The sequence below is a fragment of the Maniola hyperantus genome, chromosome 6 (assembly GCF_902806685.2).
Source record: "Maniola hyperantus chromosome 6, iAphHyp1.2, whole genome shotgun sequence".
In the NCBI taxonomy this organism is placed as follows: domain Eukaryota; kingdom Metazoa; phylum Arthropoda; class Insecta; order Lepidoptera; family Nymphalidae; genus Maniola; species Maniola hyperantus.
In genome coordinates this window covers 7,408,867-7,480,955 of record NC_048541.1, presented here as the reverse complement: position 1 = coordinate 7,480,955, position 72,089 = coordinate 7,408,867, and the positions used below count along the sequence as shown (strand labels likewise).

At 36.6% G+C, this 72,089-nt stretch overlaps 3 protein-coding genes and 1 long non-coding RNA gene across 6 annotated transcripts; 1 reads left to right on the top strand and 3 right to left on the bottom strand.

Moving 5' to 3' along the window:
- Positions 1-41,252: 41,252 nt before the first annotated feature.
- On the bottom strand, positions 41,253-48,110 carry CCT2 (chaperonin containing TCP1 subunit 2). The gene is made up of 10 exons (XM_034969366.2): positions 47,985-48,110; positions 47,676-47,849; positions 47,238-47,373; positions 46,395-46,614; positions 45,806-45,944; positions 45,126-45,334; positions 44,424-44,598; positions 43,996-44,173; positions 43,237-43,440; positions 41,253-42,769 (listed from the first exon to the last, which is right to left on the bottom strand). The coding sequence occupies exons 1-10, from the start codon at positions 47,985-47,987 to the stop codon at positions 42,597-42,599; spliced, it is 1,611 nt and encodes a 536-aa protein (XP_034825257.1). The 5' UTR covers positions 47,988-48,110; the 3' UTR covers positions 41,253-42,596.
- An 810-nt stretch (positions 48,111-48,920) lies between these two features.
- On the top strand, positions 48,921-61,168 carry CSN3 (COP9 signalosome subunit 3). 3 transcript variants are annotated; one of them, XM_069499409.1, is made up of 11 exons: positions 48,921-48,960; positions 54,591-54,620; positions 54,731-54,848; positions 55,251-55,405; positions 55,930-56,026; positions 57,085-57,302; positions 57,637-57,834; positions 58,842-58,994; positions 59,372-59,503; positions 59,864-60,046; positions 61,022-61,168. In XM_069499409.1, the coding sequence occupies exons 3-11, from the start codon at positions 54,794-54,796 to the stop codon at positions 61,100-61,102; spliced, it is 1,272 nt and encodes a 423-aa protein (XP_069355510.1). In that variant the 5' UTR covers positions 48,921-48,960; positions 54,591-54,620; positions 54,731-54,793; the 3' UTR covers positions 61,103-61,168. The 3 variants fall into 3 exon arrangements, with proteins under 3 accessions (XP_069355510.1, XP_069355511.1, XP_034825221.1); XM_069499410.1 differs by having other exon boundaries at positions 48,921-48,972; positions 54,602-54,620; XM_034969330.2 differs by lacking the exon at positions 48,921-48,960 and having other exon boundaries at positions 54,594-54,848.
- LOC138402515 (uncharacterized) lies at positions 50,260-52,756 on the bottom strand. Its single transcript, XR_011236893.1, has 2 exons — positions 51,443-52,756; positions 50,260-51,347 (listed from the first exon to the last, which is right to left on the bottom strand). It is a non-coding gene; the product is annotated as an uncharacterized lncRNA (long non-coding RNA).
- Positions 61,087-66,411, bottom strand: Urod (uroporphyrinogen decarboxylase). Its single transcript, XM_034969332.2, has 7 exons — positions 65,862-66,411; positions 65,472-65,759; positions 64,643-64,801; positions 63,921-64,064; positions 63,127-63,282; positions 61,934-62,101; positions 61,087-61,358 (listed from the first exon to the last, which is right to left on the bottom strand). The coding sequence occupies exons 1-7, from the start codon at positions 65,877-65,879 to the stop codon at positions 61,215-61,217; spliced, it is 1,077 nt and encodes a 358-aa protein (XP_034825223.1). The 5' UTR covers positions 65,880-66,411; the 3' UTR covers positions 61,087-61,214.
- Between the last annotated feature and the right edge of the window lie 5,678 nt (positions 66,412-72,089).

Below are 72,089 nucleotides of genomic sequence, written 5' to 3'. Positions count from 1 at the left end.
TGTTCCCTACTTTTTTTATGCATTTACTATGAGGAACTTACGTAGGAACCGCGCTGCTGCTGTTACGTGCCGTTGCCGTCACTCTCCACAGTGAAACTTATTAATTTATAGACAATCCCTTGTTTTACATTATTGTACACTACTTGTACACGGGTTCAGTTCGACGTTCTGACATGCTGTAAACGTTATAGGAATGTCGCTATACAAGTTGCGCTGTGTGCTTTGACTCCTTACTCCTTTTTCTGACAAACTCCCTGGCGCTGGGGTGAGCGCTGTGATCTTGTAATCTAATAATAATAATCTTTATTATCAGGCATACATTCATATATACAATAATAATTTTAGATTCGTATATAAATATTCAATATAAAATCTTATACCTAAGGGAAAGTTCCCTGGTTTAATTTTCAACAGGAGCAATTTTGGAATTTATACTTTCTAAATTGCCTTTGGTGTGGTCTTGTGGGAGACTTTGGCCATGGCATAAGGGGTATGGGATTAATGAAACTTCCAGACTCCTTCCAAGCTAGCCCGCTTCCATATTAGACTGTTTCATAACTACCACCAGGTGAGATCGCAGTCAAGGGCTAACTAAAACCTACAGAATTTTAAAAAATCTCGATAAATAAGAGGTTAGGCTACCTGTTAGAAAACGATAAAATGAAGCCAAAATGCCGTAAGCTGATAATAAGGTAGTTATCGAGGTTGACATTTTACGAAGTGCCGTTGTCATCAATTTTCGATTAGCGATAATAATAATTGGGGTCGACTATGATATGAAAAATGCCTTCACGGTAATTTTCACATGGTTCTTTACCTAGGTAATATTTTTACTGCTATTAGTGTAAGAACATTTTCCTACATAGAACAGAAAATAGAATAGAAAGACTTAACTATTTAAATAAACTTTTTACAAAGTGATTTTGAATCGTCAAGTGAATCTACCATAGTACCTACTTTATACTTAATGCCCTTCCTTCCGAAGAACCCCGGAAAAACTCTTTAAAAAAAATTACATAAAAATTGATACTGTAACTGCAGTAAAACTTCATAACTCAAGTTAGTACTATTTATTAATTATCTTTAGATTTTTGCTCCGTGATACGTTTTCGCTGTATTTATCTGTAAGATGGAGCAAGCTAAACTGGAAGATAAGATTATGGAATCTATCCCGTAAAGGCCTGGATGTTTATAAAGCGCAAAGTTCTTCATACAAGGAATTAACTTCATGGACTAGGCAGCATTGTAATTCTACGGTACGCGCAAGTGATCCGCAGAGTAGACCTTAATAATATTATATCCCTTGAATAAACTACAACTTACATAATATTATTAGAAGCATCGCTGTCGTTAAAAAAAATTGCAAAAAAGACATCCTTGCTTTTGAGTCCGGTGCTTACAAAAACCCTTTAATATTGTTTACAAAATTATGATTTAATATAAGTATCCCATATTGAATTTGTTATCCAAGAAACCATAAGCTTGTCTGTTTTAACGGATTATAGTAAATTAAGCATCCACAAAGTAACGTCTGCTTCTATTCAAAATTTGTTATCATCTACCTACATAAAGCGGTCAGCTTTAATTATTATCAGGGATATTAATAAGGGAATGATAAGGGTCGATTACGTTTCTTGTTCAAATAAATAAGGTGAGGTGGCTCGTTTATTCGATAACTTAATTCAATGTTTTCTCCCCTCTTCAGTTTCATCCCGGCATACAGTTTGCTTTCGGATGAAGTTAGATAAAGGTAATCGTTTCTTGCGAGTAATTTTCTACTGTAGGTATAATTTTATGACGCCATTGCCCATTAATTCACGAAGTGTGTTTGCTTATTGGTTAAATCTTTTTAAAAAAACCAGCCACTCACTCACTCTACACTACTCACCTAATATAAATATTTGTCTAGGTCCTGTCTTGGTCGTGTCTCAATCTTGTCTTGACCGTGTCTTGTCTTTTCTTGGACTAGTCTTGGTTGTCCTTCTTGGATACTTTCATAATACATATAAGATACATATAATTTTATTATATTTATTGTTGTCGGGTATGAATAAATCGGCGATTGACGTAGTTTTAGATCTAGAATAGCAAATAATAAATGATAGAATAATACGCAATCGGCGTACGGCATTTGTATGGAGAGGCGCGTATGAAGGCGAGACCTCATCGCCTATACGGGGTGTAACCAGAACGCTGGCAAAAACGAAGACAGGTGATAGTACTGATATGATACCACAAAAAGAAAAACGCGAAAAAAATAGATCCTATCCTATAATTTTGTAAAAGTTCCTATAATTTTGTAAAAGTTTACGATATGTTATTGAAAATAAAACATCTGACTGATGCTAGAGGTCAACGAACGTTGCGTATGTAGGTCCCTCGGAGTCAATGCCGCGTCGTAGGGGGGCCATTGACCCGAGTTTTGCACTCTATATATTGCGGGTTTAAAAAATACTAAATCACTAAAACCACAAAATGGGGCAAGTGGTTATTAATATTGGATTGTGTTTAGGTAGTATAACAATAAAGCTAAGTTTTTGCTAGCGTTCTGATTACATCCTGTATTATGTTCATGACACTCCACTGAATGTGGCAACATTTGACCACCGTTTGCTCTCCACTTTTTCCGGGGAGCATGATTGCCCTTCAATCACGTACGGAAAAAAGACCTACAGAATAAAGCACTCACTCCCGGCGCAGGTAACAAATTGGAATTGTTCGTATTGTCATTAAGTATTGTTATTTAGCTTTTAATAAGATATGTGTGACGTGTAGATACCTAATGTTAACGGCTTCGGTATACGGAAAAACTCAAGCTTCGAGTTTATGATTATACCTGAATTTGTGTAACCTGTAAATATTTTTTCTTAAATAAATATATTTTTTATTATTATTATTATTATTATATTATTCATATTTGACGAGGAACCACAAGATAGTCAATTTGCCCATCTCTCTATTTTACTATCTAAATATATAAAATGAAAAGCTGACTGACTGACTGACTGATCTATCAACGCAAAGCTCAAACCACAGCACGGATCGGGCTGAAGTTTCGTGTGCAGATAACTATTATGACGTGCGCATCCATCCAGGCTATGAAAGGATTTTTGAAAAATCAATCCCTAAAGGGGTAAAACGGGGTTTTGAAATGATGGGGATAAAAACAGCGCAAAATATTTCGTGCAAATATACACACTTATATATACAACTTACGCTTACCTACTTGTAAAATTAATGTGCCTACACAAAAATACATAGATACCTGCATAAGTATTACATATATTTAAACTTCGGCGTTTCATTCTTGAGATATAATAAGATATAATAACAATAACCAATTTATAGTAAATCAGCTCGTATTCGTTTTATATTTATATTTTGTTTTTTATAACCGGTTATGAAAGAACCATAATCGTCACTTTAATAATATCAGGTAGCTACGTTATAACTTTATAATGTACCTACTTAGCACATCTCTATATTTTTTGATATAGGTATACTTACTTCTACTCAGCAAAATTTGATTATTAAGACTTGTACTTACTTCATAGAAATTATTTACAATACTTAAATGAATTTTATCCAAAGGCAATAGGTAATCCGCAGACATTGGTAATCACTCCAATACAAATTAAATTTTCTTTCCCTCATATACAGGGGACGATTCTTTCAATAGGACTATATCCACCGGCTTCAGTCATGACTCACGCTTCTGTGTTAGAGCCTATGTACATATAATAATATGTAAGTACTTAGTAAATTTCACTAAAATCCTAAATAAAAGAATTGTACAAAATATATTTCTGATTATTTAATGTAAATAAATATTTGGATAAACCTACCTTTTCTGAGTAACACAATCCACAATTTTCATGGTAATATTTTTACCCACGGAAATTTTCTAAATATTTTTTTAATATAAGTAGAAATTTCAAATATTTATTGACCTAGTGTTAGCTAGAGTGTAAGAAATATTTAGAACTCTATCTATTGGTGAAAACTTGAATGTAGATAGATAGAGACGTAACAGACTAATTCATTATGAATAGATACTAACTGCTACTACCTACTACATATTTTTAGTAGGTAGGTAATACTGAAAATACATTGCTACATGATCGAGTTTATTTAAATGTAGTTCAGATTTTTGTATGACGATATTATCTAAAGCCGTATAGATCTGTGTATATAGAGGTATATATCATGTCGATTTCCATTCAGTGGCTCTCTAAAAACAAAGGCAGAACAGAACGGAAATTAAGCTTACATATACGACAAAATCACGGAGATTTATGAACGGGTGCCTGCCTATTTGTTTTCCAGTCCCAGTGTAAAATTAATAACACAAACATGCATATATCCACCATTTCGATGGTATTTTTTGAACTCTTCATCGAAAAAATGTATGTACTACCGAGTACCTATACGGAGAATACTAACGAGATAGGTACAGTATACGTGGCAGAAAATAATGTACTGTACATAAACCTTTACAAGAAGATAGCGAATTTGTAGAGCATTGTCCAATAACCCATATGACGTTTTGTCGGTCTCAACGACAGATCGTTGAGACCGACAAAACGTCATATGGGTTATTATAGGTATGAGTGACAGAGACAATGCTGTACAATGCCGAAATGTCATTCTAAAGGTCGATGTAGGTACATTATTTTCTGCCACGTACCTACTGTAGATTTTTTATTTCAAAGTAACGACTTTTCTTTATAAGCATGTGTATGGACATTTAAAAACTAAGTACTAGTTTACCTACTACAAAAATTATTTAAACTGTTTTAACTAAACTAAAATGACAGGTCTAAATTTGTTGCTATATACTAATCGTTATTGACTGAAAAAGAAAGCACTAGATTTAGACCTATGAATATAATTTAATTTAGAAATTGTATACATTAGAAATTAGCCACAATAAATCGTTTAATATTAGCTTTAAATGTACTAAAAGTTAAAACATCGTAAGAGTATCCTCAAAGTAAATGTAACTTTGTTACCCAGAAGCTAATCTCCAGGCGTGATTATTGCCAAAGTTTGATTGAACTCTGAAACCCTATTGCGAATCTTCTTGATTATAACACAATTAATTGGTCTGAACTCTGAACGTATCGGTTACATAATTGGTACACATTTCAACATAGGCCAAAGTTGGTCTTTGACCTGCTTGTACTTCATATCATTATATACATCAGAACAGACATTATACAACAGAACAGAAATTCTTTGTATTTAGGTAGTGCGAATTAAAGAAAAGGTAAGTATATTAATATTTTTGTTCCGAAGTGTTTCTAATTACATCATTTTAATCGCCACCTGCTCAGTTGATGCAATAACATCAGATGCACTTATGAATAATCTCATTACCATAGATGAATGTTTTTGCTCGAAACGCTGACAGAAAACATGTTATGAAATAAACATCCTTGTTTCCTCACAAATCAAAATGTATGTTTGCTCTTGCAGGGCGCGCCAGCGAGGCCAAATCGGAATTACTTTGTTTTGCCCCTGCTGACTACGGATATGAGAGGTTAACGTCTCACTAAAATTTGCTTCGATAAGAAATAGTACAATATCGCAATATGCGAAAAATTTATCCTCCAGCTTTATCGCTCAAATCCCTTCTTATGTTTGTAAATGTGTTACGTTTGTCGCATAATATCATCTCGAAATTACAAATATTTGGGGAGATTTATATCTACAGATATAACTTATTTTTAAATTACGATATAACTTGTCTTTAAATTTTTAAATACCTACTTAAGGTAGGTAAAAAAAATTATAAATAATTCATAAAAATTCCAAAATTAGGTGAAGCAATTTTCTATACAACTAAAACCAAAACGTAGCGATTGAGTACTTAGGTAGTCTTTAACCAAAATAAAACACTGTTTTAAATTCCCGAGAAAAAAGGTTGACATAAAATGTACATCGAAATAAAGTTTATATTTGAAATCCGCTAACATGATTATTCAGCAATTTTATAGTTGTTATATTAAATTTTTATTGTATGCAATCCAATATCCTCAAATTTACATAACTGTCGATGCAAAAGCGCGGTCACTCAATATCTCCTATGAATATTTGCGACTACGGAATGGCCTTAGTTCAGTTTCCTGTAACAGCGATAGCATCATCATTCACCTCATTTGTTCAAGACTTAATCTTTCAGAGTTTTACTACTTATCTGTAATAGGGAATGGTCACACCCAGTGTCCAATCACGATCATATAGTGCGTCAGATTCGCTTCTAAGTACATTACATAATTTGTGCAAGAGAGGGACCCCTATGGTAGCTCGACTCTCTGAACAAGGTATAGAAGCGGTGATAATAAACTTCTTTTTTATTTGTCAATAATATCTTAATCCATACTAATATTATAAATGCGAAAGTGTGTCTGTCTGTCTGCTAGCTTTTCACGGCTCAACCGTTCAACCGATTTTGACGAAATTTGGTATAGAGATAGCTTGTATCCCGGGGAAGGACACAGGCTACTTTTTATCCCAAGAAAATTAAAGAGTTCCCATGGGATTTTCAAAAACCTAAATCCACGCGTACGAAGTCGCAGGCATCATCTAGTATGTCATAATTTTAAAAAATCTTTATATGTTAACTAGATACCTGTGGCTATGATCACCTAAGTGACTGCTTTTTACTGCTGAGCATCTTAATTTTATAGCAGACTCCAAATGGGTTTTGACTTTTGAGCTAAAGAATTTCATAGCACTAGATTAGGTTTTAGATATATTTAGTAAAGTAATACAACTGTGCACTTGCTACAGGTCTGTCTATTTTACTTGGGCCTATATCTAAATAATATAAAAGGAAAAGGCTTAGTGGTTAAGACATCGGCCTCGTAATCAGAGGTTCAGGATTCGATCCCGGGCACGCACTTTTAAGTTTTTCGAAGTTATGCAATTAAATATCGCTTGAGATCATTTGCTTTAACGGTGAAGGAAAACATCGTGAGGAAACCTGCATGCTTGAGATTTGTCCATAATATTCAATTCAAAAGTGTATGAAAATACCACACATGAAATCCGCACTTGGCCAGCATGGTGGACTATGACCAAACCCATTCTGAGAGAAGACTAGTGCTCAGCATTAAGTTGGCGAGGGGTTGATGCTGATGATCTGTGATAGCAGTAAACAGAACCTATGATAGCAGCATAGATTTGCACATGGTCTAGCTCCTCAGGACTCCAACATTTGATGACAACAATAGATATATTATACATACCTATACCATAATACATAGATAAGTAGTTCCGAAGTCTAAAATAGCAATTGAGTTTATTTCACGTAGATCTCACACAAGTAATACATTTGTATACAACTTTCTTACGTTCCAAGTATTGTAAACAATGTGAAAGACTAATATATTTTGTTCAGATAAAGGAAGTGTTCTAATCTTGGCGGCGTCGAGACAAAACCAGGGGGCGTGACGGCACTCGCGATCCCCGAGCCAAATGCAAGGCTTTATTTAGTTTAAGGCGCCATTACACGGGTCATATAAACTGTCAAAGTTCGAGTGCGCGACGCGGGACGCTGCGGCGCTCTTCCTGTCGATTCTACGCAACAAAAATTCTTTTTGCTCAATTCTATGACGTGAATTCAATACAAGTACTTTTCAGATTTTTTTAAACTAGGTACCTACTTGTCGCTGTAAAAAATGTAAAAAATTTACATTATTAGTGATTTCGAGACATCTACTTCTGGACTTAGGTAGTTATGGACTTAGGTATCTTGTAGAGATTTTCACAGCTCACGGTGGTGTTTTGCTTGTGTTCAACGTCTCCATGGGACTCATTATAGAGTTGGATGTCGCTGTCGAGAATTCGTTATAAAACAAATTGAAAAAAAAATATTATTTACCACTTCATTAAGTGACCGCCCTCTCATTTATTTGTTTAGGTACATTTTGATATCTGGCCGTTTTGGACCAAGTACCTATGTATTTAAAACTTATGATTAATTTCCCAGCTTACTAATAAGTAAGTATCATTATACGTTTAAACATCCAAATACACCGACGAATGCAGCGAGTGTAAGGAAAATAATTGTCTTCCTCTCGGCTTATTATGATCCCTATTTCATTTTAACGATTTTGATCAGCCACGCGACAAATTTAATAATAGGTAGGTACGGCGAAAATGTAGAGCGGAAATAGCAGCAACAGAAACAATTTCATAGCTATAAGTTATATTATATTATTACTTATAACTTCTTTGGTAATTTATGATATGAATTTAATCTTGAAAGTCCAAGCAGCTACGGTATTATATTATGTTCTAGCCAAAGACTTGATTAGGAAACGTTACTTTCATATTATGTACCTAAGGACCTAATATACCTACCTACCTATATTATTGATTTCGGCTGAATGTAACTAATCGACAGTTTACAGAGATAATTGATTATTAAATTTGGCCATAAATAGGTAGACCTAAACTAGAATAACATACCATCTCTATTTAGAGCGAGGGTTTGGCCGGTCGCTTGTCACTCCGGGGTGAATAACAATAAGGCCCTTTAGTGCCGCCTCGCTTCGAACGTATTCAATCTTCGCGAGATTCAGACATTGTATCAACTTGTGATGACACAACTTTTGCTCCAAATCTTTCCCTTTTCCGCTTTAGAAGCACAGAACTGAAAGTTTCAGCGTATTGTCTCCGCACGCACTGTGAATCTCAATGCTGTAACGTCTTTCACAAAATCTTAATTACTAAACTTTATCTCGCTATTCTAACAAAAGACATACTTACCTACAGCACTATTAAATCCTTTCGTCTTTATTATTAGTAAGCTTTTGAGTCAAATTATGAAAATATACCTAATTACCTACCTATGAACGTTTGAAGTAAGTTAGTACCTAACGGGCTATTTTACAAGGGTTGTAAAAGTTATGAACAGTAGCAGAAAAGACCAAGAGCAAAGCCAAAAAGCGTTGGATAAATCCATTATTATTACGTTGACCAACTCATAAAAAGAAGCATCCAAAATTACAACCTTGTTGAAACGCAATTTATTAAAATATAAATTTATAAAGAGTATCTCGTTAATAAGCTCTTTTACATTATTTTACGAGGTAATATAGTTCGCGATGATTGAGAATCAATCTCCATGAAGCGATCAAGTAATTAACAGTCATCGGACGAACACCGCAAGCCTTCATTATGAAATGATCGATATTGGCCGAGAGTGATCCAAATAGGCGGGTTACATTCTCATTTGTTTGATTTACATTTTACACACTGGAACGAGGTCCACAAAGCTTTTTGCCGCCCAAAATACCAGCGTCGTCGGTCTACAAGTAAATAAATCTTTAAAAATCTTTCTTTTTTGTACCGATCCAATAAGTGCCCCATCGAGAACATTATTATTCTTAGAATAATAATTAATCTAAGATTATTATTATTCTGAGCAAGTACCTATACGCTCACATGACGCTCACTGCTGCTATTAGCGCCAAAATGGTGTAATTCAAGAAGCTTCAAAAACAGATCAGTGGTCAAGAAACTTCATCCGGAATTTCTGAAAAGTCTAAGAATGACTGTTCAGAAATTCTACCCGACTGAGACTGGTGCGGTGAGTCCATAGCTAGAGCTATTGTAGTTAGCCTCCTACCTACAAGATAGAATTTTGAAAATTAACATATTTGATAGGTAGGTATGTAGGTCATAATATTAACTACGTCTTTATGACCTTAATACATAAAATATTTTATATTGAAATAGAAACCAACTCTGATATTATGAACTGAGAACTGAGAACTTGCGAAATTGCTTACAATGTTAAATGCAACTTTGCCGGTAACATACCTAATGAATTCATCAGCTCAGTAGGTTCAATACCACATACATACCTAATATGTAAATGATAAATCCGATTCACATAATATAAACGTGATTTTTAACGAATCCGTAAAAATAGGTAACTAGGTATGTCAGAGAATAAATCTGTAAAATGCCCGATATGACTTCGAGGTTCTCCCCCCTATCTAAAGAACTGGCTATCTGGCTTAGCAATAGCAATGCAACAATAATAAGTAGTATGTAAGGAAGTGCTTATGTTAGATGGAGTATGGAGTTGGTTCCGGTATAGCAATCGATGTAGCATATTGAACAATTTAAAAAGTTTCGGCGATGAGCCAGCCTATGAAAACTAATTTTGCTCTTTAATGATCATTTCTCCAAAACCGCAGTCCGCGGCGTAGAACAGTTGGCGGATTCTTACCAAACTTTAAATTAAATATAATATTTTACCTTAATGACGTCATTGGGTACACGCCTCGCGTAACAAAAACATTATTCCACCAGAAAATCGGCAGAGATTGTATTACCATAACCGCTCTGTTAAATGGAGTCAAGATAATTTGTGGACAAAGTTCGGCCTGTAATACCTCGCAAATTGCCGGATAAGACTGTGTGAGACAACTGTTAGTTTTAATTAAACTGCTGGTTACGCTCGCAGGGAGATCTCTGAACGAGAAAATTATTCTAATCTTATAAGCCTGTCAGTGCCTCGAAACTTTGTTGAAATTAATATTATTGCCTAGCCCGTATTGAGAAGAGGTACCTACTTAGATCATTCCGTAAAAATTGACCAATTTATTTGACATTGCAAAAAATAGGTTCCTATTAAGTTTAGAAAAGAGCCTTCAACCAACTAATCTTGAAAAGTTAAAACGCGAAGAGCTTTCGCGACTTCTGTTCAATTTAATGAAAAGTATAAAACGAGCGAAATTGCTCGAACGAGATTATCTCCTGTTTCAATTTGAAAAGCGACGCGGAGGAGTGTCTTGGGAGAAGTATTTCATTAGACGTTGGAAGCAATCGGCGGACGGGTCAGGTGAGCACCTGTGTCGTACGCCCCTGCGCCCCTGCGCTTTGTGGCCGTCAAAATACTCCCAATACGGCGGCGCCCGCACCTCACGGTTCAGAAATAAAGCTTTCCGTGACTTACACTATAACCATTACGTAATAGGAAAACATTCACGTCTTGCTGTACTTTTGAAATTTTTGCATGCCTTTGATTCTTGTTTATATCTGCCAATTGTGAATAGCATGGGTAGAATTCCGTAGAGAGGACGAAATAATTAACCTACAATCTCGGTAAGAAAGGCATTCCGAATCGTAAATGTATTTGACGATTCAAAGTCGGTTTGAATAAAACTTATTTTTATCTAATCCTCTATTTTAATAAGATGTGTTGTCATCGTCAGCCAGTACACTAAAATCTTTTTTGCAAGTTAAATTGTACTGTTCCGATCATATTATTTAGCTAATCAAATGAATGATTGAACTACCAATCACTATCTGTAGGTCGCACGTTCAATGGGCAACTCTGCTTGTGCGAGAAAGAACCCAGAATAGTAGAAGGGCCCTTCCGTCAAAACTGATCAAATAATATGTAGATGTTGGCACAGAATTTATAATGTAGAATCGAATACCTACAGTTTACGGAAATTTAGACGAATGAAGCCCGCGGCTTTATCTGCGTAGACTTAGGTTTTTTTTAAATCCTTTAATTTTCCGGGATAAAATGTAGCCTATGTTCTTCCCCGGGATGTAAGCTAACTCTGTTCCAAATTTCATCAAAATCGGTTAAACTGTAGGGCCGTAAAATGCTGGCAGACAGACAGACAGACACACAGACACACTTTCGCATTTATAATATTAGTTGGATTAGTATGGATTACCGTAGTCCGTACCTTATTAATAGAAGAATACTTTTTTACAAAGTTATCATCACGGAACCATAAAGAAACCTGAACGGAACAGCAATTACGTGCACCTATCCGGCATATTGTCTTCCAGCCACGCTATGCAGAATTATTGCTAGCGTAGTTTAGTCCAACCGCTTGTCAAACTTTGGTAATTTAACTTCAAAACAGGTTCCTGTCGGTGTGCCACGGCCACAATGAACGTTTGTTCTACCGTATTCAGGTTAAGTAATGCTATGACAATAACATCAAAGTGATTAGACAATTGAATCGGAATTAGTGGGGAAGACTGCACCCTGATAATTACAAGGTTGTCTCTGACTGCAGGAGAGTGGAGACTATTAGGTACTGAACCAAATTACAAAGTAAGTAGTCAATTTGTAATTGCTTGCACACACAATAGAAGTGAAGGTTGCTAATTTTATACCTGCTTATATTTTAAGGTGTTTTAGTTGACAAAAAATTTCCTATTTTTAGTAAAGCTCAAGGCACGTTGCAAGAAATTCAAAGCTTCACGAAATGCGCTAAAATGTTGCTAAGTAAACTGAAATATTTGTCCTCTACATTATGTAGGTACATTTTATTGGGGATGAGGACTAATTCAATAAAACAAAAATAAATCGATCACTTTTTAATTTTGCTTAGGCAAAAACGCGTTGCTGCTATCTTCGGCTCTGCCACGATACGTCTTGAACCTAAGTAGGTACCTACCTTCATTTTGTGTTAAGTAATATGAGTACATTGAACTCGCACAATAAGATATTTTTTGGTTTTAGTTAGTTATTCATATTATTTTACTGTCCTAAGACCAGTTATAATTCAGTTCACACATGCACCCTCTACCGTTATTGCGTTTCGAGATTTATGATGTAGGTAGTTCTCTTTAAAATGAGCCATTTAATATGAAATACTGTCATCTGTTTTAAATATTTCATTTAACGCGTCCCCAAGGCACCGTTACGGAACTTTGTCTCGAAGATCAAAACGAACGGCTGAACGGGTCTAATTTTAATATCATCCCTAAAATTGCCTTTATTTTATGTTACCATCGGTTTTATTGCCAAACGTACTTACATCGTTTGTTCTGAAGTTCATGTAAGTCCGAGACTGTAGAAAAATATGGTGAGCAAACTTGCATAGAGACCTGAGAGCTCTTCAAAATGTTCTCAAGGCCTGCCAATCAGCACTTAGCAAAAAAAATGTTCCTACTATGATGCTATCATACAGGATTGTCAGCATCGCTACTCATTTTAGGTACTTACCACAGATTAGGTACTTACCTACACTGTGTTGCGCTGATAACACAATGTGTATTCGTATCTAGAAACCGTAGACGTAGATAATGTATGCATTCGACATCAGTATACCTATAGCGTCGGAGAAATTCAACCCTTAGAATAATTTCTACTTATGGTCTATATCCTATAGTGGCGCCCAAACAGATCCGTCCAGTAGTTTGAGCTGTGCGTTGATAGATCAGTCAGTCAGTCAGCTTTTTCTTTTATATATATAGACAAATAAAAAACAAAACACATTCAAATCCTGTCTATCTATTTTGTTTATTTCGCAGTCTTAAAAGCCTTCCAGGTGTCCGTATTCTCACGTAGCAATTAACGTCCTCCTAAGTTGAAGGGTTGTTCTTCAGGCACAAAGGTAGGTTAAGAAAAACCGTGATATATATTTCCTACTTTACTTTAGCTAATGTTTTCCGTTCATGTTACAAGTAGCAATTGAGTTTTTCTAAGTACTTAAGATTTGGTCAATTAAAAATACTCGTAGACTGGTAGCTGTATAGCCTACAGGATAACAGTCTTTTAAAATTAAGCAAAATATTGAAAATTATTATTGACATAGCGAAATTTGTTGAACATTAAAATTTGAAGATTCAAGTCACGTGGAGCAGTTCCTTAGAACTGCCACTAGTGAGGCAGATTGTCGACTGAGCTGTTGATTGATTGGATTGCAATATATTGGTGCAAATAAGCAGATAGGTAGTAGGTATTAGTCTCTAAGTGCTTATAAAAAGCTGTTTATCTCGCGAAGGAACGCCTTTTCCAGTAGGTACTGTAGAAACGCCAAAAAGATAAATAGGTAAGTAAAAGCAAAACAGAAGATGAAAAGGAAATGATTACAAATAACAACGCATTTCGTTCTGAAATATTTTTCATACCGAAATGTAATTGAGATATATCCCAGCGTGTATGATGAACACGTACGTATCGTGTTACTTTTCCCTGGGATGAATCAGCGAGAGCGTGACACCAAAGTGACAGTTCGTTCATTTTTACTCCCAGCCTTGGAATATAGCCCGAGAGCCCGTAGGAAATTTTGAGGAGGTGCTTGAAAAATACTGAAAATTTCCTAGATGACTTTATGCGTTGGTCGCCTGGTTATGGCAAACCAGACTTGCCAACTGGTCCGTGGTAGATTTACAATTTTTGATAAAATTTAGTAGGAAACCTGTCCAGTATTTTGGATTGCTACCGTAATAACACCTCAATCCACACGTATTTTGTGGTATTTTTCTGAAAAGAAATTGAAATTGCTTAGATTAAGTACATCAAAGTCACCTGCCAGTATAGTATTCATATTCACTAGCTAAATTATATTTAAATATGCAGATAACCGCTCTATATTCGCCAATGAATGGCGACCGTGAATTTAACCAGCGATTCACGCCTCACAGAGCTAAAAATATATCCCTATATACTAGCACAGTTTCGTAACTATTCGTTGTCTAGTTTGTAGCGGACAACAAAACCGACATCGAAAAGAGAACGCGGCGCGAATATAGAACGACTTTTATCAAGAACCTCGTCCAAATTTCCTACGGGATCTTGGGCCATAGCCTTGCAATAAGGAAAATGACAATTTGGTTAAATGGTTCATCCGCCACCACCCCTGCAACCCGTATAAATTATTCAGGCACCTTTCTAGTCTTCTTTGGATGACAACGACATGATTGTAAAATAAAGTGGTATATTTCGAGAGTAATCATGTACGCATTGTATCTACTATAAGATTTTCATTCGACTACGTTCCTTTTCTGAACTGGAATCTGTTTTCCTGTTTTTTTTACTCTATACCTACTCGCTCTATGAAACAAACAATAATAATTTTAATTATAGCAATAAAAATTCCATAAAGCAATAATGAAAGTAATTACCCGTAAAGAGACTGTCTATTCGTGCATGAAAAGCGACGCCTCACGAAACAATAGGCACTTAAGTAGGTGCTTTATTTGAAAAGCATTTCATTAAAAGGCAGACGTCGAAAAACAAGCCATTCGAGTGAATAATGTGAACTAATGACGAATGCTTGCCGTACCCTTAATACGAGTTTGCACATCTCGACACCGATGTTATAGTGAATATTGAACAACTTTATAACGTTGGAGAACGGAATATTTTATCCATACCTACTTAAATCTACAGCCAACGCCACAAGCAGAAACTTTGTGTAATAAAAATGGATAGTATTGAACCCTAGTGAAAATGACCCTAAAACACAATACTAATTTACTAATGGCTTTTAGACACAATTACTTGTACAGTTCAGGTCAATTTTATTCCCAATATCACGTTACGTTATATTGTTTCGATACTCGAAATTTGTCAACGTTGTCGAGATATAATATGCAAACTTGTGCTAAAGATACAATTGTTAAAATGTTCTCGAATACCACACAGGTCGCTCTGGAAAAAAGTAACTGCAACGTAATTGCGAGCCAGAATGAAGTTGTAAGCTGCGCCGTGCATTCCTAGATTGGTAATAGGCCGCTAAATTGGAAGAATGGCATTCTGATTTGTACTTTAAGTGACTGACTCTTCCTTTAGATTAAACATTATATCAGAGTGAACTAGAGTGAGGTAACTCTCGGTTTGATCCGATTGAAATATTAGGCTATGGGTAACGCGAAATCATTTCACGGCTGCCAGTGACGTCGAAGCCTCGACATTTTTGTTATAAATTCCCTAAATGGCGTGATCTGAGACTATACTATACTTCGACCACTGAATCTTCTGTGACTTCGACCTTCGACCCAAAGACATATTCTTAAATACCTATAGATAGAGGTAGACAGAGAGTAGAAAGATTTTTTATTCAAATAAATTTTTACAAGTGTTTTTGAATCGTAAAAGATACTACTGGTACGGAATGACCTTCCCGCCGAGAGAAACCAGCAAAAAATACTCTGAAAAATCTCTGATAAAATGAATCGCCTCGCCCATAGGTTGAAAAGTTCTTAGCTAATAGGATTACATTTATTTTCAGAAACATTTTGAAGATAATTACATTTACAGAGTTGCCAAGTAAAATATTTTTGAATTAAATATAAATATGTATATTCAGATCAAGGTCTAATCCTAAAACTTGGACTCAGTGTCGCATCTAAAGAGAGCTGTGGCGCTTTACTGCGTAAGTTCTGTGAGTAAGTTTGTATCTTATTAAAAAATGTTGAAGACCTGGGTGGTTTATTTCAGTAATTTAAATGCTTCTTTATCTTTTGTCTGATTCATACAGTGACCCAAAAAGTTATCCGGCTCAGTACAACTGAAACAATGAATTATTTACGTTGCTGTGTTTGCTTTTTGCATTGTTACGACCGGCTCGTAGGAAAGGTAGTTACATAGTGCCTACACATACATGCTTGTAATTGAAAACATAGGTGCATTTTAAGATTTTCTGGGCTTTGAGTTTCTAATCATCTGACGTCGCAGGTTAGCAAAATAAAGAAACCGGCCAAGTGCGAGTCGGACCTCGCGCTTTTAAATTACGTACAGATAATTATTATGAATAACATAATGATGTTGGGTGTATGAAATGTATTTTATTTCAGAGTTAGAACATCGCAACAAACCTGACGACGTGACGTGACGTGACGACCTCCCTGGCGCAGTGGTGAGCGCTGTGGTCTTAATAGTGGGAGGTCCCGGGTTCGATTCCTGGCCGGGGTTTGGAATTTTATAATTTCTAAATTTCTGGTCTGGTCTGGTGGGAGGCTTCGGCCGTGGCTAGTTACCACGCTACCGGCAAAGCCGTGCCGCCAAGCGATTTAGCGTTCCGGTACGATGCCGTGTAGAAACCAAAGGGGTATGGGTTTAATAAAAAACTGCCATACCCCTTCCAGGTTAGCCCGTTATCATCTTAGACTGCATCATCACTTACCACCATGTGAGATTGCAGTCAAGGGCTAACTTGTATCTGAATTAATTAAAAAAAAAACCGTGAAAGAAAAACCAAAAAAATTTACGTTTTGGTCAAAGCTGACAAACTACTACTTATACGAATTATTGTTTTCAGAAATATTGTACATCGACCTTTAGACTGAGATGTCGGCTTTGTAGAGCGAGTCTCTCAATCTCTTTCTAAAGGTCAATTTTCAATATTTTCTGGCGCGTACTGTAATATTATTAGACGCGGCCGAAAGATTTATTATTCTGTGGCAGAGTACCGTACAGTTTTAATGTAGAACGTCTCAACTCTCAATCTGAACCTTTACCTCGCGCCGTTAATTGTTTGCTTAACGTGGATAAAGTTCACCTCAGTTACAATAAACTGAAATCCAATGAAAGTACAATTGACCCAGTTTGTTTGGGCAGCGAACTCGCCACTAAAGGCTTCAACAGACAATCACACAAAGAGCGCGACACAACCGCGCCGCGCGGAAGCAGCATCAGCAGGCCGATTGCCGTAAACTGACATGTGACATCGCAATAGAAATATCCTTAAGAATCGTGATCGTTACAGTTGATAAATTTGCTATCGCGGACGACTAATGCACTATATCGCATTTGGTCATTATCGACATTTTGATGACGTATTGGTAGCACGGACCTATTTATAACCCGACTAAATCGAATATCTATGGTAATCACTTGGTAATCTAGCAATTTACATGGACATAACAGTCTCCTAAATTTGGCTACGTTACTTATTACAAATAAGTAGTTAGTCTGTGTTAACTATTTAGAACCCCAGACCACAAAGTACAATTTTTTGTTGTTTTTCCTTAGTTTACGCGTTTGTTTTTTGTGATTAATTCTGCAACTTTGCTTGCTCCTCGGACTCCGGAGACTTAGTTTTTCTCACTGAACTTATACGCAAATGCCTGGGCACTGATTTGCCTAAGTATTGGGACCCTTATTGACGGACTGTGGCTGCTTGGAAGTTAGAACTCGTAAGTTAACAAACGTTATCATTCAATACAAGTAAAGGCTCTCATGCGGGTTTCCTCACGATCTTCCTTTTCCTTCACAGCTAAGCAAGTGATATTTAGTTGTTACAATGGTATTAAACTCCGAAAAGTTAGAGGAGTTTTAACAGCGTTTCATAAAGTACCTATTATACAAATTGAGTCCATTGCTACTGGTGGTTATGACTTCATAGTAAGTACCTCCACACTACAAGTGCTTCCTCGAGTATGTTTCCTTATGTATCTAGAGCTGCCTAAAACGTTGCTCTTCATATGAAAGTTTGGATGTTTCTTACTCCTTCGCACCACAAATATTTAAAGAAACAATTTGGATTAGCTAAATTAGTAATAAAGATACCATATACACTGATTCTAAAGTCTTCGCAGACAACGTCATACCTAAACAGAAGCTGGTAGTGCCTAGTGGTATAGATTAAGCAACACAGTCAGTGGTCACTTACTCAGTTATCATAATTTTTTTTCAGGCAAAGGTGATACAGTGCTGCATTCATTTCTTCATCCTGACAAAGATATGGATTGGGATATGTTGTGAACTCGAGCTCTTGGACCCCGTGCAGAGACAAATAAAATAATGAACGGTGCCAGATTAGATTTATAAGAAGCAGATGGTGATATAATTAAGATGTCAGAATCTAATCTACTTTAATAAAAGAAAACATAAAAAATCATCAAACTGTTGTTTTATTTGCCTAAATAATTTAAATTCCAAAGTAATTTCCAAAGCTAAATCAATTAAATCAGAAAATGATTTGACTTTTGGACATTACTTTGGGGAATAATTTTAGAAGTCCCCCGAAGAGCCTAGTGGTTAGGATGTCCACCTCTGAATAATTGAAGGTTGGGGGTTCAATTTTAGGTACGCATCTCTAAGAGTTATGTGCGTTTTAAACAATTAATTATACTTAACTTGATTTAGCGGTGAAGGAAACATCATGAGGAAATCTGCATGCCTGAGAGTTCTCCATATTGTTCTCAAAGGAGTCAAAGGTATACTATTATGTTCAGCCTGTCGCTGGCTCACTATAGAGTACGGTTCTCTTGAGTGTGAGAAGAGTTTTGGCCATAGTCTACCATGCTGGCCAAATGCGGATTGGTAGACTTCACACACCTTTGATAACATTTTGGAGAACTCTCAGGCATGCAGGTTTCCACACGATGTTTTCCATCACCGTTAAAGCAATGATATTTAATTATTTACTTAAAATGTAAAAAGTACTCTGTGATTCTCATTTCTCAGTGTTAGTATACCTCTATATTTAATGTACTCTGTGCATCAAACCCACTAATGAAAGAGTCATCACATATTCTTTTAAAAGTACTTATGAGACTTATATTAATCTAAAAATGCTTTTATACTATTATACTAGCTTCTAAAATTAATAATTGATTTCTAATCTAGCAGAAGAACTACTATAGCATTTTTTAATCCCTTTCATAACTTTATTTTAATTAATATGAGTAGTAAAACGATTTGCGGATAGCTTATGTCACTGATAAAAACACCTCTCGAGTTGTTTCAATGAAAACCTCATTTGACGTAACATTTGTCGAGGTTCTTATATGACATCAAACTTCAAAACGCGTCCGCAATAGCATTTTTCATACAATAAATTTTATCGATAGTGTAAATGAACTGTCAAAACATTTTTTTGTCCACATCTATCCTTTGTGGACTGTCTCACCGAACCGTGATAGGAAAACCATATTTTGACATTGATGCTGTCATTAAATGATAGATGCAGTCGATTCGCAATCGGCCTGCTGACGTCACATGACTGATCGCATTTCGCATCTACGATAGTATCATGGTCATGTAACCACAAAACGGTTTTCGGATTTATTCCTTTACTTGTGCTATAAGACCTACCTACCTGCCTGATTCTAGGTCAACGGGAAGTACCCTAGGTTTTCTTGACAGACACGACAGACGGACAGATATACAGACAGACAGACAACGAAGTGATCCCGTAAGGGTTCCTTTTTTCCTTTGAGGTATGGTACGCTAAAAACACTTTTTCCAGAATGTAAGAAAAACAGATTTGTAATAACATAACTACGATTTAGAAGTAATTACTTATTGTGTTTTGAATAAACATTGATTTCGGTATAAAGCATAGTTTGAAAAAAAATGTATTACCGTAGGTATAAATATACTTAATCGAATCAGGAGTCAGAAAATGAAGTTATCTCACAAGGCAACCTTTTTGACTTGAAGCAGTTTTGATCTTGGGTGCGAATTCTATAACTCCTAGGAACTCCTAACTGCACGTTTTGTCTGACGAAGCTTTAAGTAGAAATTAGCGCACCTGGCTAATTCTACTTTATCTGTGAATCCCGACTTTTCGTACCTAAGGTTTAAATTGTAACAATTTAATAGGCCTGACTTTCACACATTGGATTTGGACCAAAGATACGAGTATTTTGTAGGTATTGGTTATTTTATTTGACGCCTAGCATAATGGAGAACTCTGGTGTGTGAAAATGCTATAATAAAATGTCTAATATAGTAATATGTGCTTATCACATTATACATAGGTATCTACTACGTTACTCCAGTTTTAATTCACTTCAATACAGTGCGTGCAGTGGCAGCAGAGCGTGGCAGACTATGGCCTAAAGTCTAGACCCTTCTCATTTGGACAGAAAATCTGTGCTCATTAGTGGGTCGACGATGGATTGATCATGAGCTTATAAAATCAGTGGAAATTGCAAATGTACCATACCAGAGCATAGAAGCAGACAGTAAAATACTGGAAAAGGTGGCCTTGAAACTCCAACTACCCGTCGAAGGTATAAAAAGCTCACGAAGACTCCATGGGAAGAAAGATCAACCACCGAACATAAAAGTGGAATTACAAGACGAGAATACTCAAGAAAAATGGATTACTGCTGCCAAAAGCATCAAAACTACGGTAGCGGACATTTGCCCCTCCGAGAACAAAAATAATAATATAGTCTACATCAGTGAAGCAATGACGAAAACCAACAAGACTTTACTGTGGAAGGCTAAGCAAGAGCTGAAGATTAACCATAAATTCAAGTACGTATGGTTTAAAAGAGGATTCGTGAAGGCACGCAAAGATGACGGTTCAAAAACCTATACGATAAGAACCATGGCGGACGTCAACGCCCTTACAAAAGTCAAAACTTAAGGCATTCTACTGCTATATTATTTTTAGTGATAATAAAATTACCTTCGTTCCAATATGGACAGTCCACTAGACGAAATTTATGAGTTATCAGACTGTTTAAATATTAATGACTTTTTAAATAATATCTCTAATATGCATGTAAATCTATTGTGTGTTCATTTCAACATTAGATCTATTATAAAAAACTTCGCTGCGCTTGAACAGTGTATACTTACTTCTAATAAATGTATTGACGTAGTTATCCTTACCGAAGCTAATATTTCTGATAAAATTAGCTGCCTATACCATATAAATGGTTATCAAATGTTCACAGCTCTCAGAAAGTCAAGAAGGGGCGGTGGCATTATCGTTTATGTACGTAATAAACACAAATGTAGCATAAAAAATGTGAGAACTAACTACTTTGAAAATATACTATTCACAATAACCACCCCTTCTAACTACACTGCGAACATTTGTGCTGTATACCGTCCTCCTAATACAAGTAAAAAACTATTTATCGACGAACTCTTAACTACTATTGACAAATGCACAAAAACCACAGATTTTTACTTATTAGGAGACGTTAACATAAACTTAAGACTAGATAACCCTATAAAACATAAATACAGTAACATGATGCACAGTCTAGGCCTTACATGTGGGATCACTGCACATACCAGAATTGAGTTATGTAATGGCAAAATAAGTAAATCGTGTATAGATCACATTTACGCTCGATCCCGCACGCAAGACCTATACACGGCGGCAATCGGTACGACACTGGCTGACCATCGGGCGGTGATACTCGCTTGCCTCGGCGCTCGAGCACAGGATGTTCCGAAATATAAAACTTGTCTTAACAACCAAAAATTATACTCAGCACTAGAACAAATAGAATGGGGGCATACAACTAACATGACGTGCCCAACAACGATATATAATTACCTAAACACTACACTTAATGAGTGTTACAAACAATCAGAATATAAACTAAAAATAAAACCGAGCAACGTACGAAATCAAAACGTATGGATCAATAAAAAAATCATGCGAGCATGTGAGTACAGGGATGATTTGTTCTTACAATGGATAAAAAACACAAACGATTTAATCGCAAAACAAAGATACAACAAAGCGCGAAACTATGCGAATAGATTAATTCAAAAAACTAAAAATAAAAATACTAAATCGGACATCATCTCTAACAAGCATAACCCTAAAAATCTTTGGAATATACTAAATAGGCTGACTGGCAAAATGAAGTCTTCAATAGATGAAGTACTGCAAAGCACCTTTGGCAGTCATGGATACAATTGCAAAGATATTGCAAACAACTTTGCGGACACGTTTAACAGTAGTGTTAAACGGATAAGTCCTACATGCTCCGAACCGTTGCTCGATAAATCAGTTTATAGCTCTTCAGCAAATGTCACCATGCGTTTTAAGCCTGCAGACGACAAATCAGTAGAAAAAATAATCAATTCTCTAAACAGTAACAAAGCACCAGGAGTAGATCGGATAAGAGCCATCAACATAAAAATGTTATGTGGAAAAATTAAAACGGTCCTTTCAAACCTAATAAACGCAAGCGTATTCACAGGTAAATATCCGACTGAACTAAAAACTGGTATTGTTAGACCAATATACAAAAAAGGCAGTAGATTGGATTGTGATAACTATAGACCAATAACGATATTACCTACGGTCGATAAAATAGTCGAAAAATACATTAGCGATCAGATACACAAGTTTTATGATAACAATGACATACTAACAAATAACCAATACGGATTCCAACCACATAAGAACACTACTCAACTACTTTCAACATTCACAGATAATGTATATAAACACATTGACAACAAAAAGCACATCTTGGCCGTCTTCATAGACTACAGCAAAGCCTTTGACACTCTCAGACACAATACACTACTGCAAAGCTTGGAAGACAGCGGAATTAGAGGTAAGCTACTCACATGGTGTGAAAACTATTTACAAGAAAGATCATACAGGGTAAGGGTTGGTGACGATGATAGTTTTCCAGTTCGGGTAACGGAAGGAACAGCTCAAGGTTCTGTACTGGGACCTCTGCACTACCTTACCTACGTAAATAGTCTTTCCAATACCATAAAGAAGTGTGAGATCTACCAATTTGCAGATGACACTTGCCTAGTTGCTGCGGCTGACAGTGTAGGAGAGGCGCTTACGTTACTTCAAGCTGATTTTGACACGCTGGCAAAATGGTCACACGACGCTGGATTGGTACTCAATGCCAGCAAAACTAAATAAATATATATTAGCACCAGCCAAAATAGAAGCTCGTATGAGCCTAAACTAATAGCACATAATCACCATTGCCTTCATGTGAATACCGATCATAATATGACACCTTGTACTTGTGATGCAATCGACGTAGTTGACAAGCACACATACCTTGGGCTTGTCATTGACAATCGACTCAACTGGATAGATCACGTTAACCATGTGTGCGACAGGCTTAGAGGAATTCTAGCAAAATTTTCTCTAATAAAATACAAAATACCATATAAGACACTGTTATTATTGTACACATGTCTGGCGGAATCAGTTGTATCCTACGGATTGTCAAGCTACGGAAGAACGTACAAAACTCACCTTGATAAAATATTTGCACTTCAAATGCGGATCCTAAAGCAAATAGTTCCAAACAAAATAAAATTAGCCTACAAAGATGATTACCGTAAACTATTTGCTTTCTGCAAAATAATACCCGTACATGAAAAAACAGAACTGACATTATTACGTGAACAATATTTTAATGAAAACTTAAGAAAAGTGCAGATTCCATATTCAGCCCGAAGAATTGACAACCTTAAACTCATATTACCGAAATATAACAACTTATATGGTAAAAGAAGATTAACTTACGTCGTACCTAACCTAATTAACCAGCTTCCAAAGTCACTCACCGACATCATCAATCGTAGAAATATAAAATTTAAACTAAAAGAATACTATCAACAAATTATAATTTCGAAATACAATAATTAAAATGTAAAATAACGTGTCATCAATATCAAATTTATAAATAAGTACCTACCTTATAAACTAAAAGAATACCATGCACAACTAACACTTACTAATAAAACTAATAACTTAACTTACTAATTATTATGTAATATATGTTAAATTACTAAGAATACTAATAACTAAACTTATTAATAACCTAATCTTGCTAATAACATTCACTAAAACCCATCACACATCAGCAACATAATTAAGAGATAAGTATATCATAAGAGTTAAATATTAAACTTAAATAAAATAATCACCCTGTACCAGAATTTAAAATACCATACATGAAGTAGTGTGAGTGAGCGTCTTACGCTCGTAGCACGATAATTACACCCTAACTAGGTACTCCGCTTTGCGGCAACGAACTTTTTACTTGCCTACCTACATTCATTTATAATTTTAATAATTGCGTTTTTAAAATATCCTACATTTGGTTCAATGTTGTTAGTTATAAGTATTGTTATTTAGCTTTTAATAAGATATGTGTGACGTGTAGATACCTAATGTTAACGGCTTCGGTATACGGAAAAACTCAATCTTCGAGTTTATGATTATACCTGAATTTGTGTAACCTGTAAATATTTTTTCTTAAATAAATATATTTTTATTATTATTATTATTTATTATTATGACGATTATGTTAATGATGATAGGAATAAGTCCCGCAAATTACTATTGCGCTGGAGCCATGTCTCATTAACATCGAAATGACGTCATTTGACGTATATTTATGTAAAAATATACCATCAGCTCGAAACTTCAGTCTAGTGCCGACGTCACTAAAATGCCGGCCACGCGCATTAGCAATTTGCGTGACTTATACTGTGATATTTAAGAGACATTTATTGAGACAGGAAATTGATATCATACAGAGTCAGGGAAAATTGAAGTTTGTCATTTCTGTTGGATAAGTTCCTTAAGTAGCCAACATTGTTTTAGTTGGTAAGTTGTGCGAGACTCAGGCAGACAGTTTTGGCAACTGCTTTGTGTTTGATGTATGCGAATGTCGTGTAAGAGATTATGTCTTGGCAGTAAAACATGACGCCCGCTCATACGATTGTTTGCTTAGGTACTTTGCATCCGAAATTAATATGCATTTCAACAGATAAAATATATACTTATACTCTTCACAGAAACTTCAGGAATACTTAAACCACACCTTATTTACTTCTGTCAAGTTAAAATATATGTATAGGTAGGTACAAGTATCTAACTGTTCACCCACGATGGAACGGAGTCCCAAGTGTACATTTGTGTGTAATACCTATTAGGCTCAGAATACAGAATAGGTACTCTACGTCCAAAAAGCACTGGATCGATTTTTGTGTAGTTTTTTGCATTGCATTTATTGTAGATACTTATCATCACCTTAAGGCTGGATTTAGAAGGCGCTATGATCTCGGGTTTTTATTTTAAAATTTAGTCATCCCACTATAAAAATGCAGCAATAAAATTGCTAAATTATTTCATTCAGTAAGATTAGATGGTAAGCATTATAAGAGCACTAAGTACTAGTAGATATGAGCAGGAGCCAAGCTAGATAAAAATTAAAAACAAATCAGAGTAGGTAGGTACCTATATGTATCTACATACCCATGGATCTTAAAATATCCTTAGACCAAACCAACATAAAATAAATGGGTTCACAACAATAAGTTTAAAAGTTTTACAAGTTAAGTTTACTTAATAACAATATCGAGATCGTTGGAGTTAGTGCTTTCATCCATGTAACATCGTAGACTTCCATTGTATCTCGAAGTACGTGTTAGAATCCACTATAAAACAAAACAATTGTAGAAAGTTTAGCTTTCTTAGTGATTGAGTTCGCCAACTTCAAAGTTAGTTATTTCTTCTTTAGTAAATTCCTCTCTCTTGCAGTAAGCTGCCAAATGCCAAGCCGTCTGATGTTGGTACGTATTACATACCTAGCCACCATCCTAATAATCTAGATATATAAAAGGAAAGGTGACTGACTGACTGATTCTCTACCCGGCTGCGAAAGTCAAAATCGGTCCAATCGTTTCGAAAAATAGGCTGAATAAATAGACAGACACGCCGACAAATAAAACGCATGTTTTGAATGTAGGTGACATGCAAATAAATAAGATTATTAGGAGTCATTTCGAAAAATACATTTAATTTAGGTAATTTATTTGTTAAGTTTAAAACTTGCACTTTCATAAAACAAAAAATGGAAAGTTGATAGGTATTTTTAAATATGTACCTAAATAAAAGGTCAAACTGAAATAAGAAGTAGGTATGCTTAATATATCCAAGTATCAATATATATTATATACAAAGTAGGTAGGTTCTTATAACACCGACTTTGTTTATATAATGCAAACTATATTTTATGAATGCAGTATAAATAACTATAAAACCAAAATTGCTCTAGGTTAAACTAACTCTGCGTGACTCGAAATTGTGTAAAACCTCATAATATAACCAAGCCAAGTTAGCGCATGCAGTTCAAACTGGGCTATAACTTTACACGCAACATTAACTTGGGGGCTGGGGCATCGTCGCGACAGGGTCGCGATGAACATGAAATTATCTAAGTAGATATAAGTATTATTTTGAAAACTTATTTCATCCATACTAATATTAGGTACCTTATAAATGTGAAAGTGCGTCTGTCAGACCAACAGTATCTGCTACGTTTTCAAGGGCCATCCAGTTCGCTTAACGGCATCGATTTTGACGGCACAAAGTTAGCTTACATTTGGAACGGACATAAGCTACCTTAACTTTGTCCCGGAAATTCAAAGAGTTGCCACGGGATTTTTAAAAACTTCCACGCGGACGAAGTTACGAACATCATCTAGTAATATGCCTTCAACTAGGTAGGTTAAGTGTAATAAGTAATGAATAAAACATAGAAACAAATAACCTACGGAGAGAAACAAATAAAATAATGTCAAAAATAAACAGTTCCAATTTATACAAGACAAATTAGGAACCTACCTAAATAAATTAACGCTTGATTTCTCTCTACGTCTTGATTGGGGTGATTACGTGAGTTATACCCAATTATCGCTGCCGGTGAAACCATGTTTCTAGGTTTTAATCAACCATTTTGTACACAAACCGGTTGATTGAAACAAACAACAAATTAAATATAAGATATTAAGAGTCGTTAAATGTTGAATTTAGGCGGCGCAAGACGAGGCGCGGAATGTGGAAGTCTCTACAAGAGGGCCAAAGTCCATGTCAAGCAGTCGGTTGACGACGGCGAACCTAATACCTAAGTATGAATTTTAAACTACTTCCTACATTATACCATTGTAATTATCTTCCCACATCAAAATAGATATCAGATCTATTAAATGATGTGTTAGGCAGCTGTTAGACGATCAATCTGGCATCAGTTTCTTTGCAGCGATACAAAAAGATCGCGACATTTCTCTAGTCCGTGATCGCGACACGGTAGCGACACATGAGTAGATCGACGCGTCGCTGGCCCGTGTGCCTACCTACCTTTGCCTACGATTCTAAACCTATATTGGCAACTGTCGCGATTCAGAATCGCGTTCCAGATAAGTAGTAATGAGTTGCTAATTCAATTTCACGGACGCGAAGCGAGCGACGCATGCGGTCCTCGCCGCAGGCCATGCCACAGGCTGCATGCTGGTTCTATTAACATATACAAAGCTTTTACGTAGGCCAACCGGTGAGATACGTTTTTACTATATAAACACAGAATTAGAGTTCTTAATGTCTTAACTCTAACCTTAAGTATGTCATTGAATCTTTGGATCGCACTTGCCAAAGATTCAATGACATAAGGTTAGAGGACCCGGGGACCTAGCTAATCTAAGCATTGTTAAACGTTAGGTATAAAGTTGTATAATAAAGTTGTAGGTACGTAGAGAAAACTTCGTTGGCGCGATGAGGCTCTATAGTTTCAGTGGCGACATCTAGTTTGTGCGTTGTAAGTTACTTCGTAGCAGCGCAAAAATCTTTCGTTTGAGTTCCACTGGCGTCTGTATGGACTACCACAAATGCACAAGTGTATGCGCAAACAAAGGTATGTTTTATTCTCTTACTTTCATAGTTCGATGGGACAGCAATCTGACACGACCGGAGAAAGATCAGACACAAGACCAACATCTTTACATGGTTTACATAATATGATAACTAGAATTCCTAGAAATATACAGGGTATAAGTATTACCTATGTGTATCTTCATTATTACGGCGAATGGGACACATTTATCGGCGTCACTAATGAGTTGCTAATGCAATTTCACGGACGCAGAGAGAAACGATGCACGGGGTTGCCGCGCTGGCCATGCCACGGCTGCCTCATTTGTATTAACAAAGGATAATTGTAAGGCCTGAAGCACACAAAACGCGCGACGACAGTGTTAGTAGGTATCTATATTTATTATTTAGACAGCAACCGCAAATTTCCAGTTAAGGTTGCCGCTCTTGCTTGTTACTATCTTTCGGAACTTTCGTTTTTTAACCGACTTCCAAAAAGGAGGTGGATCTCATTCCTGTCCGTTTTTTTTCTGTCGGATATTAATTAGGTCGGATAGCACCGCCATTTGCGGGTTTTATTATTAAGTCGAACTCATTACCAAGTACCACAAGCACCCAAAACAACCAAAACAAGTGAAGTGGCATCGCAAAGGCGTTCAAGAAAGAAGAATCGGCCCCGACATCATCGAAACACAAGCAACACTTCACAAGATAATGCGCTCAAAAGTCAAAATATACCTAAAATTGTACCTACCTACTTAGGTATAATAAGCGATTTCACCCTCACCACCTGGGTCACCTGGGTTCCTGGTGCACTTCGACCGCCCTTTGTGCCAGATCCTTATTTCCATCCACATGCAAACTGCAGAACCAGCTAGCTTCGGCGGTGTTCCCACTAGATTATTCAAGGATTAGACCAACAAACTCCTGAAGGGCCGGCAACGCATTTGCGGTTCCTCTGGTGCTGCAAATGTTCATGGGCGGCGGTAGTTACTTAACATCAAATGACCCGCCTGCTCGTTTGTTTGCTATTTTTATTTAAAAAAAATTGTAGCTTGAGGATGAATCAGGCGAGCGGCGCGACGGTAATAGAGGTGTCAAAAAATAATGTACCTAATAAATTTATTAAATATATAAATGTATTCAAGATATTCGTTTTTAGATTAAAACAAAATTGAATACAATATATAATAAGTAGTGAAAATTTGAGAAAATCCTTCCTAAAAAATAACTCAGGCGTTCGATCTTTGATACGCCGCGCGCGGCGCGACCGAGAGACGATATTAGAATAAAATATATTAGGTAGGTACAGCTGAATACAAATATCGTCGCGATTCGACGGTGAATAATTATTACATCGAATTTTCGTATTGGCCTGTTACATGTTGACTGTGATGATACGAGTATGCGGCTAGTATTTTTATCATTTTGTTTGTTTCGTAATAAATTTTGAATGCAGTTTTATTTATTTGTGAACTTGAGTGTCGATAAATATTTAATGCGAATAATTGTAATGTAGATTAGGCAAAATAATGTAGATTAGGTACATTTTTGTGTTGTGATAGATTTGTGTCGCGCGTTAATAATACCTATTATAGTAGATTTGTTCTTTTTGGAAATACTTGCGTCATTTTATAAATCGTATGAGAAAATGTTTTTCAAAGTGTAGGTATTATCATACATTTAAGTATTATAGGTAATAGGTTAGGTACGTGAAGTGGTATTGTTCTTTTTAGAAATCATCATCATCATTTTATAGTTCGTATGATAATAAATATGTAGAAATGTATGATAATAAATATAGTAGTTACCTACTAAAAAGATTTTTTTATAGGTAACTAGGTAAACTTACCTACCTATTGTATTGTAGGTATCTACTTGACATTGCTTTATCGTTCTACTTGTTTTTATTTTTACATACACAGGTAGGTACTAGGTACTGTATTCCGCGACAGGTTGAGATGGCAATCGGGGTATGAGGCGGGGGTGACACCCCGCACACCCGCACGTCACCCTCGCTCGCCCGCACTGGGTTAGCACAGGGGCCGTGCGGGTGTGCGGGGCATTCCCTCCCCGATTGCCATTTCGACCTGTCGCGAAGGTATGGATTGGGTACCTATTAAGAGTAAAATTTAAAATTTAAATCAATCGAGTTAAATACAAGCTATACCCTAGTTCTCGACCTTATTGACGGTTATGAGAAAGTTGTTTTTTGTCATATTCTTGTTCAGTAGGTATCATTCATAGATTGTTAAAATGTTGTTCCCTATGTCAATAAGGTCGGAAATCGCTTGCACCCATTTATCTGCTTGCGCCTCATGGTGAAATCGGTGCAAGCAAATCTCGACCTTATTGACGGTTATGAGAAAGTTGTTTTTTGTCATATTCTTGCTCAGTATAATTCATAGATTGCTAAAATGCTGTTTTCTGACGTATGTCAATAAGGTCGAAAATCGATTGCACCCATTTTTCTGCTTGCGCCTCACGGTTCAAGCAATTTTTTTTGTAACAAAATAATGTAACGTTAATAATTATTAAATATTTGTCTGTAACACGTGATAATATTGTGATACACACATGAACCTGTATTTGACACCTCTAGACGGTAACTGAATAAAGGCAGAACATACGGCTGCCATCCGTCCGGGTTCGGTCCGGCAGTTCTGCCAGAACATCACATTGAATGCAGCGAAAACACTTTTAGGATTATCCATACAAATAAAATATTTGTACGAATCCATACGAATCTTTTTGTTTAGGTTTACGCTGAAATAAAAGGGTCAATGTACTGTCAAAGGGACTTCCCCCCGGTGGTAGATACCTACATGTACATAACATTAAAGTTTTGATTCACCACACAGTCACAGCATTTCCAATCTCTTTTCCGGAAGTTACGATGCCTCGCTCTCAATTTAGCAATCTGCTTATGGCTTTAATAGTTAAGTATGTTGGAAATATTTATTTGTAGCCGAACTACTTACGACTTCTATCCACTCTGCTATGTATTTTATAAGTATCTACCTACCCTACATTTATCGGTGAAGGAAAACATCGTGCGCCTGCATGCCTGAGAGTGAGTATTGAGTTCTCAAAGGTTGCTTCGAATTCGAACAAGTCTTGTTCAACGTAATTGATTACTAATGTATTGTTTTATTCGCTTTCCTTAGATTCCACCCACTAGGTAGGTAATCTTGAAGAACTAAGTTAACTTTCTTCTTTTTTCAAAGAAGTTTTTTAGTTCATTATTGGTTTTACTTTTAACTAACCTTAGACAGCTTCGAATTTAGTCGACTTTCTTTCGAAGAACTTGTTACAACTACTTTGAAGTTAGAAGAAACTGCTAAGCCCTTTAAGCTACTATACCTAATATTGTGGCACTGTTTTTTTTAGTTGATTTTAAGCTCGTAGTTATAGGCGCCTACTAGGTAGGTATACGAGATTTCTAATTGACCGAGCGAAGCGAAAATGACGTTTTTAAAATTTTGTTTCAAAGGTTTCTTATCATCGAAGTACCTACCTACGAGTATATTTCTGATACAAACCGCTAAGGTCCGGCGGCGGACCTATCCTGGCGTCCATGTTTCTGCCACGTTGACTTGGGTAGGTACCTCTAACGTAACAGTGAAAGGCATCTTCTAGGCAAGCGCACTCCAAGACTTCATTGCTCTTATCCTTTAGCATGACTGTCGCCGAGCGCAAGCGAGCTGTCTTGCAAAGTTGTAAAAAGGTGGTGGTTATAGGCCCTAACAAGCGGTGATAGCCTAGTTAGGACGTCCGCCTCCAAGTTGGAGGTCTGGGGTTCGATCCCGGGCACGCACCTCTCTTTTCAGAGGTCCGCGAAAGGTTGAGATGGTAATCGGGGTATGAAGCGGGGGACGCCCCGCACACCCGCACGTAACCAGCGCTCGCCCGCACTGGATTAGCGCGGGGGCTGTGCGGGGCGTTCCGTTACCGATTGCCATCTCAACCTGTCCTACAATATGTGCCTAATTACATATAACTTGCTTTAACGGTGAAGGAAAACATCGTGAGGAAACCTGCATGCTTGAGAGTTCTCCATAATGTTCGCAAGGGTGTGTGAAATCTGCCAATCCGCACTTGGGCAACGTGGTAGACTGTGGCCAAACCCCTACTCCCTCTAGGAGGAAACCTGCTTTGTAGTGAGCCGGCGACAGGTTGATCATGATGATGATAATAGGCCCTAAAGTACGTATACGTACCTACCCACAATAACATATTCTCATGGGAAAAGACTAAAGTTACTATGGTAGGTACATAATATAATATCTACCTTCATAATATTATTAGGACTATAACTACAGTACTATATTGAGCCATTTATTTTAAGGTTTGCCACCGGGAATCCAAGGATCAAAGTGGATTACCCTACACATATCTCTATTTAGTGGCGAGATCACTGTCCAACCAAACTGGGCCAATTAAAGCTCGCCCCAGCTACAGATGACTATTTATTATACCTGTACATACCTATATCTATACTGTTAACCTAGAAAAAATACCGACCTAGGTACCTAAATTATGTAAAAGGTAATAACATAGTTTTATTATAATATTTCAAGGCTGTGATATCCTAATGGTTAAGAAATCCTTCTTTCGGGATACCGGGGATTCGATCACGCACGTCTAACTTTTCAATTGAATATCACTTGCTTAAACAGTTAAAGGTAAATATCGTGAGGAAACCTGCATGCCTGAGAGTTCTCCATAACGGGCTCAACAGTGTGTGGCCAGTCATTCTGAGATAAAGAGAACTAAGTATAAGTATTCCTAGACATATTATTCAAAAGAATTTCTGAGAAGCTATCTCTATTTTATTTACCTAAATAACGGTAAGTACTGATTCTGAGCGCAACTTAATTTTAGAATCAGAATCGGCGCCATATCTATAAACTCAAAACTGACCAAGCGAAATTAAAGCTTGATTACCCCGCACAATACAAAGAAATACGATTATAACTAGTTACCTACTAAGATAGGTAGGTAGCTATTTCATTCCGTATAAAAGTAATTATCTCCCAAATCCCTGGCCGATTCCGGTGTTTAAGAAAGATAAACGAGAGAAAATCCGATCTATTCGTTCCATCCCGGAAAGTTAGTTTCATTACAGTTGCCTGATAATTATCGCCTGACTTGGCCATCTACTTGATTTGGCTCAATTAAAATAGTACCTACTCAGATGCAATAAATAAAAAAAATATACGTAATCAATTTATAATAAGCACTAGGTAGGTACTTACCTACTTACATAATAAGCTAAATATCAGTGTGATACAGACATGGACTAACGGAAGACACGGACGATAAGGGTTCTTTGTTTTACTACGGACCCCAAAATGACAAAATACTATACCTATAGAAATAAGCACCTACCTAAAATTTGCCATCTTTAACTGATAGCTACATCCAGTGCTGAGCATAGATCTTCTGCTAGGAAGTAGGAACTGCCCCCCGATTGTGTAAGAAAAACTTATTCATCGTTATCGTAATTGTCAACAAATTCTGCCCTTTGATTAATTGGTTGATTCGCTGTTTACATTTTTTCACAGCCAATCAAAGGGCAGAATTTGTTGACGATTACGATAACGATGAAAATGTTATTCCTACACAATTAGGGGGCTGGTCTTATATTAGCGCCCCTTGGGCCTTAAATCCAACCATGTTGAGGCTCACCCTTCCGGTACGAGATCGCCATTCAAGCAACTTGGAACCCCAACGTCTACCTATCCTTCTATGTGCCCTGTCCATTGCCTGTACGAGTATAATCTACCTAACCTATTAGTTAAGTATATAGGTACCCTATGCATGTACTTATACCAGCGGGTATGGGTACGTTGAGCTATAATAGTTTATTGATAAGATCTAAATACGAAATGGGTCATAGTTAACAGAATAATAATGACTCCAATTAGTTTGTAGTTAGTGAGGTAAATAGCGACATGAAAGCTCCGCTAAGGTTACGTAAATAAGCATTAATAGCAAGTCGTAACCAAACAACGTGCAATTAAAGCCACTAAGTATAAGCAGATATGTATGTCAAATGCTATTTCTAATAAAAACTATCGCATGACTGCAAAATATTATCGTGGTAAGTAGGTACCTACCTATTGATAAGAACTAGCACAGTAGAGATTAGAGAGACACAGTAGCCCGACGCGCGACGCCTTTGATCTCGTGGTATCAAGTCACAGAGAATTCAAACATTGCGGGTACCCGCCTTCTGATGAGTGAGTCGTGTTTATTTGTTCTTCCAAGGAAAAAATCTGTTAAAAATAGTTAGAACGCAAATTTTTAATTTCAAATAGTGTTTATAGTTTACACAGTGTAACATAATGTCAATGAAACAATAAATTCAATGTAATACGCAGTAATTAAGACAATACAGTGCCTTCAGTTGCATACATCATAGTCCGGTCAAATTAGCCTGAAAAATAGTGTAAGGCCTAATAGTCTCTTTACGAATAGATCATTATATAAACAACAGATACGTACATAAAGTGATACTTCAAGGATGGAGTGCAGTGCTTGTAAGGGCCCACTAAAAAATGATTTACATTTGTTATGTAATGGCTGTCAAGGTAAGTTCGATTATGACTGCCTGGGGATAAATACCGAGCAATATTCGTCACTGACGAGAGACTACAAGAAAGTTTGGCTATGTCCCACCTGTAAGACTGGGACACGCCGCAAGAAAATTCGTGATGACACTCCTGTAAAAAGTAGTCCCCCTACATCGCCTAAGATAGACTTTTTAATGAATATGTCCCTTGACCAAGATAGCCAGTGTGCGTCACCTGTAAATATTGAAACAACACAAAGCGGGGAACAGACGCAACAGGTAACATTGAACAGTATTAGTGCATTGTTTGATCAAAAATTAAGCACGTCTTTTTCGTCTGGCATTGCCAACCTGAAAGATACCCTAATGAAAGAAATTAGAGATCAAATTAGCTCTGAAATCAAATCGGTTGTATCGAGTATTAAGGAGGAATTTGTCACTACAACTAATACTCTTAGAATAGAACAAAACAATATTAAGTCGGAAATAGGAAAATTAGATAAGAAATTAACAAATCTCTCCTTAAACATTAGGACGGAACTGAATAACCTACAGACTGCCTCCTCCGGATTAAAAAGTGAATTAAACGACACTATCGAAAAATTATCACATGAAAACTCTCATAACTACTCTAAATTGCAAAGCAGACAGGATCATGTGGAAAAAGAGATCGATGATCTTAGGGCATCCATCCAATTTACTTCTCAACAGTATGATGACTTGAAAGCTGGCTCGAGTTCTTCAACCAGTAACTCCAAAAGAATTGACTCACTGAACGAAGAACTTTCTTCGACAAAAAATAAGTTGCACGAGCTACAAAGTGAACTTGATGACCAACAGCAACGGGACCGCTTCCTAAATATCGAAATCGTCGGCTTACCGGAACGAAAAAACGAAAACCTTGCTAAGCTTGTAATAGATATGTCAGAGTATATAAACGCCCCTATTACATTTCAGGATATTGATCATATTCACAGAGTTCAGCCACGCCAACAGTTAGACGGGCGGTCTAGAGTTGTCGTGTGTAAATTAAGGTCGCGAGTCGCAAAAAGTAATATATTAGCGGGATTTCGGAAAGCGCGCGGCCTAAATACGGAGAACATCGGCATTGACGGACCTGCAGTCAAAATCTTCATACGTGAACATTTGACATCAAAAAACAAAGATTTATACAAGGAAACCCGCCGAGCTTGCGATCAGAGGGGCTTTAAGTACTGTTGGATAAAAAACTGCAAAATCTTAGTGAGAAAAAACGACAATTGTCCTTTTTTTCAAGTAAATACAGTAGAAGACTTAAAAAAGATAAAATGATTAGAATATTAATTAGGTATTTAGCTAGTATATATCTTAAAATTATTTGTTTCATTTTAGAACTGTATTTCAGTTTAATTGGAAGCACACTCATCACACTATTTCAATACACACACCCAATCACACTATTCTGTTTATCATTATGTAAGAAAAATATATACCATCGTTCCCACACCTTTACACTAATTAACTCAGTCGCTTTTATCATACGAGTAACATTTGTCAATATTAATAATATACTCGCGGTGCACATTAAGCTAACCAGCACAGTTAATATCTCATATTACGTCTATTTTTCAAATAAGTTTCTTAATTTCCTGAATATAAAATCCAAACATATTCTAGTAGATATTTTTTACATTCCAATTTTCAAACTATTTTGTTAATATTATTTTGGTATACTTAATTATATCTCAAAATGGATAGGACTGGATTAAAAATTTATTACCAGAATGTTCGTGGTATAAGAACAAAAACAAATGACCTATACAGAAATATTTTACTATATGACTACGACGTAATAGTATTAACCGAAACCTGGCTAACGGTTAGTATTGGAGACAGGGAATTTTGCGATTTAAGATATGACTTATTCAGACATGACAGGGACCTCTCAGCTTCTAATAAATCAATCGGAGGCGGTGTCGTGATATGCGTAAAACGAAGTTTAAATGCTACTGTATTGGACCTCAAGTCATCATGCCGCGCATTAGATGCGGTATCGATAAGTATTCCATCGCGTTCTTTACACTCAAAGAAAGATCTGCATATTCTTGCAACGTACATACCTGGGAATACGAACACTCAATCAAATCTACTCGAGGAACTCCTACTGTCGATTCATGAACATAACAATAAAATGGAAAATAGTAACTTTATGATTGTAGGGGATTTTAATATGCCCTTCATACAATGGTCTACGAATGGGCCTTCTTTCATGAATAAAGGGTCTCAGAAAGTACAAGAAGCAGGCATTAAACTAATTCAATACTTAAATTTGATGGGGTTAACGCAACAATCGTTTTTTTAAAAATTCACATAATAATATTTTGGATCTTGTGTTCTCAAATATTTCTTTAGAATTATCTCTCGAGCTATCTCCTTTGCTAAAAAAAGATGATTTCCATCCGGTTTTATTAATCGAAGTACCTATTTCATCAACCAAACCATTAAAAAATGATCCTCATCTAAAATTTAAATTTCAAAAGGCAAACTATGACGTCATAGTGAACCATTTGATGACGATTCCATGGGGTGCATGCCTTAATAAGGGTTCTTTGGACGAGGCGGTTGATTGTTTCTACGAAAATATTTACGAAAGTATCTTTAGGTTTGTACCCTTAGTGGTGACGAGAAGGAGAGATGTGTATCCAAAGTGGTACAGTGAATCACTTGTAAAAATTATACAAGAAAAATCCAAGGTCCATAGACGTTGGAAAAAATTTCAAGACCCCTTGGACTACCAGGAATTTTCCAGGTTGAGAAAGAGAGCACGCGATGTAGAATCCGAATGCTACAATAAATATACTGAGCTAACCGAATATTGCTTAAAAAAAGATTCAAAGTGTTTTTGGTCATATATAAAATCCAAGCGTAACACTACCAATTTACCGAGAAAGCTAGTTTATAAAAATGTCGAATCCATTAGTAATAAGGATCACGCGGCTCAGTTTAACAAATTCTTTTACAACGTTTTTTCTCAGCCACTTAAGGAATATCCTTCTTTGGAGCTCAGACCTCCAACAAACTCTAGTACGTCGCATATTCATTCCCTCAAAGTTGATATTAACGAAATTTCAAAAAGTATAGGCCAGCTCGATACATCTAAAAGCGCGGGAAGTGACAACATATCACCTTACTTTATTAAACACGCAGGTAAGGCTCTCATTACACCTTTAAGTATTATTTTCAATAGGTCAATAGCAGAAGGATCCTTTCCGTCTAAGTGGAAAGAAGCTCACATTGTTCCAATATATAAAAAGGGCAACAAAAGTCACGAAGAAAAATATCGCCCTGTTTCCATCTTAAACGTATTTGGCAAAATGCTCGAAAAAATTGTATATGGTTCAATATATCCCATTATTACAAAGGCGATCCCAACTGAACAACACGGTTTTTTAAAAGGGCGATCTACATTATCCAATTTAATAACATTTACCGAAGACATACTGTCCTCAATGGATAACCGCGTACAGGTTGACGTGATCTACACTGATTTTGAAAAAGCGTTCGACCGTGTGGATCACGTCATCCTGTTAAGGAAATTGGAGTATCTGGGTATACACGGAGATCTTCTGAGGTGGGTTAAATCGTACCTGACTAATCGTTCTCAAGCTGTTGTTGTTGGTGGCTGTAAATCCGATTTTTGTGAGATCCCCTCTGGAGTTCCACAAGGCTCGCATCTGGGTCCTTTATTTTATAACATATATTTGTACGACATTGATAAATGTTTTTTTAACTCAAAGTTTTTAATGTACGCTGACGATACTAAAATATACTTAGGCATTAATAGCGTGGATGATTGTGAGAAATTACAGAGTGACCTTAATAGACTTTCTCGCTATTACAAAGAAAATAGAATACAAGTTAATATAAGTAAATGTCAGCATATAAGTTTTACGAGAAATAAAAGTCCAATACAATTTAATTACACAATCGATGGTCAAACTATCTCCAAAATTGATAAGGTACGGGATTTGGGAGTTATACTGGACAATAAAATGTCATTCAATCCTCATATTGAAACAATCACTAACAAAGCTTTCTCTATGCTTGGCTTTGTTTTAAGAACCTGTAAGCCCTTCAAGAAAATAAGCACACTTAAGACTATTTATTCTGCATATGTGCGTAGCAACTTAGAATATTGTAGTAACATTTGGTCACCTTGCTATATAAAACCTATTGAAGCAATAGAGAGGATACAGCGCAAGTTTATTAAACATTTAAACTTTCGTACATACTTTGAGTCACCAGACTATAAGGAAAGCTGTAAACACTATAAAATACAAACCTGTGGGCAAAGGAGGCAAATAGCGGACATGTTAGTGCTATATGATATTATAAACGCTAAAATTGATAGTCCGAATCTTTTATCCAAAATTAAATTAGTTGCACCCCCCAAACGTACTCGTCATACATCACTACTCCGTGTGCCTTTTAAAAGGAAAAATTACTCCCAAAACTCTGCTATTACTAGAATGACACGCACCTATAACAAACATTATTCCGATATTGACCTTTTCCGCTATTCTAAAAAGACATATAAGCGACACATTTCACAATTTCACTAATAACTATTTTACTTTATTTTATTTAAACGTAACATACTTAACTTCACATACATGGACGCGTAATTAACGCTACACATACACTGAACACACACACACGACTCACACACACACACACACACACACACACACACACACACACACACACACACACACACACTTTATATTTGTTTCATAATTTACTTGTTTTTTTTTTCCTTTTTAATCTAGGCTTCCAAGGATACTATGTTTTTATTTCCTTCATACACTTAGTTTTGATATAATGTCATGTACTTAGCCAATAATTGTTATTTTTTTTTTTTTTTTGTTCCTCTGTATGAAATAATTTTAACTCACTCTTATATATTGTTAATTTTTCGAGAAAATCTATAATTGGCCATACTTCTGTAATTAGCATTTAAGAAACTTATTGCATTATTTCGCTGTTGATTTTCCTATAATAAATAAAATAAAATAAAAATAAAATAAACTCAAGAGTACCTACGCATATAGGTACAAGGTTTTGCATGAAAACAAAATCGTAAAATGTTTTCGGGGGACAGGGTAGCATGTTTGAGGCGTCAGTAGGGCAAAAGAGCTAGAGCAGACTAGCAGATTCTTCATCAAAAATAATTTAAAAAACTGGCCAAGTGCGTGTCAGACTCGCACACCGCGGATTCTAAAATGATTTCTAAAAGACTGCTAGCGCTTTATTTTCTCACTATACTAATACTACCACAGAGTAAACATAGTACTAAGTATTATTATAATATTGTGCTAATACTTAGGTAAGTACTTATAGACCGTGACAGGTTGAGATGGCAATCGGGGTATGAGGAGGGGGACGCCCCGCACGTCAAACGCGCTCGCTCGCACTAAGTTAGAGCGGTGGCTGTGCGGATGTGCAGGGCGTTCCATCCCCGATTGCTATTTCAACCTGTCACATACCTATCTAGTGTCTAGAAAATTTTGTAACGATTTTCTTTATATTTTTCTTGATATTATGGGTAAAAAGATAAAAACGTTCACAAAATAAATACGAAAAGGTTCAGATAAGGCTAACGCTATTATTGTAGGGATATAAAACAGTGCAAAGGGTAAATCAAATAATGAAGGTAAATTGCATTATCGTCCCAGATTCATATAACTGAAAATTTGTGACGAAAAATCCGATTTGTTTCAACTTGTTTGTAAAGTACGTAAAGTATATAAAGTACCTACCTACCTACGCAAATTTACACAATATAAGTCCGTTCGAAATAACTCCTCACGCGCCATTTTAACTCTATGGGTCAGCTGTCATGTAAAAAGCAGTTCACTTTAAAAAAAAGGAATAAAATCGTACTTTTGACATGAAATTTGACACTAAGTTAAAATGATGCGTGAGGAGTCATTTTTTACGCATTTACCTACCTGAGAAATTTTGATGATTTTCTAGATTCGATTTTATGTCACCAGCTTTTGCTCGCGACTTCGTCCGTACCTTATATAAATAGTATATATAGTAGTAAAGTAGGTTTCTATGTTACTTCTGGATAAAGGAGGTTTCCCGTTGGAAAACTACTCCATTCGCCATTGCGAAAGAATTATTAAAATCGGTTAAGCAATTTCAGAGTTACTATTTTACTCCCTTAGGAGTTGAATTTTCAAAAATATTTTCTTAGCAGATGTCTATGTCTTGCCTTATATTTCAAAGTCTTTTCACTTGGGAGTAGGTAAATCATCTTACATGTAATAAGCCCGCGGCCTCGACGATAGCGGTGAGCGGGGCGGGATCGGAGCGATAATACAAATTATAATTTGTAGCGCCGGTCGCAATCTCATCCAATGACCGCAGCCCATCGATGCCGCAGCCACTGTCCTTCCGGGCAGCATAACAAATGCGTATCGAATTGCTCTCGCCACCGCTCCCGTCCCCGCCTCCCGCTGTCGTCGAGGCCGCGGCTTAATAGTTAAAAATAAAACAGCGAATTAGTAAATTATTTAAAATTTATTAAATTTGTTAATACATTTTAAAATTAAGGCATCTTCGACCTAGCTAAACTAAATACATTAAACACTTCTGTGTGATAATCCTGCTAGCAATACTAAAATTAACAGATACTTCCATTGTCGCCTACAATACGTTCACAAATTAAAGTACTGGTACGCCGTACGCTCAAACTTTGTATACATTTTATGCAGCAAGTATACATACTAGGTAAATATTCATAACACTATAATGGAAATAAAAATGCAAACCGTATAATTAATGAAGCAAAATAAGATACAATTATAATAAAAGTGTCTGAAGAAATGGCCACGCGCGTACATTGGTTTGGAAACCTTCATTCAAAAATATAAAGTGGTATAATTATGGTTGAACATTTTTACTATTAAAAAGTAATGTTTTCTTTCAAATCACACCACCAAGTGCAGAAAAAATAAATATGCGAAATTCATGTAGTGATTACAATCATTGTAAAAAACAAATATAGTCCGTACAAAATGAGTTCTCATGCGCCGTTTTAACTCTGTGTCAACTGTCATGTCAAAAGTGTTCTTTAGACATGACATGACGCAAAGTTAAAATGGCATGTGAGAACTTATTTTGTACGCATTTTACCCGTTTATACATGATCATTATAGTGATACCAGCATAGCATCAGGAACATATTAGTTAGCATAGTAATTTATAGTATCTACCAATTACCATAGATGAAGATAGACTTCCTATGGTTTTAGATCACTGTGGCCAATCAAATTGACTTTTCTATGATTTTTAAACACTTTAAAAAAATCGTTTGATACAGTTCTATAGCAAATCATATACGATACTTTTATCATCGACAATTAGCGGTTTTTTTTAGAGAATCACTGCGATTGATCGCTGTTTTAAAATCTCGAGTTTAGTAGTTGCTTTGACTAGCGTTGTCGGTGTGGTCATTGCGCAACTTCCGATATAAGCCACCAAGTAAACAAAAGTTTTTCACCTGTTTTATTTATGCAGTTGCCTCAAATATTTGGCCTGAAATAGAGATATTATGTCAAGCTAGGGTCATTTATAACTTTCCAAATAATCATAATTTTATTATATTTATTATATTTGTTGTCGAGCATAAATAATGAAGAGATAAATCGTTACTTAGCTTAGATTTAGAACAACGAATAATAGAACAATGGATGTATTAAGTTTGTATGGAGAAGCGCGTATGAAGTGTAACCTAACAAGTTCAACTGCAAATCTGAACTTTCGAAAAGCAATCGCTGATGCTAATAGTATGGTGTACACGTATGTGGAGGCTCGTGGGCCTTAATGGTTATATTAGTAAACAATTAGCAAGGGCGACGGTCAGGCCCGCGCCTACGCGGCGCCGCCTTCAGGATGTTGTCAACGCGCAGTATCATCTCCGCGGCCTCCGCAGCAGACAACAACACTTGACGCTTCACAACGTAGGACTCTGTGATGCCGAGGGTCTTCATGTCGCCCACGCGCCCGTTATCCATGTCTAAAGAGGAAAAAATACTCATAACGACGTCCACTACTTATTTATTGATTTACGTTTCAGACTAACCTAAAAAGTTGGTCAAGTGCGAGTCGGACTCGTTTTCCGTATCATCGTACAACACTTTATTTTATTAACTTTTCAATTGTCATGGCAACTATTTTGAATTTTCTAAAGCAACACATTCTGTGAAAATTTCGACTCCCTACCTATTACGGTTTATAAGACACAGCCCGCTGATAGACAGAGACGGAAGGACAGCGGAGACACGTTCATGTATACTCCACTACATAAATCCTGAACTAGAGGTACTAACTCAGGCGATCAGCAGACGTCCAAGTTTGTTGTCTAGCTATCGTAGCCCGCATTGTCGGCGAGCACAAAGGTCAGCCACGTTGTAGGCGAGCGCAGAGGTCAGCCTCGTTGTCTGCGAGCGCAGGGGTCAGTCTGCGCAGTGCCACACCACTCACCGAGTCCCATAGTGTTCTCTCCCTGTGCGTGATGCGCCCGCAGTCTCGCGATGAGCTCTGCGCTGTCGTAGCCCGCGTTGTCGGCGACCGCGGAGGGCAGTCTGCGCAGCGCCACGGCGAACGCCTCTGTCGCAAGGGCTTCCTTGCCGGCAGTTCGCGCTGCCACTTTGGACACTGCATCCGCCATCAACATCTCGCTCGCACCTAAGGATGTGTATGAATATAATTTATTGGATATAACAATAAAATCATTAACTCGTAATATACGCCGCCGCGCGTATCTACAAATGGAACTGCGGGCAAGTCAAACTAGTAACATACATATAACAAACTCATCATCGTTGAAATAATGAGAACTACCATTCGCCATAGGTACCTTGGCGCGCTTGGCCTATGTGTGCCACATGCGCGTATAAGAAGTACCATAGATGAATGGTGCGTCGTGTGTGAAGTGCTCCGCCTCGTGGATAACCTGCTGCGTGGCGTCGCTGATGAGAACTGGTTTCAGTTTGACAAGCTGCATGGTACGTCATATAAAGTCTACAGGTGTGGCCAGGCAAGCCCAACCAGTTAAAAAAAACACAACCGCTAAAGATGACCTTTCACTTCGTGTCATGCAAGGAGCCAGAGCGCTCATTTTTTATGACCTGCTGCGTAGCCCCAAGGATGGCAACTGCTATTTGCCATACCTCCCTGGTAGTATGGTTACAGTTTGACAAGATGGGGCCGGACAAGCCAAAGCAGTTACAACAAACTCACCACCGCCAAAGATGACCTTGGGCTCCTTCACAGTAGCGGCGAGCACGCACAGCGCGTCGTGCAAGGAGCGCTCCGCCTCGTCGATGACCTGCTGCGTGGCGCCGCGGATGACGATGGTGCACGCCGAGCCTAACTCCACACCCGAGAACCGGATCAGGCATTCATCACCAATTAGCACCTAAAACGTTTATTCAACACTATCAACGACTTCAAGACTAGTAACGGACCGCCATATTTTTTAAATTATTTAAATAATATTTTTTTTGACACATTTTAAAATTTTTGTCAATCCCGAAACCCGGAATTTAGTGAATACTGAAATTTTTGGAACTAAAAAGGCATGGGATCGCGAGATTTGAGATGCCAGGATCGAATTTTCTAATAGTACATATTACCTAATACGTAATACATACTCAACAACTACTTACTTGTTCAATGAGTTTGCAATGTCCAAGTTTTACTTTATCAGGAGAATCGAACGTGGAAACGATTTCGCCACCAGTTACCAGCGCTAGACGTTCGATTCCATCAAAATCGGCATGTTCAATGGCCATGACACCAGCGTCCGCGAATAACTGCTCAGGGTAATTGTAGATGAGCTGCCTATAAAAATAATAAGACACTTGAAAATAAAGCTATTAAATATACACCACAAATTTTTAATTACCATTATTTTAATCTGCCTAGTCAGAATTCAACACAACATATTTTATGTAAAAAAAATTAATTATGTGTCCTAAATATACATAAAAATTACCAACGATTGTTCAAATAATATAACGTCAGTAGTCATCATGATCAATCACTGGCTCAATACAGAGCACGGGGTCTCCTCAGAATCTACCATGCTGGCTAAGTGAGAATTGTGCAGACTTCATACGAAATTACTTTTCTTACACTTACTTTGACTTTTTCTTACACTTTAGGAAAATCTTTTTTTTCCTTCATCGGACAAGTGAAAATTGCTTAAAACGCATGTAACTCCGAAAAACTAGAAGTGTGTGCCGGGATCCGACCTCCGACCTCCCGATTAGGATTAGATTACGGCTTAACCACTAAGCTATCACAGCTTGATCTTATTAATAAACCTATAAGTGTTAAATAAATCACTTTAATGAATGAGCACTCACCTATTGATAAATACATTGCATTTGTGTGCAAGGATTTGGTTAACCTTATCCTTCATCTTTTCTTTTTCAGCCACTTCGAGCTCTGCAATCTTAGCCATAGAGTCCACTTTGATTGTTGAGCCAAACACTTTGATCTTGTCAGTGTCCATGGGAGTATTGGCTATCAGAATATTCGCATTTTCCAATCTTTTGGGTTGATGGACTCCAACCTAAAAAAAAGTTTATGTTTTATACTTGTCTAAACACATAAAAGACTTGAAATTTCTATTTGTAGGTTCCTATTACCTCATAGGCTTACTAAGAAAGGATTTTTAGAAATTCCACCCCTAAATAGGAGGTGAAAGTTTGTATGAAAGTCAGTCATTTTTCAAGTTATGTCTGTGAAAATTGGTATTTGAGCTTCTGATTAAAAATAAAGAAATACATATTATTGAATTGTTACACATTTTTATTTTTAGTTATAACAGTTAGTTTTAACTAACTCGGGCGACTCCCCGTCTTACAGTTCTATAAGTTCTTAAGTATGGGTTGCCTGGAAGAGATCACTTTAGTGATAAGGTCGCCCTTTGTTTTTTAAGTGTATCCTGTATTCTTACACTCTGTAAATCTATTAACAATAAAGTTATTTTAAATTAAATTAAATTAAATTTTTTTTAAAAGTTAAATGGCAAAGACAGTACCTTTTTGTTGAGAAGAAATCCTTCATCCAAGAATGATTCTTCTAAGAGTCCACCAGAAATTTTGATTATTTGGATTGCTTTAAGGTTCCCTGAACCTTTTAATCGGAGTACTGCATCTACAGCTAACTTGGTAAAATGTCTGAAAAAAAATGTAATGCAGTGCAATAATTGTAATAGGTCACTTAAGAAATGAATACTGATAAGAAAATAAACTAAATATAGCAATGGTAAGTCTACAAGAAGAAAACCATATACAAAATCTCAGGTTTCTCAAACCATCAGTGGTTAAGTTGTATGATGATATTTCAATCAGTCAGTTATCCTTTTGAATGTATTGATAGATATTTTTAAAAAAAATATTAGGGTAAAGCCACAGCCACATCTGGGTGTTATGGACGCAGGATGCGAGAGAGTCCACAACGTGAATCTATACATTCACACCTACTTAACTGTTGTTGTTGCATAGGTATGTGGTGAGGTTTCAGCTTCATAGATGCCTTAGTCTCACAGGTTTGGATGATGCTTAACCTTAATATTCACTCATTTTTTTACAAAGAAAACAGAGTGAAATATTTCAAACAAAACTCACTCTTTGTGGTTTGACAGAATTTTAGAACTCAATGTGGTACGAGCAATGTTCTCCAAGTCAGTCCTCAGTGCTGCTTCGTTCATGTTCTTCTGGTGATCAAAGCTGGCTTCGGCGAGAGCATATTTGGCAGCTTCCACAGATATCCTCCACCCCGCGATTATTGTCTGGGGGTGGAGCTTTTGCTCAATTAACTTCTCTGCCTCCCTAAGCAACTCAGCAGCTGCCAAATAAAAACCACAATTATTAGTTGTTTATTCAAATGAACCTGGATTAGGGTCATTCTACATCTAAAATTACCCTAATCCAGCTAGGTATGACTTTTTCTAGTGGAAACTAATCATAAAATGAGAAATACCAGTCCAATACATAACTGCATAGTCAGAAGACTGAATGCATGATTATAAATACTTAACACAGAAGAAAAAAGTTTTTTTATTGGAATCCAAGTTAGCCTATGACTGTGATTCAACCTGGTGGCAAGTGATGCAGTTTAATGAAGGCGGTGGTGCTATGGGTGTGGCAGTTTTTGCTACACCCATAGCACTAAAATTTATTAGTGCTACACCATACTGGAATACTGCATGTGAGAGATGCAGTATTTATTTCTTTTAACAAATTTCGACTGTTACATGGTTGCCTGTCGGAGATCGCTTCAAAGCTATAAGGCTGCCAAATTGTACTACTATTTTTGTTGTGTAATGTTTTACTTTGTGTTTCTTTATAATATGGCGAACAATAAAGTATATTTCAATTTCAATTCCATTTTCAATTCAATTTCAAATAATGAGTATCTGGAAACTTAGTATCTGGAAAAAAATATATAAATCACAAGCAATAACTTACCTAAGACTGTAACTGATGTTGTACCATCACCAACTTCTTCATCCTGGACCTTAGACATATCTACCAGGATCTTAGCAGCTGGGTTGTCAATGCCAATTGATTTTAGAATAGTAGCACCATCATTTGTGACTTCAACCTGGAACATTACATACATGTACGTACTTACAATAATTTAGTACACAAACTTTGGTGATTGGAACCATAGTAAAGAAACCTCATGAATTTTAGAATTCTGCCTAACCAAGTCAAATTTATCCCACTAAACGAAACTGCATCAGATGGGACTTACTTACCAATGCATTCTCTGAGCTTTTACTACCAAGATGGCTCAAAAAGACTAGAACATAAGAGTCATATAGCCCATAAATGGGATATAACATAGTTAAATAATATAGGTTTCCAGTTCAATTATTAAAAGTTTGAAAGTATTAAACAAACCTGTCCAGAATTTCTACCCATAGAAACTAATATTTTGTCCATGCCTTTTGGTCCAAGAGTGCTTTTCACAAGATCACCGATAGCAATAGCTCCAATGAAACTGGACATCCGAGCTATCTCGGCCTTTTCTTCTTCGGCCTCATTCTTTAAAATCCTGATGGGGTTGAGTGAAACCTGCGAGTAAAACAGCAATAAAATAAGAAAATGTGCACATGTGCGGCCCCACAAACTCTATGAAAATTGTTACATTGAAATTTTGCTTAGTATAAAACTGAATGACTTAGAACATAAATTAACTAAGTCGCTTACCATTTTAGAAGTACTTATTAATGTTTTTATAGAGTTAAAAGAATTCAATGAAAAATAACCAAAGTATTAGCCAAAATTTCAATTTCTTGAACTCGTTCACACTTCACTTCACCTCACAGTCACACCATAGAGTAGGATTATGTTCACAGTTCACACTTCACACACCATAGAGTAATTGTACAATGTGACAAGCACATAGAGTAAGCGTCCCCGTCACAGATATGTCCAGATTTGCAACTAGCGTGGCCCCCTCAGTCCCTCTCGCTCAAGCAGATTTTCTTACTTGTGAAATGTCATTCCTTCTACACTTCACGTTGTTTGTCAAATACTCATGTACAAATGCATTTTGACAAACAAAAAAAAGTGGCCATGGTGATAAGGACAAAGCATAATCATTTTGTCACGTTCTAACAAGAGCTAAAATGCATCTCGCTCTAACAGTAAGTGTCACAATAGGGCTACTTCTAACAGTCCTTATTCTGAGGTCCCCGTAAACGGAGTTCGGAGTTCCGACTGACTTTTTAAAACCACAGAGTAAATTTTAAACTACAGTCAAAGAGAATAACCTATTTAATGAGTTATTATTCTGTGGTTGCTGCTGTGTCCATTTCAGTCATCCATTTCATACAGAAATTTAGCTATACCAAAGCTGTCTAGAATTGGACTTTAGTATATATGATCTGTGGTCTAGAGAACATATTCTGTGTCTAGAAGTGGTCTAGAACCACACAGGCCTTAAAGAACTGTTATCCAGGGCCGTAAAAAAAATAAAAAAAAAAATAGAACCATAGAGTACATTGGTATAATACCTTTTATCTTTTATTTCTGGTCGGTGGTATAATATAAAAACCAAAGAACTTTGATAAGAAGTAAGAACAGCTGCTTTTATTTCTGGTCGGTGAACAGAAACGTAGTGATTATATACTCTTTGGTGAACAGCTGAAAAAGTGTGGAAAAAGTAGAAGTATTTACTGAAATCTATTTATTGGAAAAAGGGCGGGAAACTTCGTACTTGGCGGACGTGAATTTTTCGTGCTTTGATTTTATTAATTTGTAAATTCAATTTGGAAAAGGATTGGTGTTGTTTTATAGTGTTAATATTGTAGTTTTAGTGACATTTTCATTGTAGTTAGCTGTATATATAGGTAAGTTTTTAAATTTAGTATAGTTTTCATTTCAAACTTATGGAAACTCGGCCTCCCGATCCCGGGGGGTCTGATCCCCTAGGATCGTTGAATATAACATCTAAAATGGACGTATTAATTGCGGCAGTTGAGTCGTCAATGGACACTGACGTTTCCGTTGTGTCCAATGCCGACCAACCGTTAAAAAGAAAAATATTTTCACGCATTTGTATGACCTGTAACAAAAGAAAAAGGAAAACAAAAGGTCGAGATGGAAGAGAAAGGTACAGTTGTGAATGCAAGTGTGAACCTGACAATAATAAAGTTCAGAATACCCCTTACCCAAATCCACAAACTGAATCCACAAATCCCACCGATAATAGTAATCAATCTTCATTGCCAAAGCGTGTGCCAATTGGTCGTGCTTATTATCAACAATCCGACAATGCCCCATATGTAATACATGTACAAAAAGAAATTGAAAAAACTGATAGCTCAACAACTCTACACCCAATAACTTTTGGTAGATTTTTAAAAAACAACAAATTTAGTGGTGTTGTGAACGGAAGCGTAAAACGTGTAGGTAGAAATCGCATTAGTATGGCGTTTTCTACCTACTTGGATGCCAACAATTTTTTAACAAACCCAATACTTGAACCCGCAAAATACAGGGCGTTTATACCCACATTTAATGTTACTCGCATGGGTGTGGTAAAAGGTGTCCCTAATGATTGGTCTGAAGAGGAAGTCTTACTCAATATGAGTGTTCCACTTGGTTGCGGACCAATCATTAAAATCAGGAGGATGAAAAGAAAAATTGTAGTGAATGATGTAAACCAATTCATTAACACGGGGACGGTAATAGTTACTTTTGATGGGCAAATACTGCCTACCCGGGTATATATGTGCTACACTGCTTTACCTGTAGAGTTATATATTTACCCCACTGTGCAATGCTACCAGTGTTGCCGTTTTGGACACGTCAAAAATCAGTGCCGGTCAGTGCCAAAGTGTTATAAATGTAGCCAAGGGCATTCTGGCGACACTTGTCAGGTAGAGGAAGAGTATTACCGGTGTTGCCTATGCAAAGGTTCCCATCAAGCCATAAATAAAAAATGCTTAGAGCATAACAGACAGAGAGCAATAAAAGAAACCATGAGCAAAAGTTGTATTTCGTATATGGAAGCAATTAAAATACATCCACCAGTTTCAAACATGTCATATGCCGAAGCTTTGGTTTCAACGCCTGTGCCATCCTCTTCATCACAGGATATACATGGTCCCCAAAAATCTAAACTTCCATCTAGTTCAAATTCAGTGCCGAATTCGTATAAAAAAACAGTCTTTATAAAGCCAAGATCACCCTCAAAGCATAGCAAAGGCTATGACCGCTCTGCTCACTCAGAAATAATAAGAGATCCTGTTTTACCTAAACAAAAGTTTAATTTTAATAATAATAATTCTGAAAATAACATGAACATGGCAGACATTATTAAAATATTAATTCAATTATTATCACAATCAAATATAGTTACACCGTCCCACGTTGCCACAGTAATTGAAGCCTTATATCAAATCTCTAATAATAATGGATCACAGAGCCAGAGTGATTCAGTGGAATTGCCTGAGCCTCAACAGTAGAAAACAAGACTTAATGTATCTTATTAATAAACATGATCCCTTTCTAATCTGTCTCCAAGAGACATGGTTGAGAGGGGAATATTTGTTCAAAATGCCGGGGTATGTTTGTCTCAGAGAAGACAGACCTGATGGGTATGGCGGAGTGGCCATACTCATCAGAAATACTCTGACATTTACACCTATCACTCTACCTGTACATAGCGATAACTTATCTGTTATTGCAGTTATTGTAAATAGTATATGTTATGTATCTATATATTTCTCTCGTCCTAATAATGAAATCTTTAATGAAATAAATGAAATTTTTAATTTTTTACCGAAACCATTTTTATGTTTAGGGGATTTTAACTCTCATCACGAATTATGGGGATGTTCCACATCAACCTTCTATGGAGAAAAGTTGTTAGATTTAATAAGCTCCCATAACTTGTGCATTCTTAATACTGGGTCTCCAACACGGTTGGCATGGCCACCTAGTGCTCCAGATTTGTCCATTTGCACTCCTGATCTAGCTTCATCTCTCACCTGGTCAACCGATGAATCTACTGGTGGTAGTGATCACTACCCTCTAATTATTACTTTCCCTTTTGAAAAACCTCTAAAACATGTAAGACAGCCACGTTTAAAACATACTGACAGATGCAAAATGGAGTTTGTATAGTGCAGCTGTTGAAAAGAAAATCAATAATTTACCTGAAATTAGTCATTTGAATATATTAGAATCCTCACAAGCTTTATCTGCAGCTTTAATTGAAGCTGCAGATGAAACTTTTCCAGTAAAAAGGGGTGAGTGCATGGAATTTATTCCATCTCCACCATGGTGGGATGTAGAGTGCACTAATGCTGTTAAAGAAAGGAAAGCAGCAGAAAAACAATTTTGTCAAAATATGACGGATGAAAATTTTGATAATTACTTAAAAATTGCCAATACCACTAAGGAGCTACTTAGGGTAAAGAAATATGAAGGATGGCACAGGTTTTGTAAATCCTTGAATCCTAATGTTTCACCTTCAATTGTTTGGCAAAATATAAGAAGGTTTAGATCTGCATTTAAAGATTCACAACAGAATAAAATATCTCCAGCTCTAGCAGAGCAAATCATGGATCGTTTGGGTCCTCCTTATGTACCTGAATGTCCCATGGCCTTAACGCCCCTAATAGTATCTAATGATAATTATAATAATGTAGATTTGAATTCGCCATTTACACTTAACGAATTGAAAGGCGTACTGTCATCGACTAAGGATTCAGCACCAGGGGAAGACGGGATTCCTTATTCCTTCTTATCGAATCTTGACGACAATATCCTCAGGTACTACCTTTCTTTGATCAACAACGTTATGATGGCGGGTATCGTCCCCGAATCCTGGAGGTCCCAAACTTTGATCTTATTACAGAAGCCGAATAAATCGAGTTCAGATCCAACATCGTATAGGCCAATAGCATTATCGTCGGTATTAGCTAAAACTGCTGAACACCTCATTAAAATCAGGCTGGAATGGTTTTTAGAACATAATACATTATTATCAAGAAACCAGTTTGGTTTTAGGAAAGGTAAATGTACCCTTGACAGCTTGAGCGTTCTTACCACAGACATAAGACTAAGTTTTTCTAAAAATGAGTCTTTGGTTGCTGCCTTCCTAGACATAAATGCCGCCTATGATAATGTAAATATCTCGATTTTAAAAAATAAATTGCTAGCCCTGAATATTCCTAATTTATTAATTAATTTTATTGTAAATATGTTGTACGAAAGATATATAAAGTATTCGTTAGATTCGTCTGAAAATGAAATTATATATAGAACTGTGTGGAAGGGTTTGCCACAAGGCTCTGTTTTGAGCCCTATATTATATAACATTTATACTTACGATTTGGACATTTCTGTTAGCAGATATGCAAATGTGCTTCAATATGCAGATGATTTGCTTTTATATGTTGCTGGGCCATCTTTGGATAATATTAGTGAATTGTTAACTTTAGCGTTAAATGCTTTAAAGTGTTGGTTATATAATAATGGACTAGATTTGTCACCATCTAAAAGCTCTGTTGTAGTATTTTCTCGAAAGCGAAATCTCCCATCTCTTCATATTAATTACAATGGTATTCCGCTAGCAGTTAAAGATAAGACAAAATTTTTAGGCGTAATATTAGATTCTAAACTTACTGGAGTTCCTCATTTTGAATATGTTTCATTAAGGTGTGAGCGAAATTTGAATATTCTAAGGTGCCTTACAGGAGTATGGTGGGGTGCACACCCTTTTACAATGAGATTGTTATATAATGCTTTAATAAGAAGTGTTTTAGACTATGGAACATTCTTATTACACCCTGGTAATACAACTGCAGCTAAAAAGCTGGATATGATCCAGTCGAAGGCTTTGAGGTTAGTTACAGGTGCGATGAAATCGGCTCCGACAAATTGTCTTCAGGTGGAATGTTGTGATCCGCCCCTATATATGAGAAGACAATTCCTCTGTGATAAATACTTTTTTCGTACATTACAGCTAAGTTCCCATCCGTTATTTTCAAAAGTACGACAACTTGCATATCAGGTTGATACCTGCAATTACTGGACCCATAAAGACTCTCCATGTCTTGTAAAAAGTCTTAGAAAATATGAAAGTTTGGGAGCTCCCACCCATCGAAGTATTACTCTTCCTCTATACCAGCATAACTACAAAAGCCTTATTGCTGTCCCGCAAATTAAATTCGATATAGGATTAAAATTAAAAGATAACCTTAATCCAAAACAGGAATTTACTAACATCGTCAATAATAAATGGCCCGACAGGCACTATGTGTTCTCAGATGCTTCTAAGCATGAGGATAAGAGTTGTGTTGGGGTTGGGGTATATCATTCACAATATAAAGGTATACAACAAATTAAACTTCCACCTGAAACTTCCGTTTACACCGGTGAATGTTATGGTTTACTTAAAGCTTTAGAATATGTTTTAATTTTAAAGATACCGAAAACCATAATATTTTCTGATTCCCGCAGTGCTTTAGAAGCTATTAATAGATTTCCATTCAAATCCCATAAACAGTCTCCAATTGTTTTTGGGATTAGAGATCTTTTATATAAATGTTCACAGAGAAATTGCGATGTTGTCCTAGCTTGGGTACCAAGCCATGTGGGCATTCTCGGAAATGAAAGAGCTGATCAATTGGCAAATGAGGCTATACGCATTGGAGATACTGTCCCATACACCAATTATTGTTCTGACCTGATAAATTTATCCAAAGTATATTTGTATGAAACCTGGGATGGGGTATGGAATAACGATAGTTCAGTAGGTAAACATTATAGAAAAATTCAGACGTCCATTCCGAGAAAACCATGGTTCAGTCGATTAGTTTTCTCCAAAACTGTCACCTCTGTTCTGTGTAGAATACGCTTGGGTCATGTTTGTACACCAGCCCATTTGTACAAGATGAAAATTGTTCCCGATCCTTACTGTTCCTGTGGGGAGTATGGGGACTTGAACCATATTTTCTTTGCATGCACTTTGTATGATCGGTCTGCCTTTCTTGCTCATCTCGAATCATTGCATATACCATTTCCTACATCTATAGTTTGTTTATTATATACTAATTCTTCAAATATTTATAAAGTTCTAGCTTTGTTCCTAGAAAAAAATGATATCAAGTTATAGTATATATGTGGGTATATTATTATTAGATTAGTGAAAACCTTATCCTTTTCCTTTCAAATTCCAAATCCCGATTTTTCAATTTTATCCATAGTTTCCCTAACTTTAAACTTTAATAAATAACAAACCTGACATTGGCTAATCTGTGTAAAGCCAGAAGAACAAAAAAAAAAAAAAAAAAAAAATCTATTTATTGTGTTGACGATTTGTAAAAGGTTCATTTAATTATTATTCATCCGGGATTTTGATTTTTTTATTGAATGCTGGCAGCTGGCCTGGCGTAAATTCTGCTTTCTGGTTTGATTACGGATTATTCTGATTTCAGAAAAGCCTTTATGTTTGTAACAGTCTTATTGACAATATTGTAAAGTTTAAAAAGTTAAATACAATGGCTTCATCGTTGGAACAGTTTGTTAATAATGTGAGAACTTCTTCAGCTTCAGGTATTAACTTTTATACTTGGTAGAATAAGCGGGATTCATGTTATACCGCATCCAGTCTGTAGTGTCCTGTCAATTAATAATAGGTATATACTTATGTGTAATGTGTAATATAATAATATACTTTGCCAATTAGTAAAATCTTTCCAAATTAAAAATCTAATAATTTATAAGTTATATCTGCAGCACTTGGAAATAAGATAATGTAGCTATCTATGAGTGAAAGAATATTCAGAATCGGATGATTATATTGGAGACTACTCACTGTTGGAAAGTTATTAAAATGTTAGTTTTATTTTACTTTAAGCATTTAGTGTAACTTATTTTTATGAGTCTTGAAATAAACTTCTATTTATTTATTTATTTAGTACAAGACAATAAAATATTGTACAATTTGTGCTTCAGGAAACTTCCGGGAATTATGTGACACTATTGGAAAGTCAGATGAAGTGTTGCAGAGGAACAGTGCCCATCTTAACACTGTGCTGGAGACCTTAGATATACAGCAACATTCTCTTGGGGTGCTAGCAGTGCTAGTTGCTAAATTCTCATTGCCGCCTGTAAGATGAATCAGTAATATTTATGATGTAGTTGTAGGTGTATCATTTGTTAATATCCAGAGTTGGAAAAACAATAGATTTTTTGTTTAAAACTAGTTTTTAAAATAAGAGCATTTGAAAAATTAACTAACAACTATAAAACTAAATTTAAAACACTTGTTATAAACATTTGTTGATGAATGAAAATAGCCTATTATTATTTTCTGTTATGGTGTACCTAATATTAGTATTATTTGAGTACTAGACATTGCTAGTGAGATTACCCATGTTGATTTTTAAAAATTCCAAGGAAACTTTGATTTTCCAGGGCAAAAAGTAGCCTATGCCATCCCCGTCCCATTTCACCAAAATCGCTTAGATGGATAGGCTGTGAAAAGCTAGCAGATAGATAGAAACACTTTCAATTTATAACAATAAGTATGGACTTATTACGAAATAATCTAGTAGTTTCCTTATAATATACTATACGATACTGCTAGCACATTATGTTGGCATGAAAAAAACTGATTTTAAAATTTCTTCAGGGCAACAATGATGTGGATAGATCAACAATGTTTCAGCAAGTCCATGATTTTATTAATAACTGTAATGGTGAACAAGTTCGGTTTTGTCCTGAGCTTTGTAAGTATACCATCATACTTGTTTTTATTATGATACTAGCTTATTGCCGCGACTTCGTCCACGTGGACTACACAAATTTCAAACCCCTATTTTACTCCCTTAGGGATTGAATTTTCAAAAATCCTTTCTTAGCAGATGTCTACGTCATAAAAGCTTTCTGTATGCCAAATTTCTACCCGATCTGTCCAGTAGTTTAAGCTGCTGCGCGATTGCGGGAGAATGACAGCTACAATGTCACAATCGCAATCATCTCCGATTGGTTAACGCCTGCTCACTATTGGCTACAATGCATCGTTGCAACAAGAATCACACAAATTCAGCCAATCAGAACAATAATTGTTCTGATTATTGAGATTGTAATAATAATTGATGCAGGTTTAGACAATCGCCCTACTGTACATTGATAGATCAGTCGTTCAGTCAGTCAGTCAGCTTTTCCTTTTATACATATAGATTATGGCAAATTCTGATGATTTTACTTGAAAATTCAAAAATTACATAATAAAATAAATCATGTTTATTACATTTACATTAAATATCAGCTGAATTATTTATTTTAAAAATATAAGTAGAGAAAATTATTTGTTTGAACCACTTGAAACTATGGTGTTCATCATCATCATCATCATCATCATCTAAGAAACTTATTTTAATATTATAGTCTGTTATAGTTTTCGCTGTCCTATAATAAATAAAATTAAATAAAAAATCTTGTCAACCAATAGGGATCCACTGCTAGACAAACTCTCTTGTAGGAACTTCGACACACAACACTGTGATCCGGTCCTCCAACATATTATTTCATTGGCACTTCAGCTTTGCATTCTGTTGAGCTATGTTAGTTACTCTTGTTCTCGTACGGATTTCCTCATTTCTGATTTGGTATTTCTGACATATGGATATAACTGTTATTATTAAAAACTACATAGATGATGCCCGCGATCTATCTCTGTACCAAAATTCATCAAAATCGGTTGAATAGATGGGCCGTGAAAGGCTAGCAGACAGGCAGACAGACAGACACACTTTCGCATTTATAATATTAGTATGGATTACAGATGCAGACTTATGCCATCTTCTGACTGACCACCTTGTTGAACTGAAACAACCCATAAGAGGTATAGAAATCTTGAAGAAAGCAATTAGAAAAATTCAGTTGTTTGATTCACAATTGACATCTATCCATGCAGACTTGTGCCAGTTATGCCTATTGTCTAAATGCATGAAACCTGCGCTTGAGTTCTTGGACACTGATGTTACAGGCATTGGTTTTGAGGTATTTTAACATTTGACTCAGATCATAATCTACATAATATTATATTGGATTCTGTTGTTTTTGCTAAACTAAATTTAGATAATCTGGATCCTTTTCCTTTTAATATTGCTAAAAAAGGATGGTACATGAATTTTAAATTTAAAGACTCTAAATTTTAGTGTACGCTACAAATTTAAACGATAGCTAACGCTAGAAACGCTAGGACTTTAACGAAAATAATCTTAAATTACATAAAGTTAAATTACATGACGTTGTATCATTTAAAAGCAAACACTACATGCACATTTTTATATGTATATGCACATAAGTTTAAATGCTAAAATGCTTGTTTCAGCTCGGTGGTGCGAATGACTCTAAACATTTTCTTCTTTACTATTACTATGGAGGAATGATATACACAGCGATGAAGAACTATGATAGAGCCCTGTATTTGTTTGAAGTAGTTGTTACAGTACCAGCTATGGTTGTATCTCACATAATGTTGGAAGCTTACAAAAAATACATTTTAGTTTCATTGATTTTACATGGAAAGGTAATGGCAATTTAATTTCATAATCTGTACTACCCATTCTAATACATATTATAAATGTGAAAGTATGTGTCTGTCTGCTAGCTTTTCACTGCACCCTGATCAACCGACTATGATGAAAGGTAGATCCATCCTGTGGATGTAAGCTAACAGCTATGCCCCCACAGGTTAAAAAAAATACACATGGATAAAGTCACGGGCATCAAGGGCATCTGAGATAGGTAACATCTCTAACACAGATATAGGTGACTTTATCCCGTAAAATCAAACAGTTCCCACTGGATGTTTATAAAACATATGTATTTATTATATCATATATAATAATAATATTTATTTATTTAAACAACTCAGTACAGTAATCAACTTTCTGGAATCCTGACCCCTAAACTAACTAATAATAAACTATCTCTATCACTCGAACCATAATAACGAATTGATGATTGAAATCGGTTCCGTAGTTTACCACAGTTGAGCATACATAAATAATAGCTGCATAAGTAAAGAGCTTCCGACACGGTCGAGCACGTAGATTTGTTTTGCTTGATCAAGTTGCTTGATGCGCCCGTCAAGCGGCTTGATCAAGCAAACGGCGCTTTTCTCATCGAACACTGTGAACGTCGCGTCAAGCAAAAAATAAATAAAATCGCATCAATCACATGTCAAGCACGTAAATGCTCGACTCAAGCCAAGCAACCTTGTAAACGGTCAAAATGCTTGACTCATGCAAAAATCTACGTGCTTGGCTGATTCGGAAGCTTTCTTAAGAGAAGTTTTGTATATTTTTATGGTTCAGTACCTCAAAAGGAAAAACGGAACCCTTATAGAATCACTTTGTTGTCTGTCTGTCGGTCTGTCAAGAAACCTACCGGGTACTTGCCATTGACCTAGAATCATGAAATTTGGCAGGTAGGTATAAGATTTATAGCAAACATAACAGGATATTTTTTTCCTAATTTAATTATTTATTACTATCATAACATTAGACCACATCACAATCCTGTTGTTTATAGATACAACCCATGCCTAAATACACGTCACAAGTAGTGTGCCGTTTCCTCAAGCCATTGTCAGTCGCGTATCATGAGCTGGGCACTTCGCAACATGCTGCTATAAAGCACAGGGAAACTTTCGTGAGAGACAAGAATATGGGTTTGGTTAATCAGGTTAGTACCTCATCTTGAGTACATTATTGAGCAGGTTAAACTTGAGAATTTTCCTTTTATCTTCAAGCTTATGTTGGGAATATTTGAAGTTTCAACCTACAACCTTTCGGATTTAGCGTGAATTTTTTTAAATACCTACACAAACCGTTTCAATTTTATAATAGTAGAGAAAATATTTCAATTATCAACTATTTTCATTTTCATTTAAAAATATTCAACTTTTCTCCCAATAGTGTTTATTGTTATAATATATATTTACTTCTTATTTCTAGTTGTCCTTCTGTTAGGTCACTAGATATGTTTATTTTGTATTATTTATGATTAGTTTTGACCAACTTAAAGAGAATATAAACTTAATTCTTCAAATATTTTTACAGGTGCTAAGTTCAATGTATAAAAAGAATATTCAAAGGCTCACAAAAACATTTTTGACTCTTTCGCTGAGTGACGTCGCATCACGTGTGCAGCTTTCGGGGCCCGCTCAAGCAGAAACTTACATACTCAATATGGTAAGTATAACGGATCACCCAAACCTGCGCGATCAAAGCTACTATCAAGCGGGAACGCGAACATCGGCGGTTCCTCTGGTGCTGCAAATGTTCATGGGCGGCGGTAATCACTTAACATCAGGTGACCCGCCTGCTCGTTTGCTCGCTATCTCTATAAAAATAAAAAAAATAAAAAAGTAGTTTGAGCTGTGTTTGATGGACCAGTCAGTCAGCTTTTCCTTTTATTATATAGATTTAAATATTTAATTCCTAATTATTTCTATGCTCTATGAGCGAGAACGGATTTCATACAGCATGTAATATAAACGTAACATGTCTTAGGTAGTGTTTGGATCGTTTTTTTTTTTCTTTTTTATTCAGATTGAAGAAGGCGAAATCTACGCTATGATAAATCAAAAAGACGGCATGGTGGTATTCCTCGACAGTCCGGAGAAGTATGCGTCGCCGGAGACTCTGTGCGTGTTGGAACAGCAAATGGCTGCCTGCACCAAGCTGCACCAGTACATTCAAGAAATGGATGAACAAATACAAGTTAATCCACAGGTTAGTGTAAATTAGATAAACTATAATGGGTCTGTTGTTGCATGTGGCATTTTATTCTGGAGGGCTAACACGGAAGCTGTCATTATCACCTTTAGATTTCACTTTCCTAGAGCGATGTCTTTGTCACTCATATCTGTTTTGTCACTCGAACAACGCTCTACGAAACTGCTCTCTCTCTCTTTCTTAAGGTCGATGTACAATATTTCTTGCCGGGTACTGTAGAGTGTATTGGAGGCCCGTGCTCAGTAGTTCGGCGATGGGTTGATGATGATGACTGCAACTCACTCTGTCAATGAATGATCACCACACTACCTGTCAAACTTTTGGTGGATGGTCTGTGTATTATTCTAAACTAATTTAATAGACTACAAGTTGTTCAAGTAATAATAATAATGTCCTCCCGACCGAATTTCGGCCAACGTGGTCAATCTCTATACAGATTAGTCAACTACACGGGAGATATTACAGAGCACAAGTGTGTATCTAAACACAGGAACACCCTCTATTCCCTCACTCTCATAGCCCAATGGAACGGAAATACGACACAGCCGGAGAGAAATCAGGCGCAGGAATGAAGGCTTTACGTGCTCTCCGAGACACGGGGATGAAATACCGTCAACTATCCAATTCCGGGCTAGTACTAAGAATTTCTTAACAGAAAAACCCAATGCCTGTTTTTTGATCCGACATCTGCGGTGGAACATGCTAACCACTAATGAGACAGTTTTTCTGTCAAGTTTTTAAGTAGGTACAGTACGCGGCCAAAAGTAATGTACATCGGTCTTTAGAATGACATTTCGGCTTTGTAGAGCGTTGTCTCTGTCACTCATACCTATATGACGTTTTGTCGATCTCAACGACAGAGATAACGCTCTACAAATCTGCTGTCTCCTCCTAAAGGTCGATGTACATTACTTTTGGCCGCGTACTGTAGTTGTCATTCTGTAATTCATGATATTATTCTTTTTTTTTCAGTATGTGAAAAAGTCGGCTGGAAGTCATGATGAAGACATGCCAGCCACAAGTCAAAACTCAAAAACTGCTTATACAATGTAACCGTATATTTAACTTTAACCACATACTTTTAAGATAATAGTCAAATAAAAATATTAAACATTAAAACTGTATTTTTTCCATAACCTCTAACAAAACATAACGAAACAATAATTCATATAGCTTCATGCACTGATTCGGTAAATACAGTCATACTTTCTATTGGAGTTTGTGGCGTTATTCCATGTCCTAAATTTGCAATGTAGCGATGTTTACCAAACTTTTGGACCATTTCAACGGTCAATTTCTTGATTTCTTCCTGAAATATAAAGATTCTTGTAAATAGTCTTGAGATCTGCATAACTTTAACATCCTTGGAAGTAATCAGCTCTAAATATTTAAATTAGTATAGAAGCTATTCTATCTTATTTTATTTTTTACTTGCTGATCCACCCGGCTTCGCTCTGTATTTATTTTACTTCAATAACGAAATTTAATATACCTATATGAAATACTTCTGATTAATGGTGAAAGATTTATTAAAATCGGCGGGATGATAACGTAAAACGTTGCAGTAGCGACAGCAGTAGCAATGCGACAGTTCATTTGCTGTCTCCCTTCTTATTTTGCTTTGTAGTTATTGCTGTCTCTCTTTAGCCGCTGTTACGTGTGACGTTTGACAGCAATGATCGCCGCTAAAATTTTATAAATCTGAAACTATCCATTGATACTTTCATGCTTCAAATTCTCAACACAGACAGAGATAGCTTGCATTTTTGAGTGTAAATGTATCCATCCCGAGAAAATAAAGGGATCCTATGACCTATCGGATTTTTAGAAAACCTTAAATCTAAAGAAAAAGTGGCAGGCAAAAGTTAGTTGTTTCATACTTACTGGAGGCTTGTATAGATCTTGCGGGTCAAGATTGCCCTGTAATGTAATATCATTTCCAACGATTTTCCTGGCTTCAACAGGATCTACTGTCCAGTCTAGTCCAATGGTTTCGTAACCCATCTGCGCTTGTACATCTAGAGAATGGCCACCTCCCTTTGCAAAAATTGTCTGTAGGAATAATTTATATTAATTACTAGCTGATCCGCCCCGGCTTCGCTCGGGTGGAGTTTATAAAATTGAGGATGAGGTTGAATTAAATTTTTCTCTCCGTAAGAACCATCCTCGTACTTCAAGGAATATTATAAAAAAAGAATTAGCGAAATCGGTTCAGCTGTTCTCGAGATTTGCGATGAGCAACACATTTAGTGATTCATATTTAGGGTTCCGTAGCCAAATGGCAAAAAACGGAACCTCTATAGATTCGTCATGTCTGTCTGTCTGTCTGTCCGTCCGTATGTCACAGCCACTTTTCTCAGAAACTATAAGAGCTATACTGTTGAAACTTGGAAACTTGTAAACCGCATTAAGATTTTTACACAAAAATAGAAAAAAACCAATAAATTTTGGGGTTCCCCATACTTAGAACTGAAACTCAAATTTTTTTTTTCATCAAACCCATATCTATGGATAGGTCTTCAAAAATGATATTGAAGACACTTCCAAAATGGTAAAATGTGTGTCCCCCCCCCCCTGAACTTCTAAAATAAAAGAATGATAAAACTAAAAAAAATATACGACGTACATTACCATGCAAACTTCCACCGAAAATTGGTTTGAACGAGATCTAGTAAGTAGTTTTTGATTTATCGTCCAAAATGTCGATAAAATACTATTGTTCTACGGAACACTCAGTGCGCGACTCTGATTCGCACTTGTCCGGTTTTTTTATATTATAGATTATCCAGTCTCACCAATTGCAATATAGAGATAATAAATAATAGTTTTTCTATTCCCTGTGTCTTGACTCAGTTACGTTTCCTGTTATTATATTCAATGAAAACTGGTTCTAAGCAGGTAAAAATAGCTTCAAAAAGTGCGTTTTCAAACAAAACTAGGTTAAACTAATTTTTCTTAAGATCTTAAATCAATCATAGTCCCAGTTTTTTTGCTGTCCTGTAAAATTTAATTTCGTGGACTATTCTGGTTCTGCTATTCCAGTTCTGTTCACCAGCTTCTCAATTTTAAACACTTACCATGGGGACTTGGTCCAATTGTCTTTCCTGAAGTTTTGCTTGTACTCCTTTTCTTATGTCTTTCAAATATGGCACAGAAAATTCTATGAACTGTTCTCTTGTGAGATGATCTGCACTTGATTCAAACACTTGCAGTAACTGAGCTCCACTGTCAACCTTAAAGTAAACATTACCTGTAGTAATGAAATTATGTGATTTTTTTGTATAGCAGTAGTGTATGGGGCTAGAATTCATTATTAAAAGGAATATTTTTTTACCTTTTTTAACATGAACTTCACAGAAGGTGAATAATGACGTCACTATCCGTAAAACTCTATTTTTTTTTATTTTTTAACGTAAAACAGAGTAATTTCTGCGGGAAAATATTTTTATGTTAAGAAATTTAAAAATATTGGTCGTTTACGCCTTGTAACGTCATTGTTCATGTTGAAAATAAATAAAAATCATGTTTTTTTTTAAATTATTCTCTTTAATAATGAATAAATAATAAACTCATAAACTGCTGCTATACAAAAGAGCACGTCATTTTATTACTACAGCCAAGACCCAATTAATCAACTATTCTTGATCACTTTGTGTGTTGAGCCCTTGTAAGTGGGACGTCTGTTCTAATTATTTAAGAATTGATAATTTCTAAATTGACTAAGTTGGGTATGGTGGCTACTTATTACTATCATAGAAAATCTGTTCCACTTTATTACCTCCCAAGTGAAAGAATGCTTTGATCTTGACTGTATTATGACTTTAATTATTTGACTTTAATAACTTCTCAAATAAATTAAATAGTTATTTACCTGCATCACTAAATAATCAATAATAACTCTGGCCAATAGACCAAGGAGCCTGTGAACATCTTTTGGGTACTTCTCAAGCCAATCTTTAGTTTTCGACATAGTCTTACTGCCTCCACCTTCTATCATATACCCCATTAAGGTAAACTGAAAGTGTTAAAAGCTTATATTGGAAAGCGAGTTTATGGGAGTTTGTAGCTTGAACATTTTAGTACCCAAGTGCCTACCTACGGATCATTTGTGTAAAATTAAAGAAAATTTACGCACTTATTTCGCTCGCGAATCTTGTACCTGTATCTTTGTTTTGCTAAATTTATAAGAAGTTATAGCTGATGCCCGGGACGCACCCGATTTAGGTTTTTAAAAATCCCGCGGAAACTCATTGATTTCCTGGGATAAAAAGTAGCTGTCAATCTCCAGGTCTTTAAAAATTCCATGCAAAATTTCACGACAGATTGGACAAACCAACAAACCAACAAACAAACACACTTTCGCTTTTATAAATGGGTACTGATTGCAAAGTTTCAAGTGGTGTCTGTCCAGTAATTTGCCTAGGGCGCCGAGTTTGCTTAGGCTTGCACTGATTGAGCATTATTATTTAAATATATAAATTATTAGAATCTGCTTTCCCAACCGTTGATAGAGTTGACATATTATTATCATTAATGGCACATGCATGAAAAAACTAAATTCATTTCATATTTCATTGAAACAGTCAAACTTACTGGTGCTCCTGTAAAACCAATTAATGGCACTTTTCCTTCAATTTTATGTCTGGTTAAGGTAATGGCATCACCTACATACTTCAATCTTGATACTGCACCTTCTTCCTTAAGGTTATCTATTTCAGATACATCTAGCAGAGGTTCAGGAAAAACAGGACCCTGAAACAATGATGGAAAATAGCTATTTCATTTTTTATCTTTAGATATTTGAAAAGTGTTTTTAGCATAAAATGAACCAACATTGTTACAATATAAAAAATATGTATACTTAGTGCTTTGACAAGCCATCAAGAAATTGTGAAATCAAAAATAACTACTGGAGTTAACTAGTTAAATAAAACAAAAACAGTAAGTAGTTACAATAAAAACTTTCTATCATCAGAGAAAAAACCGGCAAAGTGCGAGTCAGATTCAAGCTCCGAGGGTGCTACATTCGTATTTTTTCGATATTTTGGATGATAGTTCAAAAACTATTATATGCATAAAATAAATAAAAATCTTTTTTAGAATGTCCCTTTCATATGTTACCCCACTTGGTTTACTTTGTTATCTTACTTTAAAAGTTGAAAATACTAATTAATTGTTCATGAACACATTTTAATATTTTTCGTGATGTAGGTACAACAAATTTACAATTTTCGGATTTTTCCCTTAATGTCTGCTATAAGACCTACCTACATGCCAAATTTCATCATTCTAGGTCAACGGGAGATACCTTGTAGGTTTCTTGACAGACAAGACAGACAGACAACAAAGTGATCCTATAAGGGTGCTTTTTCTTTTGAGGTATGGAACCCTTAAAATTAAGATAATAAAATTTTAGGCATACCACTCCTGGGTGCATCTCTACAGTCATTCCTAATGCTTGTGGTATGACCAGGATATCACTGAATATGATTGATGCATCCAAATGTTCATAACGTCTCAATGGCTGCAGAGTTACTTCGCAGGCTAGTTCGGGTGTCCGGCACACAGTGAAGAAATCATGTTGCGCTCGAACTGCCTGAAATTCTGGCAAGTAACGTCCTGCTTGCCGCATCACCCAAACCGGGACTTTATCCACTTCCTTGCCACATGCCGCTTTTAATAACCTATCGTTCTTTAGTGGAGGGAAATTCTAAAAATTACAAGCATTTCATATATCACATTCAATAAAATATTAGTTAATAGTACTTCTCTTACAACATTTTGTTTTCGAGTTCAAATTAACATTATTTACCTTGTTTGTACACTCCATTCTGCGACACGTCTGTTTAAGATAATGTAGGTATATTTAACTGAAACTGTATTATTACTCCAAACACTGCCTTTGATAGTTACTATTAAGCAATGTTTAACTATTATTTCGCTTAGCAACTAATAAGCATTAATTTTATATTGTTTTTTAGCGGCTATAAAGCGATAACGCTGTTTTTGTTTACGTCGTTTACGTCATTAATGTCACGTGAAATGTCACATATTGTCAAAGTCAAATTATTGACCGTAGGAATAATAGGTACCTAGATGTAAGTACTGTGTAACCGGATATGGGATAGCGATAGCACGACGTAACGATAAATAACACGAAAATTATTACCATTGTTTAGTAGTCAATATTTGTATTAACCGATCAACAATATTTGTATTAAACGTTTTTTACGTGAAAACAAGTAAATAACTCATGAGAAATACAATTACGCCACGAATTCTCAAAGTTTGTTTTGCAACTTCTTGTATGTAAGTTGTATGTATTCTTGAAAAAAAACCAGTTACACGATAAGGGACAAAAAATAGGTTAGCTGCGTCTCTGTTTATCACTTATATTACTTATTACTTTATCATTAGTAACTTTATCTGTGCTCTCTTTTTAGTGCGAATGAGAAAGCAAACGTTCCTGCATCTACCTATATTACTCTATCTACGTTATTGACAGTACTATCTACTACACCTTTTTTAAACTGGCTTTACTACTTTGGATTCTGGCTTTTTTGAGCCACGAGAACTATAATAAATCTAAGAATTTAGGTACATCCTACTCTGTGGTCAACCCTACGGCCGCCGCGCCTAAGGTATATACGCGACAGGTCGAGATAGCAATAGGGGAGGGAACGCCCTGCACACCCGCACAGCCCCCGCGCTAGCCCGGTGCGGGTGAACGTGCGGTGCGTCCCCCCGCCTCATTCCCCGATAGTCATCTCCACCTGTAACGTAAGTAATACACGGCGTAGTGTGGTATGGGTCATAGATTAATATATGTACCTATAATTGTATATGGTATGAGTTTACTCCGATCGCGGCTCCAGTTCATATTGTAATTTCCCATTAAAATATTGATTGTAGGTAGGTACCTATTGTATATTTGAACACTAGGTGACTAGATCATACCGGATACCCTCAACTTCGTCCACGTGGATTTTGTTGGTATCTAATTTTTACGCTGTACCTACCTACCTAGTAGGTACCTACCCATTTTTCGAGCGGTAGATAGGTAACTACATTGAACAAAATATGTAGATCTAATAAAAAGAAAGCAAAAGGTAGATAGGGATGTTAAACATACAAAGTTCGCGAGAGGACCCCGTCTACCTGCCGTCGCATTTCCATCAAAACGTAAAAAAATACAAATGAGAGGGGTCCACCAAAGTTTTTGTTATCGTAGCGACACACTGCGACCTATCGCTATATGGATTTTTTGTGTCAAACCTTTATCCCACTTGCCTAATAAAGTTTATTCGCTTTAGAGCCGCAAGGCTGCAGCTCGATTCAAGCAAGTATCATCATCATTATCATCAGCAACCCATCGCCGGCTCACTAGATACTGAGCAAGGGTCTCCTCTCAAAATTAGAAGAGTTTGACCATAGTCCACCACGCTGGCCAAGTGTAGGCTGGCAATTTGGGTATACAGTACCTCCGTACTTACCTATTGACATTATTGTAAGTATATTACTAAGCGATATATTTCGATGATTACTAGGTATATACCTACTCGTAATATTATGTGCATAAAGACGGACGGAGGGAAGGTCTTCCAGCAACTCTACCTATAAGATTTTATCAGTATTATAAACGGATCTCCCGACGCAAGTCTGTCTTTGTCCGTGTCTATAAAGTGTCACAGGTCGGTACCAATAAAATAATCAATTTTTGATTCTTATAGATATATTTAGGTCACGGGGGATTACAGTGGTCGGACTGCTACCGACTAAAAATCTCACGAAGTTCCATCCCACCGATGACGACGGATTACAAGGGACCGACAAAGCAAACACTTCGTTAGGTACTCCGCGCTTAGAAATTCCAACGGCAAGCATGCCTCGCCATTACCGGCTGCATGAGTAGGTACTACACCAACAGCAGCACTCGAAATTATACTGGGGATTCCGCCCCTATACCTACACATTAAAGAAGAAGCAACACTCGCAGCCTTGAGACTGAAAACCTCGGGTCATTGGAAAGAACACAACACAATGCATACTAAAATTCTTTTGCAAAGCATAAACAAAGAGCCACGTCTGAAGTGGAAATGCGACAGAACCAAAAAACAACACATACTAGACAAAAACTACAAGATAAACACAGAAAAGAACATGAATCCGAGGTCAACACGAGACGCAATAGAAGTGTACACCGACGGATCCAAACCCAAAACTGGCACAGGTACAGGAGCCTATTGCCAAGAACTGAACATGAGGATAAGTCACGCACTCGGTAAGGATAACTCTGTCTTCCAAGCAGAGTGTGTGGGCATTATGACCGCGGCTATATCCATGACCAATCGACAGGTAACAAACTTTAAGATTAACATTAACTCTGATAGCCAAGCTGCTCTTAAAGCCTTGGCTAGATTCTCGACGACCTCCCAACTTATACAAGACTGCCACAAGGCTCTGCAAACTCTCGCCATGTCAAACGACATCACCCTAAGGTGGGTCAAAGGACATGATGGAGACCAGGGAAACGAGGCAGCAGACGCACTAGCACGAAAGGCTACGACACTGAAGGTGACAGGGCCAGAACCAATCGTACCCATACCCTTCAGTGAGTAGGTATAAAACCTGGTTGCATGAACTAACACTAAAAGAACATTCTAAACTATGGGCTAACACAATAGACTGCAGGCAAGCCAAAGAGGCTTTCCCCAACATAGATAAACGACAAACTAACACACTACTCCGCCTGGACAGAGGTAAACTTAGGAAGGTGGTGGGACTCATAACAGGGCATAGCCCACTAAACAAACACCTTTTCGTTATAGGTGTCACTGACAGTCCTCTGCGTGCAGGGCCTGCATGGAGGTCGATGAAACACCGACGCACGTGCTCCTGGAATGCACGGGCGTAGCAGATCAACGCGAGCGCCATTTAGGTTCCCCGACCTCACTCCATGAAGCCCTCGGCAACCTGGGCGGTCTATTTGGCTTCTGGAGCGAGCTTGGATGGCTGGAGTGAAGACTTCGGCGGGGAGGGGCGATGCACGCACAACAGACGGAAACGTTTAAGTGCGGAAACCAGCCCAGAATGAAGAAAGTAAGAAGAAGGTACTCCGCGAGCGGGCGTCGGACTCTACGTGCCCCCAAACATCGTTAGAGGTTAGAGGCATGCCGGAACCACAGCACGCAAACCAACCCGAGGACCACACTGTGAGCGACAGATCGCCTAGTATCCATCATCCACAGGTCTTCCCGAGGGCAAAGGCTCGCGGAATTACCTAAGTTTTGTGACGTCGCGCGTCGTCGCTGATTCGCTATTATAAAGATTATAATATGATCGATTTTAAGTAAATCAGTAGGTACCCTTATTATAAATGCGAAAGTGAGTTTGTTTGTTTGTTGGTTTGTCCTTCATTCACGTCGCAACGGTGCAACGGATTGACGTGATTTTTGCATGGGTATAGATAAAGACTGGAGAGTGACATTATAGGCTTCTTTTTATCCCGGAAAATCAAAGAGTCCCCACGGGATTTAAAAAACCTAATTTCACGCGAACGAAGTCGCGGGCACTAGCTAGTCAAATACAAGTTGCATTAGTATTCCTTTGAACTTAAGATTGCATATTATTATTATTTAACCAATTGAATAGCAACAGAGCTAAGGATACAGGTGCCGCTGTGACTTGTGCATTCTTTGTGCGCAGTGTCTATTGACTCTAGGATTGACTCCATCCATGGATAATATCCGTGCCTGTAATTTTGAAAACTAGATGGCTTATATAAGGCACTGAAAATTATTTCTAAATATATAAAAGGAAAAGCTGACTGACTGACTGATCTATCAACGCACAGCTCAAACTACTGGACGGGTCGGGCTGAAATTTGGCATGCAGATAGCTATATGACGTTATTATCCGCTAAGAAAGGATTATTGAGAATTTAACCCCCTAAGCAGGTGAAATAGGGGCTTAATTTGTGTAGTCCACGCAGACAAAGTCAAAGTAAAGGAACTTTAACACTAAAGTACCTACCTAAGCGTTTATCTACTGTTTTGCTAGTTGCAACTACTTACTATGGACAGAAATGTAAATTTTTTCTACGATAAGTCGACTATATTATTTCCTAATCCGTGAATTTCACAAACATTGCTCTTCCATCACCTACAGACATTAATGGATTTAGGCTAAGGTCTGTGAGGAGTGTGACAGAAATACAAAAACAAATTCATGTGTAGGTTCCAAATACTTTCTCTTGTGGGTATCATATTTTTTAATAAAGTCGCAGGTTGCATTGTGCATAGGTATAACCTAGATATTATTAGTTATGCACCTAAACCACTAAGTTCCTATTTAGTCGGTAAGTAGGTACCTATGAATCATCATGATCAACCCATAGCCAGCTTACTTCAGAACACGGGTCTCATCTCAGTATGCGAAGGATTTGGCCATAGTCCACCACGCTGGTCGCTGGCCAAGTGCGGATTGGCAGACTTCACTCACCTTTGAGAACATTTTGAAGAACTCTCATGCATGCAGGTTTCCTCACAAATGATATTTGATTTCTTAAAAAGCACATTAGGTAACTTCAAAAAGTTAGAGGTGCGTGCCCGGGATCGAACTTCCGACCTTCCGAATAGGAGGCAGACGTCGTAACCAATAGGCTATAACCACTGTCCTATGGATACCTATTCTTTATTTATTAGTAAGTAGGTACCTACTTACGAAGGTAAGAAATTAACCAGTTAAAAAACCTTGAAATAGGTAAGTATACCTACCTATATCTAAAGTCAAAGTAGGTACCTAGTAGGTAAGCAGTAATTTATAGGTACGTACATTATTCAATAAAATCTATTTCAAAGTTTAAAAAAATATTCAATTCAACCAATCGATCAGCGATCTTCCAAATTATTCCAAAGTTACATACACTCTTTCATTCTCTAAAACATTAATAATATAATTAACAGTAGTGTGGGAATATTTCTTTTGTCTTCACAAAAGGAACAATATATTATACGCTATAATTCGGACAGGTCCGTTATGTCTGCAAAAAACGAAAACTTTTTCTAAAAAATATCTCGTTAATGGTTCGCATATCTGCGATTCCCTTTTTTACAAAAGTTTTTTCACCGTTATCAAAGTTCGGTGGGCCCAGTAGGGGTGATTTAGAAATATAATAAGATTAGCCGATTTTTTCACCAAAATGCTAGAAAGCTTTGGCATGTCACGATTCAGGTAGGTACCTCACATGAAATTTAATATGCTAGATCACTGTAGCCATGGCGCGCCAAACTAAAGTACAGGGCACTACCTACCTTTTCTGGAAGCGTTTCGTCGTATTTTCGAACCGGCATAGCTTCCGTCTAGATGACGCTAGAAAGCTGAAATTTAGCAAGTAAGTATTTGTGGTCTTATGAAAGTTTCAACCAAAAACCACAATTACTTACCTATGTAAACATTTTGTCCGAACCTGATACCTAGTAGGTACTGCCTGCTTTTAGTAGGTAGGTTACGTACCCACTACCTATACATAGTTTCTATAGATTTTTATTTATTTAAGTATATAACTAACAGGATTTTTCGGGCTATAATATGAAAATGATTTAACATTTCAGGTCAATACTCCAAATATGGTGTGCAAAAACTGAGTGGAAAACTTGTTGACCCCTGATATGGTTCGTGAGATAATGTGGTCTGCGACCTGCGAACTATGCCCGAAAGCCTTATCAACTAAAACACGAACATTTTTATATTAGCCACTTTTTCTTGGTTTATGTTTTTACGTGGGACGATAAAGTACCTGTGTATGGATTGTAATGTACCTATCAATTTACACTTATTAGGTACTTTTTATATAAGTACGTTTTCTTTTATTTTTCTGTAAGTAAATAATATTAAATCTATATTTAAGCCTAGCTTTTGCAGACGCGACGAACGCGACGTCCGCGTGGATCCAGGAATTTTTAAAAATCCCGAATACTTTATTTTTTTGGGGGCAAAATCGGCTGCTTACATCATAGAGAGAGTCACATCATGCATTGTC

What these genes read in the sequence shown, in the direction of transcription:
- CCT2 (XM_034969366.2), bottom strand. An exon ending in TGCAATGTATTTATCAATAG is followed by an intron (nt 44,599 to 45,125) that starts GTGAGTGCTCAT and finishes TTATTTTTATAG; the next exon opens with GCAGCTCATCTACAATTACC. An exon ending in CAAGGTCATCTTTGGCGGTG is followed by an intron (nt 43,441 to 43,995) that starts GTGAGTTTGTTG and finishes ACACATCCTTAG; the next exon opens with GTGCGAGCGAGATGTTGATG.
- CSN3 (XM_069499409.1), top strand. Translation starts at nt 54,794, where the DNA reads ATGGCTTCATCGTTGGAACAGTTTGTTAATAATGTGAGAACTTCTTCA. An exon ending in TCGGTTTTGTCCTGAGCTTT is followed by an intron (nt 56,027 to 57,084) that starts GTAAGTATACCA and finishes TATGGATTACAG; the next exon opens with ATGCAGACTTATGCCATCTT. An exon ending in TTACAGGCATTGGTTTTGAG is followed by an intron (nt 57,303 to 57,636) that starts GTATTTTAACAT and finishes TGCTTGTTTCAG; the next exon opens with CTCGGTGGTGCGAATGACTC.
- Urod (XM_034969332.2), bottom strand. An exon ending in TTGATTATTTAGTGATGCAG is followed by an intron (nt 63,283 to 63,920) that starts GTAAATAACTAT and finishes GTTTACTTTAAG; the next exon opens with GTTGACAGTGGAGCTCAGTT. An exon ending in AAGATCTATACAAGCCTCCA is followed by an intron (nt 61,359 to 61,933) that starts GTAAGTATGAAA and finishes TTTATATTTCAG; the next exon opens with GAAGAAATCAAGAAATTGAC.